Consider the following 72,089-nt stretch of genomic DNA (forward strand, 5'->3'; position numbering starts at 1 on the left):
CCAGAGGAACTGGACCTTCTAGCTCTGTATTTTTACTCTTTTACCATTTCAGAGTAGATTTGTAATGGTTATGATGATCCTACTGACAGCTCACAACACACAAGCCCCAGCGGTCCTTTGTTCAATACACCGGAATGCATTTTGCCTTGTAAATTTTCCATAAACTCCTATACAATAGATGAACTTTCATGCGTTATTTCAGTGTGAGTGGACTATTTATCTTACCACTGCTCGTCATCTTCCTCTCACAGCTCATTTTATTAACTTTTTTATATTAAGTAAACTCACTTTTTATCTCTGATGTTTGTTTTACAGGTAATTCATCTAATTTAAAGTATTGTCTTAGGGACTTCAATTTAGCTTTGCCCTTGAAATTAACATTTAATGTGTTTTACATTTTTGCAATAGAAATTAATCTTCATTTGAATTATTAGTCCAGAACTATAACCTACATTCACCATATTTGAATGTTGGTACGGGAAACATCTGTGACTGCCACGTCATCCCAGACAGCTACCATGAGAGAGGACATACATCTTTGTGTTGTGGAGATCCTGCACGAGCAAACAAAAGCACCATTTCAAGTCCATTTCAATAGATTAGACACATATACTGGTACTTCTCATGCTCCCACCAGTATGGGTAAGGAAAGAAAGAAAAAAAAAAACCCCACCAAATAAAACCCCAACCCAGAGAGATGTTGTAGAACCTGTTACGGGAAGACAGTCAAGGAGCAATCCACCTTGTAGACCCAGGAGACCTGTCCCTGCTTTATCTGATGCACGTACCTTACTTGCAGAGCACAGGTCAGAAAACATCACTTCCTCATTAGAGAATCTCTCTGAATACAGTTGAGAAACAGACTGGAATACTGCTACTTTTCTTACACACCTAGAATATCTGTAGAGGTATTATGTAAAGGAAAGTTGTATAGTTATTGTATAGTTGTATTGTTAATGTTTGACAAAATTAAGAATTCTGAGCCCCATTCAAATGATTAATGTAATCTATCAGTGCCCCTAGACAACAAATTCATGAGGTATTACTGCACCACCTCATCTAACCTCTCCAATATGAAAGGAAATAAAATTCCATCCAGTTCAACGTTTATTGATGATATACATATATTTTCTCTGTATGTATGTATGTATGCATATACACACACAGCCTTTTAAAGGTAGCCGTATCTTTCAGAAAACCTTCAAATGTAAGCTAAAACTATCAGAAGGTGTGTAATCAAATGCTGCATTTGGTAGTTTGTTCTACTCATTACTATCTTCACAGTTACATTCTGCTGAGAAATTGGACACCAATTTTTGTTTGGCTTTAGATTTTAACTCTTTCTGCATCTCTCTGGCACAATAAGAAAAGCTTCAGAACACCATAATTTGTGCCTGTGAAGATACCGCTACAGTGTGAAGAAGTCATATCTCAGTCTTCTGCTGGATAATCTGAGTAGAATAACCTCTGCAATTCTCTCCTTTTAAAGCAAATTTATGTCTCTAAGTCATTTCTGTGGCTCTGCTTTGGACTATTTCTGTTTTTCAAAACACGAAGGTCAGAAAGCAGTGTTCTGGAACTGGTTTCGTAAGTACACATTCTCCCCTGCTTCCACTCACTGCATTACCCACTTAAAAATCGAAAGGTCACCATGAAAGGCCACAGCATTTCAACTGAAAACTGTTGTTCAGTATGTTCTTCATCATGATCCTGAAGTCTTTTCAAAGTGTTTAAAATGAATCCTTTTTCTATGAAGTAAATTCTAAAAATTTCCTTTCCCTTTCATAGCGTGGAAAAACATTTTCTCAGAATAAGTCCATCCTACCAGGTCCAGATTGCTCTAAATAAGCACTTTGTAACAAGGTATGTATTTAATTTACTGTTCCATCAACTATTGACTCATCTACAAATTCTGCTAGAAATGCTTCCAGATCATTGATGAAAATGTTGAATAGTGGCAGGCACAGTACCAATTTCTGCAGAACCTCTCTAAAATCACCCTTTTAATAATGATTTCATTTGACAACTACTGTTTGAGACCTATCAGTTACTCGGTTTCAGTCTACATCATCTGCACATATTAAAGTATAATCTTGCAAATCAGGATGTCATCATGTAAGTCCTAAGCCAAATGTATTAAGAACTCAAGTATATTATGGCTACACAATTATTTTTACCAGCCAAACTTTTATTCTCATTAGTGAATAATAATCAAAAGGTATTTCCCATAAAACTATACTGACATGCATTAGTACTTTTTCCATAATTTAATTTGTCATTATTTCCAGATCAAGCTTCCAGTAGTTTTCCCTGAGAATAAAATGAGCATTCCCCAAATTCTTTTAATTATGATTTTTTGAACATGAAGAGTAGTAAGGTAGCATCAACCTTTTGAAATGCAGTTTGTTTACATTAAATCCACTCTTGGCTAAGTTCTTAAAACCATTTTGTAAGGCTACCATAAAATTGCTGGTAAGTTTAATAGGCAAAACACCACTCTTCAGCAGCAGGGTTTTTTTGCCTAGATAAATATGTATTAGGCATCAAAAAAGCAATGAGAACCAATAGAACTGGAAAGGAAGTTTTACTGAAAACACAGAGGATCCTGGATTAGTAAACGGAGTGCTGACCAGAAATGGCAAGAAGCTGAAAGCTGAGATGGAGCAAAACCACAGAAGTAACAAATGGAGATAAGCTTTAACGACCTGGTAGATTAATTTTCTGTTTGTTTGCTAAGACAACATTTGCAGGTCTCCACCCTGGAAATTTTACTGTGTTCTACAAATCCCATGAAAATCTTTCAGGTGTTGTATGTAGAAGATCATAATGTTGATTCTTTGGACCATTTCCTTTACAGATGTCACGGTGCAACTGAAATACTGTCAACTTTCTTGCCACAGAAATCCATGCATGTTATAGGCATGAAGATATTTCTTAACACAATACACCATCCAACACCTATGTTTCTCATTAGCAGAGAAAGTCCCTTCACAAGTTTTTCCCCCAGTCTTGTAATACTTTGAAATGAGAAGCATAGCTCAATCAGTACATAATGACTGAAATGAATGTATTACTGAAGAAGACAGGTTGAAGAAACCGGACTGGATTTCTTTCGACTAGGTAAGAGAAAACTAGGCAGGAGTACACAAACTATATGAAAGGTTAATATACGAAAGGTTTTGACAAGAGAATGGTGATTGTTCTACATGTCCATTGGGACTAGAACACGGATAGATCAGTCTTACTTGCAGAAATGAAAAGAAGATTAAATGGGATGTTATAAAAAAGCTTTCTCTCTGCAAGACTACTGTAGCACTACTGCCAACTATCTCAAGAGTGTCCAAAATTCCCTTCATCAGAGGTTTTCAAGAACATGTTTTTAGACACTGTTTCAGCTTAGACTGCTGAATTAGAAGTTCTCTAGAAGTTTCTTCCAACCATGCACTTCTGTGTTTCCACAATATTTGTGTGTCCATTTTGGAATTAGTATCTTTCAGTATTAGCCTTATTTATACAAATGATTCTGCAAAGTAATTTCCAGAAAAAGCTGAAAGTTAGTATTACTCAGAAATACAGTATATTTTTATCCTTTCCAAACAATATGTGAGATACAAGTTCAGTATGATATAGCCTTTTTTCATTTACATGTATATATGCTACAAAAATATTACACTTCTGCTTTCAGATGCTGTAAAAATTAGTATAAACTTTAGAAGTATGTGAAACATTGAAAAATATAATTTTAACACCAAAAAATACATTTTCACCACAGGTTTTTGTAACAAGACTTGTATATGCAATACATGGAAGAATTTAAAAATCATTTTGATGCATTATGAATTACCTGTAAAAAAATAAATAAGTGAAGACATTCTCAATTTTGGTAAATATTTATAGAGCCAAACAATATGAAGTATATGTAACAATCAAATTTCTAGTGAAAATGTGTGCAAGTAGGTTTATTTTGAAAGGAAAATTCCTACTCCCAGTGTCATACCCAATTAAATTCTCCAGGTAATGACCCCATTTGCATAGAGAGCTGAACCCACAAGTGGGAATTTTAATGGGCACACCACCTGAGTACATTAATTGAGAGTGACACTACTTGAACTAGTTTTGTGCTTACCCCACTGAAAATTCTACTCATATTATTTTTAATGTCAAGCTACAAGTCAAATTTCAAGATGATGGATTTGTTCTTTTTTAAGCATTGAATTTGAATAAAAGAAAGCTTTAATTCTGTTATGCATTGCATAGCTTTAACTAATCTGTAGTTCTGATTCTCACCATTGCTTCATTTTTTCAGTGATTGGAATGTAATTTTATTCATTAATTTGTGAATAATTAGATAGAAAATAATGCCTTCAGCAGCTAAATTGCTTTAGGATTGCTGTTTAATGTACTTTTACCAGAATACTTGTTACAGTTAAGCTGGCATAATAGTTTACTAAAATGTAATTGTGTAAATACATCTAATTATTTTTTCTGAAGAAACAAGACTGAATATAAAATTTCAGTTGTGGATACCTTAAACTTAACCCATGAAAGCTTGGTAGTTGCAAAGCAGATTACTGATGCAGAGACAGCAGTTGTCAACAGTAGTGGAATCCTTGCACCATCTTTCCCTTTTTCCTTCACACGCTACTTATGATGACCTTGAAGTTACTGTGGATTCTAAACCACTGCTGTTAGTCTACATTGAATATGTAATCAAGGTGTCTCCTCCTCACATGAAGAAATAGACAAATGGAATTGCATTTCCTAGGGAGGAAAGTAAACCCATGCTGTTTAATACATTTATTTTTCCAAGCTTGTTACTACTAGTCTTCAGTAACTGAAAGTAGCACAGAATCTAAAAGCTACCATATATATGCCACTGTAAAAGGTATTAATTTTAAAATAATGTACTGGTCTTATTCTTGTGAATAGAACTATTTTGAAGATTGCCAGTTCGCAAGACTCTGCAGAGTCCATCTTGACAGAACTTTCAGATCTTTATTTCAATAAGCAAGACACAATCAGTATGTTTTGAACTTCATATATTCAAATATAAAACTCTGTTGAGCTACGGTTACTTAGATATATTCCAAAGTTCCAAAGCTATCACTTTCACAAGTCTATTTGACTAGGAGTTGCATATAGCAGTGAACACAGAAAAGATGAAGAAATAATTTACAACATAACATACATCTTGGTATTGCCTTAGACCTCCATAATAAAAGCCCTTCCTGTTCTCTTTGAACAACAAAGATTACAAAAAACCAAAACCAAACAAACCACCTTGTGATAAAGCTAAAGAAAAAAAAGGTAGGCATTATGGAAAAAGATTGTAATGTGAAACACATACAAGTTGGAGTACAGCGTATTCACAGTGTGGTCACTTCGTGCAACTTGGAGATGAGACAAATTGCAGAAGCCTACACCACTGATTGAAGAGGAATTGTATAGTGCTTGGGCACCAATTACATACCCTACTGAGATGATATAAAGAGCCCCAATTATAGTGGAGTATTTTGTCAGTTAAAATAGCATACGCATATCAGAATAAAAATTAGTAAGACACTATTAAAGGTATTATACAATCTTTCACCTGACATCCCATTTTTATGAGTATTGAATAGTAATGTACTAACAATTGCTATAATATACATACATAAAGGAGGTAAACAGGATTGCATGTAGTGTTTTATTAAGTTAAGTTTTAAGTGAGGTGAACTGATATAATAAAAACCATATAGAGATTAAGATCGCCTAATCAAACTCAACATCTGCCTGTTTTGCAGAATGGTAATTCAGAGAAATTTCTCTCTTTCCAACTATAGCAGAAATAGCTTATCATATCAAAGGCTTCTAAAGAAGAGAAAGGCCATCCTTTCTCTGGCATCAAATCACTGGTAAATAGCATATACAAGTGCTTATGAGGAGGTTGAATTTTTGTACAAGCAATCAACTTCACATTCGAGTATACTGAGCACAGCGAACAAGTGCATCATGGAAGTGGGTGTAGGGTATTATTTTTATTGAACTTCTTTCAATATCCTGATGCTAAAATTGAGCTAAGGTCCCCCTGCTCTCTTTGGAAGTCAAAAGAACTGGCAGAAGGGTTAGAAGGCAGAAAAAAAATAAGATTAATGCCTGTAGGATTCTAGAGCTACCACTGTCACCACCAATACTGCCTGAAGTCTTTCAACACATGGTGGGCACACTCACATATAGACAGAGAGAAGGACAGAAAGAAGATACCAGGGAGATATTTCTCTCATCTTTAATCTAATTTTGGGGCTAAGACTAAGATTTCAGATATATCTGCTACCTTTCAGAAAGTTACAAGGCTGCTGACAGAAGGAGCTTTACTGTGGAAATACATCAATACAACTGGCATTGCTCTCCAAGAACATACATCAAATATTGCAACCATTAAGACAATTTTTTTTAAAAAATGTGTGAACAGCTCAGAAAAGCTTTGCATTCAGAAGATTATTTTATAAAAGCAATGATTCACCAAACTCAAACAGTTCTTAAGTACTATAGCTGAAATAAAGTCAACATTAAATCCAAATGTTGATCATGATCCCTCTTCATAGAAGCCATTTCTTTCTAGAAATATTATGTATTATAGATACCAGCTAGAACACCCGTAATAAGTCGCAAATGGTGCTATTTGTCTATGCTTTTATTAGTTCTCTTTTTTAAAACAATTATTTTCTAAAAGCTTGGCATACATTCTCAATGGCAAGACTTCATGGCACACATTCAAGCACAGAATTTCTGTCAGTTTTAACATATTACCTCTGTAACACCCAGAGGAGACATACTACAATTATTTTAGACCCTCTAAGGGCCAATGTATATACAGACATGGTAGAACGTTCAGTAAATGTAAAATAGACATAGAAGAATTAGTGCAAAAGACTGTAGACATGCAGTTTCTGAAGTTTTAAAGTAGCACAGGCATGGTCACAGTCAGCTTAAGCCAACATGAAAAAAAACTTTGCTTAAATCACAGATGAAGCAGTCTATTCTACCTGTGTTCAAAATAACTGATTTTAAAAACATACCTTACTTAAAAATAGTGGTACTGTGTGTAAGCCTTCAGTTTCATAGGCTACAAAGGCCATTAGACCTTAATATGTCTACTGCAGTACTATGAACCAACTACACTCTGTGTTCAGCTTGTTTTTAGTAAACTGAAGACTGTTGCAGCAAATGTATTACAGTAATTTTCATTTTGATCAAATTTAATTATTACTTGAATTCCACATCATTAATACAATTACACTAAGGAATTAATTTGCCCTCTTAATGACAAAATTTTTTTAATATTGGAGATTCATTCTAGCGCAGCTTCCACCGCCTGAGTTGGTTTAGCTCCGTATGTAAGACAACTCACCTACACTGGCTCACCCTCTGTGAAAATCACCCAAAGGCCAAAGCTTGCAGTAAGTGTTATAACAGAAAAATCACAAATAAGACATGAAATTATCATTCAGAAGAGTAATAGAGTAAGACTAGAAGAAGATATCCCAAAGTTTCAAAATAAAGATCTTTATTTCAAAACAGTGTTGGAGAATACCACACCCAGTTGATATAAAATACAAATAGCAAGTTACCATTTTTTCAAACGGGACAGTTTGCAGAACTATATACTGAAACACTGTACAAGTTCACAAGAACTATTATAAAACAGATAGTTAAGTTCTGATGTTTTAGTTTTATTTAAACTATATTTTCACATTTATCTCCTTCTAATTCTGCTTGTTTTAATTACACAAGGTGCTTACAGATTGCCTACAGAGTGAAAATTACAAAACAGAACTTAAGAATATAAATATAGAAAGGAATTCCTTAAACTACATACTAATATTCTCTGCTACAAAGATACATTTTACAAAAGTACTAATATCTCTATGACAAATAGTAGCAGATTACATTTAAATGTAAAACAAATCACGCAACTTTTTATTTTTTTCAATTGTCCATAATACTTTGATACTTCTAATCACTATGAGGGTTAATAAACACTATTTTCACTTCCTAGTATTTCACAAATGAAGTGGGAAAAGAAATAATATATCTGCATATGTGTGTGTCTGTGCACATGTGTGAGACACAGTCTGTACACATATGCATATATGCATGAACAGAGTTCCTGTATTTAGTATTCATATTTAACAGTACTGGCAGTAAATGCTTAACAGTAAATACATTTCCCAGGTTTGCATAATTTCAATCAACCAAAAAAACCCTCTGAGTTTCTGTAAGCAGAAACAAGGGTTTGTACAGAGCAAACTGTATAAATAAACTTTTACACAGAAAAAGGATTCCCTAGGTTGATTTTTTTTTTTTATATATAGTATGTCATCCTGTGGTAAAAGTAATTTTTACTAACATCCAGTATTCACTAAAAGCTTGATATGCAAATGTGCAGTTTTCCAAACACAAAACTGGAACTGCTCTGGCAGGGCATGGACGTCAGGGCAGGACAGGAGACTGGAAGTCCTCTTCCCCGTCCCCAAAAGCACAATCAAACAAGAAACAGCCATAATTCACCTCTCTGTGACCAGGAGGACGCAAGGAAGGACAGCTAACGGCGCGGCCTAGCCCCAGAGAGCATGTCCCCACCACCACAGTGTCAACCATAGACCTACAATGGGTGAAGCACTGTCTACACTTTTTCCAAGGTGCCTCAAGTCCCAGTGCTCACTGTGATGCTCCCAATTTCCCCAGAGGCATTATGCTTCACAAAGGCAAAATGCCTCCAGGCACTGCCACTCAACCAAGGCACCTCTTCCCCCTTCCCAGTGTGGTTCAGACTTTTAGGAGTCATAATTGAGCCCCATGGGCCTGATTCTGAGCTTAGGGAATTTATCAATTTAGCTATATGATTCTTTATTAGCCTGCCTATTACCATAATATCTTTGTGCTCTCTAGCTGGAGCTAAACCAATGGAATATTCTGATGTTAATGGAAATGCACTTTTGTTTATGCAACGCGGATCTGAATCTGGCCCTATATATGCAAAAAACCTCCCATGATAAGAATCAATTCTTGTAGTAACTATCAAAAAACAGATAAGAAACCCTCTGAGTAAATCTGCATTGCATCAGAATATACCACAATATTGCAGATGTTAAGGCAAAACGTAACACCTCCCAGCTCCCTAGTATAGTTGAGGATTTGGCTATGTTACCTTCAGTGGTAACTTGCAGTAGTAGGCACTACTAGTCAGTGTTCACAGGGAGAAGCTTTGGTTAATATCAGACTTAGCTTCACACTCCTGTGATCTTTAGCTTGTCACATTTGCATAAATTGAATTCACTACAGCGAAAAGAGACATTTATGGTCAATTCACTCAACAGAAATGTGCTATTGGCTATTGATAACTCTTGCAACAAGGCCTAAATTTACGAGATCCAGCAATCTACAAATGGGAAATCTGGAGTGTAGATAGGAAAGTTTAAGTATGTAAGATCAAGATGTATAGGTGGTTTACACAGAAAAGTTAATGAGCTACAGACATGGAGGGGAAAAACTAGCAGATGGTAAAGAAAATGGGTACCATTATTCCCTAAATCTGGGAATGCCATAAACCTCTTTATGTGTTGGACCAAATTAATTTCACAATCACAATGACAAAGACAGATATTTCTCAGAAAACCTTAATGGTGTAATAGGGAAAGTTTCCCCCTGGATCCTAACTGTATTTTTCAAACATTTTAAATCACATTCCTTTTATTTTTACAGGATATCATACATTTTTAAAATGTCCTTTCTTTACACAGTTATTTAAAAATAATACTTAAAATGTGTCTGAGAAGAAACATTTTTGCATTTGCTTTTTGCATTCAGTGACAGAATTCCTTGATCAATCCAGTTTTAATTTGGTCTTTATACCCTGTTTAGATTCTGCCATCCTCTCTGGGTCTTTTTCATACACTAAAGAAATAAATACTAAGTTATGTGATACTGGCTGTAAAGCCACAAACACTGACAAGACCACTAATGTACGGGTTTAGATTCTTGAGTTAACTTCTGATAATTTCCCTTTCATAGCCATATTTTGAAGATTTGTTAGTCTATTAGTTAGTCTGTTAGTTTAAGGATATATTTCATGTCTACACAGATTTCCGAAGTCTCTTTCTAAAAAGAAGCATTTCAAGTAATATTAGTACTGAAGTAAAATATAAGTTCTCTATTCTGTCTTGATTGATAACAACAAAATGTTGGTACTCTAGTCCATGGCAAAACTTACATTTACTTTAGTTTGCCAAATCTTCCCATAGTATCAATACTGATAATGGAAAATACCAGGAATCTCTCACAAACCAATGAGACATTCAAAACAAAAGAAATACTGCTAATGTGACTGCTGTAGCAAAACCAACAGTAGATTCCTGATGCTGACTTTTGAATTAAATTTAAAATAACAGAGCAAAGTTGCTTTCAACCCAAAGAGACTGAAATAAAGACATTTTGCTTTTCAGAATGCCTGTAAAGGCATGTTATGCATGAAGGCATTCGAGCATTTAAACATTAAAGTAGGTAAAGGCAAATACTTAAGGCTTTGTCCTGTAGTCTCTTCTCCAACCAAAACCTGTCACTCAATTCGAATGGCAATTTTGCCCTCATACAGTCTGTGGTATCAGGCCTGTAATTCGGTTTCAATAAAGTCTTCCATTCGGAAAGCCAAAAGGAAGCTGGAATGTAGCTTGAGTTTCACATACAAAACTATACAAATTGTGTTAGAATACAGATTTGAGGATTGCTTTTAAAAAAAGTATTTATATATAGGGAATTAACAGTGCAATACCAGTTGGTTGTGTGAAAACCTTGCCTTGTCTTTCTTCAAATGTATTTAAAGAAAAGCTCTCCAGTTTTATAGAGAATAAAATAAAAAGGGGTAGGTATTTCATGATGGGAAACAGATCCCACAGCATTCCATGCAGATCTCCAAGCAATCTGAAGATTCACAACATGCATCCATTATGCCACAGTCCATATCACATGGGCAGTTACAGTCATCCCCCATCTCGTCCCCACAGCAACAGCAGCAGGCCTCCGATGTGCAGATGCCACAGGATGCTTGTCCCAGAACAATGTTACAGAGGGTGAGAAATTCACAGAACAAGCAAGCCAGGATACAGTGAACACAGCAATCTTCATACGTACCAGTACCAGTTCAGCAGCAGGTCATGTATGAACAAACGAACAAAAAAAAAAAAAAAAGAAAAGAAAAAAGTAGACATCATTAACATGTTATTCTAAATCCAGATATATCACAATGTCAAATAAGTAGCTGAAAGACAATGATTCAGAATAGACATAATCTAACACCACAAAGAACATGTTTCCCATTTTCAAGGTAATTTCTTCAGCCTAACTCATCTCCAATTCAGTACTGGTTTTGGTGCAAGTTTCCCTTCGCCACTTCACTTCATGCAAATCCCAAGTACTAAACATCTGCTTAGATCCATTTCTCCAGTCATTTATTATGTAAAATATCCGTATTTATTATCATCAGTTGTAACTTCTTCTGGCAAGCCCACAAAGTGATTAAAATAAAAAATTCAAAAAATCAGCTTACGAAGGAAACTATCTAAAATCATTTCCAGCCTCTCCCAGTGCATCTTGTCCTCCTGAATCTTTTTTGTTGGCTTGCTACTTATGAAGAAAAATAAGGGATTTGCCACTACATTTGTGCTTCCTTTATAGTTTTATGCACACCAAAAACCAGCATAACAGCATGTTATATGTGTTTCAACACATTTTCAACAATATATAAAACATTCAGTCAAAACACAGATTTTTCTATTGCTTTTCTACACAAATCTCTTGGCAATCCTTTTAATGTACTACTTTAATTGTCATGAGTTCATAACTACACCTGAACATCAATATCCATCTCTCCTAAGTACTACTAAATTACATGAGATAATTGAGGTGTCCCACAAACTGTCTGAAAAAAATATGGTACCGCAAGACTAAATATATGGAATAACTTCAAACAATTAATACATGCATGGACATCACATGAAAACACGAAGATTGGAACTAAACATGTGCCAGTGAAAAGGAGACTGAAAGAGTGAGGGATAGACTCAATTGCTTTCACTCTCTTCCCATAGTAAGCACATAACATGTATAAATTTATATGTATAAACATATTTAATTTGTAAGAGACAATGAACAGTCATCCAGAAAGAAAATGAAAACTTAAAAATAAAAGAAATGTTCAGGGTAGAGAATTATTGTTCTTTCCTAGCCTCAGCTTTCATCCTTCTTTTTACTGCTTGCAAGCTTTGAACTCCTTCAGCCACAGACAGCTGAAGACTGGGAAAACGTTCCGGGAAAATATCCTTCACTATCTCATCCTTTCCCTGTCCCTACGGTCTATCACAGGTATCTGCTATGAGAGGCCCGTAGGAAAGACAGGATATTGAGCTACATGGGCATTTGGTCTCACCATCTACAGATGTTATGTTCTTCCAGTTCACAGGGTGGAGACTTATCACAGGGGAATGCTTGCAATTACTTGCAACAGTAATAGAATTACTAGGTCTCCTGAACATATTTATAATGCCAAAAATGGTGTAGTAACTGTGGCAAGTATCTTGATTGATCCAAAGTACCCCTAACATTGCAGAAACTTTGACTGCAGGATAGTGTAGAGATGACTTTATACTAGCAAGCACGAATACTTACAGCAGTGCAGCGATAGAGGCTCAGACCCACAAAATCTATCCCAAGAAGCAAAGTAACTACCTGAGCTCTTAGTCCACTGTAAACATCATACTGCTGGGGATTGATTTCTCCTACTTACTACACTACTCGGATCCAAACTGAGCTTTGGAATACCTGTACTGCAATGTGGTCGCAGTCCTAATACACATAATGAACACTTATGGCCAAAAGGAAAAATGGAAATATCAGGAAACGCAAGACGGAAAAAAAAAAAAAACCCTCAAAAACTCCCTACTACTGTGCAGGAAGCAAAACTGAGAGGAAATCACAGGTAAGATCGAGCTGTTTTTAAAGAAAGTTGTTGCTTGTATTAAAAAGCTGCTTTTCCCAAAGAAATACTGTCACTAAATAAATGACCTTCATAGAAAACCCAGAAGATATGTGAAATAAAGCAGGGAAGTATCAGTTCACTGAAGAGGACCAAAGCCAGACCAATAGCGATTAATTAGCTGGTTGTCATGGAGATGGTGTTAAATTTGTTCAGGTACAATCTCCTTTCAGATTTTCTTTTAATATGAAGGAAAAAGATAAAGAAGCCAAGAGTTCTATCCACGAAGCCTTCATATTTGAAGAACTGAGGTTTTTACTGTTTTGCATCTTTAAAACACAGCTGAAAGAAGCTAATACCACAACAAATTTTGTTCTAAAAATTTTTTTTAAAACAAAACTCCATAATAAAACTTTATGTGTATCAGGATTGAAAATAAGATGCTCAAACAAATCTTGCCTGCTTCATGCAGGGATATGTAAAATTGCAGGGAGAGAAATAAACATTCACAGAAATTATAATATACACATTTATTGATGGATAAGAGACAGAGTTCATAGGTTAAACAAAAGGGACTGCACTCAGAAAACACTTTCTTGACCCACAAGGCAACCTTTCCCCCCTAATCTAAAAACCACTAAAACAATATTTACAAGGAGAGGCTGTGTTGATTTAAATAAAGGTATTTCAAAGGTAAAAGCTATTATAAATGGTCCAGGACACAGAAAGAAATTTTGACCATTAGTGCCATGATGGAAACTCTGTAGAGGGTCTATCTTTCCATCTCTTCTTCACTGACTGAAACACTAAAATTATTTCTTTACCTACTGTTTATTTTTATTTCCTTCTGCCTGGATTTTGTGTTTAGAAAATCTTTATGTAACAATTTTACTAAACCTACACAAACACTTAACATAGAGATACCTTTTACTGCTCTCTTCATTCTTGCAATGACTCATTTGTACGATGAATACAAACTTTGATCCACATTTCAAGGACAAACCTGAAACAATCATGCTTTTATATTCTCCATGTTATTGACTTTTAACAGCTATCCAGGTAGCAATTATTTAACACATGACAAAACATGCTGTTACCTAGCCCTACCTAACTTGCTGAATTCAGAATCATGACTCTAAAGGTCTGTAATACATTCCGACAAAATGGGTGGAAGAATAATTTCTTCCATGTACGACTCCTACTTCTTAGCTTCTTATCTACAGATGTAATTATAAGGAAAAGGAAGAGATACAGTCACACTGTTTTTTTGTAATAATAACAAATCTACATGCTACACAAACCTCGCATATCTTTCTCTAGTACCTGTATTCCTACAGCAACCTGTCAGTTCATAGGAAAAATTATACAGCTAAAACCCACTTCCTTTGGTTGCTGTTGCAGGGTGTCATGATCAGTGGAATCCATCCACAAAGAAGATGCTATATAAAACTCACTCCAAAAGAGATGACCTCAGGTTTTTCATTACCATGTTGGAGACCACTAAAATATATTTTACTACTTGCATAAGACTCCCTAATAATTCTTTCCTGCTTCCAAGACCAAAGAGACTATTTTAAATTACAGATTATTTTACATTTCAAAACTATTTTAACATGTTAAGAATAAAGACTATACTTAACTTCAACTCTTTGACCTTACCACATCAAAATCCTAATAGTTTTTCCAGATGACTGAGTAGTGGAACACATTAATCGAACAGGAACTAAACTTAATTTTTATGTTTGGGAAGAATTTGGAAAGAAAAGTAAATTTGATGACCTTAAAGTCTGACAACATGTTTCCTGGAAACCTTGAATATATTTCAGTATTTTCTGATAAAGAAATTATATAGCAATATCGGTTATGACGCTGTGTTACTGTAAAGAGAGGCTAGCTTGAAGTTATCTATTTCTTTATTTTTTTTTTGTTTGAGAATTAGAGGTTTTCTCATTCTTCTTTTCCCATTAGATATACTAATGCAATTAAGAATTAGGGTATGTCTTTACCAAGGACCAAACTCTGTCTGCCTTGATGTTCATGATACAGTACTGTTGATAAATAGTTAACTCCCAAGTTTCTTGGGGATTGAGTTTTCACTAAATACTTTCACAGAGAAAGAAGAATTAGTCTACATCTCATGACGTAAACCCACCATTAATGAAGATGAGCTTTTCCTTAGGACTTCCACACTACACCACACCAGTCTCAAATTTCCATTGCTTTTTAATTCTTCTATTACACTTTTCTCTAATTAATGCTGCACAACAGATCAGCACTACATAAAAGTGAGGACGTGGGGTGTCAGACACCGTACAGAGGTATACTTTATACAAAAAACCCAAACAAAACAGTACATCTGCCTTAGTTCCTTTATCAAATGCATTTGACTTCATCAAAACACAGTATCACATTTGTTGGCTATGACCCAAGCTCCCAAAAGCTATGTTGAATGGCATAAATTATGATAGGCTTGGTTTGTAGGCAGTGATAGTATATTTTATTAGATCAACTCACAGTTGGGGAAAAAAGATGAGCTTTCAGACACAAAAGCTCATCTTCAATTATCCTTTCATTTTGCCTGGGATGAAAGTTAGACCTGAAGTTAAAAGGGTCATCCCATGCAGCATTTTTAAATACCGATGTAAAGTAAAGCTGTTTCCTTAGTCCTTTGGCACATCCCCAGAAGTTACAGATTTGTTAGGGAACTTCATCAAAACTGTTAAACAATGCCAAGGCAAACAGAGACCCAACCAACTCGTCCAAGTTTTTGCTGCTTATATCATACACGCACATCCAGCTACTTTGTGCTGATTTAACCAAAGAGTGTATACAGTAGATGTAACATCTACTTTAACTGGGTTATAAATGTTAACCACAGACAATCTCCAGACAGGAAATAGCCTAAAATCCCCTAAAACTGTTTACACACTGTTACTCAAAGCGCAGAGGGCCCCACTCTATACCTTATCCCAGTTGTAACAGCTATGCTCTTTTAAGGAAAAGAAACAATATCAACAATAAACCAACTTCAATTACTGAGATGTATATTTCTCTTATTTGAACTTCCCTTTTTTCACCTCCTCTTCATTTTCATAAAAAGGTGTAGCTCTACTTAAGAAACAGACTTTTAAGAGAACTATCGACCATCGAAACTGTACAAGGGACGCAGAAGTTAAGCTGAAAAATGTACAGAGAAACACACGCGCAGGCTGATCTGTGCTGCTTTTGTAATGTTTGACACTAACCTGTCACAAACTGACCCGATAAGCTTTCACACCAAGCAGGCAGGTCACATACGATAAAAGGTTTTCATGTCTGCAACGGTAAATAAGCTCACTTACAGGATGGTGACCTTGGTCAGCTTCTTACTAACTATATTCACTGAGTTCAGACAACTCGAAACACATCTCCAGGCACTCTGCTGTCTCACAGTGAGAATCAAAAAGGGCAAAACTGCAATCAAAGTGGCAGCTGAGGTTCTCAGCGGGGGTTTACTCCGGGCCCCCACAGAGCCCTGAACAGAAGCCCCAGCAGGTGCTACAGGCATCCCGCCGGCCGGTGGCGTGGGGCCAGCGGCGGTGGGGATGAAGACGCGGCGCCGACGGCAGAGACAGCCCATGGCCAGAGCAGCACGGCATGGCAAGTGAAGAGAAACCACCCAGCACAAGTTTCTTAAAGGTGTGCATTACACAGAGGTGGGGCGTAAACTTACCGAGCAATGGCACGCACACCATTGCACCACCATTCCTCTAACGTACGGGGTTGGTGTGCAGCCTCTGCTACCCATCCCCTTCCAGAAAACTCACTGCACCCAGGAAAATGCTCAAGGAAAAATAAGAAATGCAGAAAGAACAAACTGACCTCTAACATGGAATATAGTTATCCTTAGATAACAGAGTTACATTTATTTAGATGGGGGAAAATACAGTTACAAATTATAACATGTGTGGTATTTCAGCATTTTAGAATAGAAAACTATCATCTCTATTGATCAAGAAAATTAAAATGTTGCCTGTTGCAAATTACACTGCAAAACACAGGGAAACTTTCATCAAAACTCATATTCTAAACTCTTGATATAGATATAATCTCAGGAGTAAAATGATCCAGTTCAAACACACAGATATACAAAGAAACACGTCAATTTAAAAAATCCAAGGCTTCCTTAGAATACGAAGCTTTCATTGCCATTGCTCATCACTGCAAATACTGATACTAGCTAGGTGCTAGCTAGACCATGACCTTATAAAATGGATACTGCAAGAAGACCTTTTTTCATTACAGGCCCTGTTTTCCACTCACTGCTGTTACACAACATGTACATCACCTCCCAAGACTTCTATGCAAACAAAAATATAAAGGATGCTTAAAACATGCCACTCTTCAAAATGCCTCCTTAAAAATCACAGGTTTGACCATATGATACTGTTATTTGCCCATTGCCTGATTGACAACTGTGTTCTGATACAACCTTGTCTAACAAAAAACCCCTCTGTTTAGCACTTCGTGCTCAGACACAAACCCACTTTGAATCAATTTCTAAAAGATAACAATGGAAATTTTTGCCCAAGTAGAGAGATTTGCAGGATACTAAGTAAGTAGCTGCCTAAATGCTACTTAATGCTATGGGATGGATTTCAGAAGTGTACATATGTTTAAAAAAAAAAAAAAAGAAGAGAGAGAGAGATGGCCAGCAGATATTTCTGCAATGTTAGGCTACTCATGGTATAATGCACACTCATACCAAATTTCAGTAAATAGTAACAACCCAATGACAGAACAGTATAAAAAAAAGAAAACTTATTGCTGCTCTTGCGGCACTCAAGGAAAAAGATAAAAAAAAAATTAAAAATCCTACTCCAAATCATATGCCCAAAAGGACAGTAAAGTTGACTGAAAATTATTTTCCAGTTTATACAAAGTTACATAAACCAAAGTAAGATGCTCCTACTTCAAATAGAGGTCTGCAACCCTGCTAAGAGACCTACTCACTACTTTCCATGTGTTTCTTAAGACCCTGGCTTAACACAAAGGCTATTTGGTGGACTTGCTTTGTCTTCAGTTAAGCCACCAATATCACTTGGGATACTCTAATAAATTAATGTAGTCAGCAGCGTGAGTTAAATAGTGCCCACCAACCCCAATCTTGGATTCAACATCTAGAACAGATGAAATTGCATTATACTAAAGAGAAGGGGGAAAAAGTCTTATTCAAATGCACTCTGAAGTGTTGAATTTTAAACATTGGATTTTAAAAAAACCCACACGTTGGGTGAGATTGTTCACCGCATCTTTAAGCTCAGTAGCACAAGATACACAGTCCAGAAGGTTGAGGAAGGTTGCTTCAGGCCCTGCTCCTGGAAAAGCATGAGTGGTAAGTTAAATCTGGCAGCGAGCCTACATTGCCTGCCCTTCCCCAGAGTCTCACAGGCTTTCTTTATCTACTTCACTCCCGCATCTAGCCTTACTACACTTCCTAACACCTATCTTGAAAAAAATCATTGGAAAGAAGACGCCTTCTAGTGCCTCTCTGGTTTAGAGAGCCTCGGCAGGAACGAAGTGAAGATCTCACCGTACATACAGGAGGCAGGCTCATGATCTGCTCATGGTAGTTTAACAAGCTACCATTTCCAGATGAATACAGCAATTGTGCATGCTCTCAGCCTTTTGAATATGTGAAGTACCACCCTAAATGCAAATTATCACGTTACTGGAGTTGTGGGAACTGCCCTGACACATGTAGTAACTTGTGAGGTCACAGCAACTTGACCAGAAGTGAGAGCTCCATTTCAAAACTAAATTAAAACCTGTATTCCCTCTCTCTATCATTAACTTTTTATCAACGATTGCTTTGATTAAAAGAAACGCATAACATCAAGCTTCATAAGGTTTTGGTAGGAAAACTTGGTTTGGTTTTTACAAAATAATTACTGCCTACTTCATTTTGCCCCCTCCGCCCCCTTAATTAAATTCCTCTTCCATCCCTCACACTGCCCAGTCTCTTCTTCCCTTTCCTCCTCCGACTCTGCATATGTCATTATTACTTCCCTTCCCCTACTCTGATACACATATGTATGTATTCAGTTACCCGTTTTTCTTCATCTCCTAACATCTAGATTTACTGTTCAGCTGCCTCACTGCTGTCTCCTTTAGACCTCCTACCCTCTTTAAGTTGCTTTGGACAGGTACCACTGCTTCCAAACACAGCAGCTAGACTGCCTTCTTTTTACTCATTTACAATTGCTTTTGCAGTTTTCCAAGGTGTTTCTCTGCACTACACATAACAAGTGCAAGAGAGTGACAATTCTCTTTGCTAGTGGTCTACAGACCAGTTTTGGAAGAACTGTGACACCTCTGACATCAATAATTTAAAATATTATTAAAATTTCTTTGAATAAAAAAATCTTTTATTCCCAATATGCACTAAAACCTCTCCAGTCCCTTTGAAAAATATTTAGAACTGAAACAGTGTTTAAAAAATGCTTTTTAAGAGAGACACTCCTGCTATTTCATAATTCCTTTGTTTTTTTGCAGTGTGAGTTATGGAGCTGAGTAAGATTTCTTCAGGGACAATATAGATTAATAATAGATGCAGAGGAAGAGCAGAGCTGGTGAGTGCACTCACACCCTCCTAAGCCTCACTGGCTGTGAAAGTGTTTCTAAACAGTATATTCTGGAATGCTGACGCTACTCCATACACTCCAAACACAGATTTTAAAGCTTTTATACTACCACTAACAAAACATCTGTTACATTTTAAGCACTTCCAATGCAACTTCAATTCCAACAGCTCACGAGATGTGAACTACAGCGCAAGTGGAGTTTGCAGCCGGAACAATTAATAAAAGAGTTGTTAACTATGGTGAGGGGATTTTGGTGGGGTGGGGGACTGGGAGGCTTTATAGCTTCCATTAGGACTGTCTAGTAGTTTGGAGACCCACAGGAGCAGTACTGACCTTCTTCATGGGAAGACGTGATATCCTGGGTAAAATAACACTGGCATTCATTTAGCTTTCTGGTATATATACTGAAGTCTGCGGTATATGACACAGCATGCCACATTTGCTAACCTTTTAAATAAGCATAAGCCCAAATACGCTTCTGCGTAGGATGGGTGGCAAGCCTGGATGTTTCTTGATTCTACCCTGCTTCAAGCACTGCCAGGTTTTCTGCTCATAGATAAGATATTCTAGAGCAAAATAACTACCAGACCTGGACTTATTTTGCATTACAAATAGGTGTGGTGCTCCAGAAATATTCACATCTTGTCTTTTAAGAAGAAACAAAAAGAATGCAGCTTTTGGGAGGGAATAAGAAAAAGCGAAAAATATTTTCTCTTTTAGTCTATACTCAGCTTGATGACCAGAATTTTCACTTTTCTTCCTTCTGAGAACATACTCTATTTCTTTTCTCTGGCCACTTCGTTTCACTTAATAAAACCAGTTATTCTCCTGACTGGCAATAGAGCAGAGCACTCAAGGTGGAACACAAGGCAGATGACGTAAAAATAGATGGCATGTATTTTCAGGGTTTTTTTTTTAAAAAAAAAAAGCTATAAATGAGATTATAAAATCCAAGGTCATACATAAGGAATAGCAAAACTGAAGTGAACTGGAGTATCTGAAAGCGTTCAAGTTTACATCTATTTCTTTCTACTAAAATTATCTAAACACTATAGTAAATTGAAGTAGCCGAGTTAATTCGGGTGAGTGATTATTCAATACTCATAGTATAAAAATTAATATAATTTGTCTCTTTATGCATAAGATTACATAAGAAACTGCATACAAGTTACATTATTATGCTCTATAGATGTGCACAAACAAACACAAACGCACATTGAATATATTTAATTTTAGCTATTAGGTGACTCGAGAAACTACATGTGATTACCCTGTATTTTTGTACTTTGAAAGTATTGTTAGATAGTGTGACAACACAACCTATATTCTAATCAGACATACCTTTAAAAATATCAACATTTCTGACTGTATATAAAAAATTGTATATTGGCAGTTTCAGGCAACTAACACAATCGTGTTGGATATTAAAACCAGACATCAGAATTTACAGCCACATCTGAAGGTATCTTATTAATTTTCTCCTCAATCGTTCACTAATTTGACATAATAATTGCCAAGGTTATTAAAAACAAGTAAAAAACCCACTGACTGTATTTATTCCAAAATAATTTTAGAAGACAAAAGCAAGTGCTTGCCATAAATAATCATATAAGGCCATGAACGGGGCAGGCACCGTTTCTTTAGAACTCCGTAATTTCTTTTTCAGAGGTTGAATTTCCTAAATTCAGAGGCCTGTGCTTTGTACCAGTCATGCGAACTGATCTAGGTCTCTTGACTTACAGTTTTTTGATATATAAGAAAAATACTGGGCTGGAGGCTGAACTGCATTTCACATAACAGAAAGAGATAAGGGGAATATAGCAAGTATGAAGTTGTGATTTTGGAAAGAAATTTTAGAGGACTGAAAATGCAACAGAAAAATAACAGGAGGTTCTTGAAGACAAATACGAAAATAAACCACAGCAAGGAGGACCAGCCCATGGCACAGTCCGGGTAAAGCTGTTCATGGTATTATTACACAGATTCGCTCAGTAGGTTTGACTGAAGTAGTTGAAGTCAAGAGAAGTCACTCCACTGACATCAGTAGGCTTCATTCAGGCCGCTACATGCAGTCCTTCTGATCCTTCTTCCTTTCATCTAGGCTGAGAATCCTCCCCATTTCACTGAACAGTACCGTTTCCCATTTCTCTAAGAATCTGTGTCTGTACCCACCCCCCCAGAGTTTTTTTTAACCAGTTGCATCTATGCCTGCCTCAAACCAATAGAATTTATAGAACCTCTGCACCCCTCTTGGAACAGGCAGGAGCAAAGACCATCGAGTATATTAGGGCTAATGGGAAAGCAGTGGATTGAGGAGAGGCTTGGGAACTCTGTGACCATTAGAGTAATTGCAAGCAGTGAAAACATACACACACAGCTAAAACGTAAGGGAAATTATTTACTTTTGCTTATTCAAGCTGTGCATAGGGAGCACAAAGCTTTTTCATGCAAATTATTTACAGACCAAATATAGCGTAAGGCACGTTAAACATTGAAGCACAGGTCCAAATTTTATCTAGTGTTCAGACCTTATGGCTAGTCGGAATATCTGCTAACAGAACATTTTCAAAAGCAAACTTTACCCTCATGGAGCCTGCCATTACTGGAGTATTTTGAACTAGTGCTTTAACGTTTTTTTCTGGTGTATATGTGACAATGTTGACAGGAGTTTCTTATCAGTTCAGGATACTAACTAGAGAGACTAAAACATCATCAGACTATGTTGGCCAAACGTTTAAAAGCAAGAAATCTCCCATTGCTTCAATTTCCTTCAAATACTTAATATTTTCCCTTGGGGAAGTAACTTGTGTTTTATCATAATGATTTCTATTTGCTTCTGGAGCATGAGTCATGCTCTTCAATTATTTTCAGTTGATTGTGTAAAAGTGAGAATGGGGTTTGGCTAGTCTTTATTCAGTTTGGGGTTTTTTAATAAGAATTTCTGCTTACCTTCAGGTGAAGTACCTGGCGTTTGAGAAAACGCAGAGCTTATTTTACTCTTCTTGCTGATGTTGCTGTTGACAGACAAGGTGGACTGAATTTTTCTGTGCATTTTTTCTGAAACGGGAGCTGAAAGTTTTCTATTGTCTGCAGGTGCGTGCTTGACCCCATTGTGAATTCCACTTCCATTACTCAGACCCACGTGGCCGTTTTGGATTTTGCCACTTTCTTCCTCACCCCTTTCCAGTGCTGAAGTATTCGGCTGAGGTAAACGTTGAGGTTGTGCTTAAAATGAAAGAAAGAAAGGGTTAATTTAATTTGTAAATTGATAACTGAACACTTTAGGCTAGACTGGGAAGGAAATTTTCTTTGCTCATACTGATCAAAGAATAGACTGAAAAGTCACCATTCCCCCACCAAAAAAGAAAACAAAAAATATCTCTAGATTAAAAATAATTATTAGGTATTCAGAAAGCACCTCATGTCTGCATGAGGCCTAGATTCCCCCTTCGTCACTGCACAGAAAGGTTCGCAATGCTTTGTGAATTAGATAGACAGAATAAGGCAAGTAATCCGAAGAAGGGAAAAATCATTCTAGCATAAAGAACAAAAGCAAAATTGCGATAAACTTGGGTTAAGGGAGCCACATGAAGAATGGGGGGAAATGTAATAGGAGAGAAAAAGGTGTGGGAGAGAAGGTACAGACTGCAGTAACGGAAGTGAAGCTGCAGGTTGGTCAACCTGCCAGTCTTCAGAAAATAACCTGAGTGACAAGGTAGGGGCCCCCCCAACAATGAGCCACCACAGACCAGTATATTAGAGAAGAATAGGAGTATCCAGGTAACTAAAAACAATTTGAGCTTAAATTCGTAAAGATTATGGATTGCTGGGAAGAATATAACCAATCAAAATCTGGTTTTGTGGAGAAGGTGATCCAGCAATCAGAAGGAACATGCATGCAAACACCGCACAGCTGTGGCAAGCCAGAGTCTCCCATGCCCACATTCCTCAATTCAGAATCTCAATTTTAAAAATGGTTGTAATGGGCCAGTTAGGGCTTTAATGGCAACAAACTGAAATGGTCAAAGGAAAAAAATACAAAACCTGTCAAGGCAGGAATCTGCAGTGGCCTGGTTAAGACTCCAAGAGTACATTCTAAAGAGAGGGCACGAAACTTGACCATTCTTTGTTGAGCTACTGCATCATAAAGGAGTGTATTTTTAATAACATGGAAAATACATTGGCTATGTATTTGAAGTCTGTATCTAAAGAAAAGAAAATATGCAGGTTTTTTTTTATATAAAGCTTTGTAATAAAAAAGTAGTTTCCAATTAAATATTCTTGTTTAGAAAAAAAAATGCAGACTTTTTTTGAAAACTAATTAAACTATACACATAGTAATACAACCTGATTTCAAAACCAAAAAGCATCAGCCCAATCACCTCTCCTAATCAAAACACTACTGTATCATGCTTGGACATAAAGAGGTTTTCAGAGAGTCTAATCTTCAACTGTTTATAAATCTTATGTCAAGGAAAAAGCCCAGATTCTACCAAACACTCAGCTGAAGAGAGATTAGACAGTACCAGCAGTAAAGAAAAACAGTGCTGCAGTTCATTCTGTTTTCAGATTATTCACATCCATTTTCAGATGATTTCACGGCATAGCTTCGTATGTAGATTACACTGTGTCCAAGATAACAATACGTATAGATAATTATAGTTGGCTTTCTCTAAAAGAAACATCTCCACTGATCACTTCAGGTACAAGTGACCAAATTTTCAGACAAATACTACTGGGACACACGGACCAACATGGTCTGTAAAAAGACTCTCAGTTCTGAATTTGCCTAACACAGCCTCAATGCTTCCCTTTTATCAAGGATACTGATACCATTCTCAGATTGCTTCCTCCACCTGTCATAAACTTGTCCAGATTAAACTTCAGATAAATCTTGAACTTCAACTCCTGGTCATGTTCACAGGCCAAAAGAGATACTTTTCATAATAGTTTAAATACGAACTGGTTCATTTTTTTCTTGCCATTTGATTTTTTTAGTCACAGCAACTAAGATTTTAAGAAGACACCCTAGACTACGCACATCTATCTAGGTCAGAGTAACCTTGATTGAACCTACTTTACGAAAGTGGTAATTCTGTGTTGCAGGAAAGGGAGGGCTGGGGGAAACATTTATGCTTTAGCCTCCCCAAAGATGTTGCAGGGAAGACAGAGATCATACCCTTCTATTAACAGCAGTAACTGCTCGCGGATCTCCAAACCAACAGAGCAGGAGCACAGCACTGACACGTGAACAACTAACTGTTGTCCAAAACGTTTTCGATGGCAATACAGAAACCATCTCTCCTTTCAATTTTGCATTAGTGCTTGCAAAACGTATGAACAGAAGCATAAGCAAGGCACTTTCTGCACTCTGGAATTCCGTTTGTAGCATATATTCTGCTAACATTTCCAGACTATCATAAAAGCCCCAAAACAAGTTTTTAGGGAATTTTCTCCTACCTGAAACAGGATTCTTTAAAAGTATACGACCAGGAACCCCTCGTGTAGGACATCTTTCCACATATGTGCAAAACAAATTTTGTTACAAAACTAATCAAATCCTTCTGTTTTAAAAAGTCAGTGTAGACCTAACTACAGTCAAAAATAAAATCTTTACTCTCTAAAGTTCAGTGTTCATACCCACAGCTCCTCATAGCTTTATTTTCACTATCTCATTTGTACTATTGTACTATTAAGAACCGTGTTTTTCATGTTCTGTGTAACGATGCTTCCTCACACTGCGCCGCTGCCTACCGTTCCCAACTGTGGAGTGGTGCAGTTGCACCAGTAACCTAGAATGACTGGGGAGGGGTTAACCTTCCTCAATAAATAAAAGTAACAGACTATACTAAAAACTCTGTATGTCTGGACACACCAGTTTCTAAAACTGACAGTTATGACCTTTTCCAAGCCAGCTAAATTGGTGGTGGCAGCTTACAATTGTTTGTATATTTTTGATGCTTTGCTACAATACAGTAACTTGACAAATTATCCAAAATTCCATCTTCAAAATTAGGTGTGTTTCTGTCAAACGGTGGGTGAATGGGAAGTCTTGGGGAATCTAAACAGTCATTTGTGTTTGCTTTTATTATTATTTTTACTAAGGGATTTTTGGCAAAGAGGGTGTTTTCTTTGGGGTTTGTTTTTTTTTTTTTTAAAATAATCCTGTTCCCAAAGTACTCTTACTTCAGTCTTTTAGCATTAACATACAACTTTTTAGCTGACTGGCTTTACAGTATTCACATGTGATACACAGGTCAAATCAAAATGGAATAAAACCCCAAATGGATTAGTTATCTCAATTTAAATTTATTTTAACTTTATTGATAATTTTGCACTAGGGAGACTTGAATCTTATGGTTAAAACACACTTGAAACCAATTAGGAACCATATGACCGCATTCTAGCATAAAGAACAAAAGCAAGTGACAGTTCCAAGATTAAGCCACAACCACTCGGTTTAAAACAGAAATATTTTTACCTTATTTTTTAAAGGTTGTGTGTATCTTAAAAAAAAAAGGTGTAATATGGGGAACGACACAATGCTTCTTAAAACACAGTGATACCCAGGGACTCTCACTCTCTCTTTAATGATCCACTGCTCTCATTCAGCTGTCTTTCTTTTTTCAAATCTTTACATATGTGACAGCTCTCAAAAGTAGACCATAGACCATCTGGCATTTTCAGAGGTGTAACTTGTGCAAATTCAGCTCTACTGGGAACACAATGCTATCTTCTGCCTGCGTTATAAAAGATACAATAGAATGTAGAACTTATGAGTTGTTTTGAATTATTCATTTTTTGCCTGTATATTCAAGAAATTTTACAAACTCTGCATTTTGTACTACATAATCACATGCGTTAAAGGTACAAAGAAACTTTTTGACACCTCTTTTCTACAGAAAGATGGCATTTTGTTTGATATGTGAACATTCAGCGCCTGTTATATCATTCTAAACAGGCCGTGTGCTGCTACAAAAGATCCCATTTTACACCGTATGTATGAGCAAAAATTTTATTCTTGATATTCAGTAACTAATGCAATACACATCAAAATTTCAAATATGAGCTGGATGAACATTCAGCATCTTCAAATCAGGATGGCATTGGTCACTTACTATATGTTAAAGATTAAAAAAAAAAAAATTCCTCACACAACATAGAAATATTGTCATTTCTAACATCCACAATGAATAGTTTCAAATGTCCTAAGAAATACTGTGCTTTTTAGGTTAATATGTTTTTAATCTTTAGCAAAGCCAGTAGATTTAAGTCAATATTTTATATGGTGCTAACACTAGTGGATTTTCAATAAGAATGATAAATATTGGATTAATGATTCAATAGACTGAATCTTTTTTGATAGAAAACTAGCAGATAACATAGCTAGTAATAACTTTACATGAATCTGCTGCCTGTGGAAAAGCAATAAAAAGGCAATATATTGCTATAGTATATAATCTATTAGCGTGTTTCACTGCTTCCTTGTCATTGGTTTCCTTGCAAAGGGGGCCTTACTACAATAACTTCTGCTGTTATTTAACTGACTTCACATAATAATTTAATTGTGAGGTTACTATCTGGTGAATAAATATTCGAGTACTAAACATTTACTATGGCTTTGATGGTTTTGAAGTAACTATGCACATTCTCATTCAGACTGTAAAATCCTTAGCACGGTTTAAATGAATACGCACATATATATGCACACTGACAATACATTGTTTACACCTTGCAAAATAACAGCTATTCTTAGGAGAAAAATCCTGATGCATGCATTTAACAGAAAAATGTATGTCAACACAGGGGAACTCTCAACCAAAAGAGGACAGTCTAAGCTATCATTAGGGATTTTAGACAAAACAAAACCAAACATACACAGAATACAGACTCCTCCGAGTCAAAGTGAATCAAAAGAAAACATCAGGAGGGACATCAGAATTGAGGGAGCTAATTAGTAGCCTAATCACATCAAAAGCAATTCCAAAGCAGCTGATACAGATGCCTGTGGAGTTTGCTAGGCTGGCCAATGCCACCAATGGAAAAAATACTTTCCAGTTTACAGCCTGGGTCATCTGACTGCATACCCAGAGAGGTAAGAACGCTGTTTTTCTTCGTTTATGACACAATAGTTTATGACATCAGGTCAGGCCACAGAAGCAGTATTTTTGCAGGTGAACTAGGGAGGAATAAAAATGCACGACTCCTGGGTGTAAAAAAATATAAGCTTTGGGATTTTCAAATACTGAGAAAATACAAAGTATCACTTCAGTTCAAAACACCCTCCACAGTTGTCTGCCTTCCAAAACAGTCGTAACTACAGAAAGAGGATGAGCTCTTTTTAGGAAATACAAAGGTCCTGCTTGGGTCCATTAATGTTGAAAGCCAAGATCTACATGCTAATTTGCACTGGGGAAATTGTTTGATCTCAGTGGTAGCAGCTCCTACTCCCTCTGCATGGATCACACAGAAGAGACCACATGCAAGGGAGGTAAGAATCAGGCCTCTGTTTTTTGTCAGTACTTCTTTTGTAACACAAACTTAAGCTTGAGGGGAAAAATAAAGCATATGACAGATAGTCATGGATTGCACAGTAAAACCAGGGACTGCCTGGATTCTAGAGTAAAATTAAGGTGATTCCAAATTGCTTCTGGAAAAGACATAAATTCCTGAGATATAAAAGGCAACATTTCCAACTGACTAGCAAAAAATCTTACCTTTTCAAAAATATTACAAATTGTATGCATTCATATGCTCAATAAGCATAAAATTTCAGTGAAGCGTGGAAATCTCAAATATCTCAATCTCTCTCCCTCCCCACTTTTCTAACTAAAATCCTGACTAGTCTCTACATGGATCTTCAAACTACATCAATAGTTTTCTCTGCCTAGCTATCCAGAATATTAACATTCAGATTACAAGAGGTACCTCTGAGTCAACCTGTGAAGTGGCTTTTGTCAGCAATTATTTTTGAATATTTTCTAGGACATAAATAGCATATACTGCAGCTTCCGTATCACAGAAGGCATACATTAACTAAATAACAAGGTACCATCAAGGTACAATCTACCTTTTAAAATCAATTTTTTACACTGAATTTTTTATACCATGCTGACTTTACAAGGAAAACAAAGTACCAACTAACAGCATCAACCACCTTTTTAGAATTGCTTCTTGTAAGACATGAGGACATCTTCAAAATGAATACAATATGTTATTATGAAACAGGATGTCCTTTGTAATGAAAATACCGTAGTAAAATTGCTGGTACGAGTTTTACAGGACCCACACTGAGAACACTTTGTTAAAATACGTCTGAGAACACATCCAGGGAACACCAGGTGTAACAGAAATGGGGCTGGCAGGGGACAAAGGGAAAAGAGATTTTATTCCGGCAGCTCTCAGTTGGTGAAGGGCTGACGAGAATGGCAAACGCATGTGTGCATGTGCATTTATGGGTTGAGAAGGCGACACAAGGGCATGAGAAGGTGCCAGGAGTACTCTTAAATCTGTGCAAAGACACCTGCGGTGCCTTCCTTTGCCAGCACTGCAGGACCTTACACACTGTTTGAAGGGTTGCAGGAATTGTATAAAGATGTCTTTGACATACCCAGAAAGAAGCAGTTACCACAGGGAAGCATGAAAAGGGCTGGTAGCCAGAGGTTTACAAAGTTGATAGGCATTCCCACTGAAAATGTGGAGTGAATTTCTCTATTTACAAATCCTCTTTCCTGACATGTTTTTTCAAAATGAAGAAATGCCTGCTGATTTTTTTAATGACAGCAACAGCAAATTTTTAATCATTGCTGAACTGAGTAAATCCTTAACATTCTTAATTACCCATCTTTTAACAAGTATCTCAAAATCCAAATATCCTTTTGTCTTCTAACTACCATTAGATTAACAGCAAATTCTCCTTCTTTATCATACACAAATCTTGCAATCATTAGCAATGTTTTTGTGAGACTGAAAACATTGGCATCTGTGATAAACTTTGAAGATGATTTGAAAATTCTTGCTAGATCACAATATAGTTAGAAATAAAAATGATTCACATAACGCAATGATTGTTAAGCCACATCTATATTAAGTGACATATAGTTCCTGCTGTAGCATGCAGTTTTTCATTTCTTGAGAACAAGCTGTAGTAGCTCGCCATGAAAAATCCAAGAGAAGAGCCAAACACGAAACAGGACATTGTAGGTAACAGGCATTCAGACACCTGGGGAATAAATTTCTATATAAAACTGTGTTTAGAAGTGGGAAATTTTGCTCCAAGCTTTCCACTTGCAATATTTATCTATCCATTTTTCTCCTCATATGTTCTGCTAGAGGACTGGAAAAGAACTGCAGTCTATTTGCTCTTATGTTTCATAGCATTACAACTACTTACATCAGTGGCGATCATTGCACAGATGTGTGCAGTGGCAGATTAACTCATGTTCACCATTCCAACATTTCATGGTGTTTTACACATTAATCAGTTACTTCTGAAGGTGATTATTTTTTTTATTTAAGTTGAAATGCCTAGTTATTTCTTCCTATGTTTTCTAGACATCTGAGGCATGGTGATCATCTTGATTTTTATTGCTGTTGTTGTTATTGTTAAATCTTTCTTTACAATGCACTGTGGCTTATAGAAATTGAATATAAGAACAAAATAATACAAAAATTAAAAATCAGAGAATTAAGCTTTTTGTTAATTCTAAAGTGCTGAAAGTGATCCATTTCTAAAACAAATAATCAGTAATTTAGTAAATGTGAACACAGTCCCCAAAACTATAAAGGATACAAACGGGTGCCAACCCAATACAATCCCACCTCACCGAGGAACAGAATGCTTTGCTTCTGCAGCTTTCATTTTATAAGGAAGATTAATTAACCACTAGACTCAAAAAAGTAATCCAAGGTGTTGGCATGACAATTACAGCAGTTATGCAATTAGTACCTATTACAACATACGGTTATACCACTGCATAAAGACACACTGGTGTCCCATGGAACTTAAGACATTAAGTCAAATATTTGGAACAGTTTCGATGCCCCTCACCATTGTGTTACTTGTTCCCAAATCAAATAATAAACATCAAAGAGAAGCTACAAACAACAGGATATCGCTTGCTGCGTATTGCCTCATAAGCAGCACAGCAGGATGTACCAGACAGGAGAGATAACCTCGATGTCATTAACAGCCGTAAGCTGGGCAAGTACACAAACAGGTCCTCTTGGCTCCACCACCTCCTGCTCCCTTCCTGAAAACCCCAACAACCAGTGACAACTAGACAATGTTTCACTGCAAGAAAAAACATGGGATGGTGAGGCAAATAGCTTCTCAGCCTAGCCCTAGCCATTCACCTTTGAGTGAGACAATACTCAAAGGTCAGGTTTATTCTCCACTGACCATACATACTGAGTTTTCAGACGACAAGATGACAGTGTTCAGTTAAACTCATACAAATATACACAAAAACTGGCTGTAGTTGGTTTTAAAAAGAACACGAAGGCAAATGCTTGGAATGAACAATTCCCTTAATGTTCACTGCTCCCTTGATTTCTAGTCCTCCACTCATGTAAGTGACAGAATTTCAGAAGACTCCAAAAAGCGCTCCACCTCAAGTGTGAATCTGCTCTGTCTTTTGCCATCTCTGTAATTCTCAGTATTACTCAATGCTACTGTTAACAAAACTAACAAGATGCTGAAAGAAAAATAGGAGTAAAAACAGGACAGCAACAAAGAGACGGTAATGTAAAAAGGTAGAGGGAAGACACACAGAGAATCAGTACAAAAACAGTAATGCATACATTGATATCGGAGTTTCTGACCCCTTTGCTGCACTTACTTTCTCTCTACTTTTCTTTCTAGCAACCTAGAGCTGATGCATCAGGTGATACCAAGCACCAGAAAACCAAAGCCAGAAAGAGAAAACACAGCTGCAAGGAAAATGGAACAGGAGAAGCAAATGGGCAGTAACCACGAGGAACAGGCCAAAACTTGGGATTTTACATTATTAAAACAACAGTAGGGCAAAAACATCAAAAGAAAAAAGAGCAGAGAGCAACCACCCAGAAGAAGACAGCACTGGAGGGGAAGGAGACAGAAAGGGAAAAAATACATAGTGAGCTGAGCCACTTCAGTCTGTGAGGGCAGAAAAGAGTAGGGAAGAAGAAACAAAAAAATTCACAAGTAAAATCCCACTAGAGCTGAAGTATTGCTACGAATTTTACAAGTAAGAATTAAATGATAAATCACTAGTTGATATGCTATGAAATAAAACGAAGATAAACACATTGTACTTGCACAGTGATCTAGAGTTGAAGCACTAGTTCCCCTTCTGCTCGAGGTCAGAGAGGCTCCTGGAGCCCAGGCCAAAAATCAGCCACAGTGGCATGATGGAAAAGGGCAGTTCTGTGTCAGAAAGCAGGGAAAGGACTTGAGGTCCACAACAATACTTCTCGTGACCCAGCTTGTCTTTATGACAGACCGGACAGTTAGTAGACTGTCAGTGGGAAAAAAGAAGTGGAAATGTAATAGAGAGTGCAGCAAGTATCCATCTACTTCCCAATCTCGAAAAACCAAAGTGTGAGGAGAGAGACACACAACATGTATCCGCTCGGACAACATTAAACACACTGAGAAGGGTTAGTCTCTGCTATGGATGCCCTTGGGCTACAGGAATTCCCTCAGGGCAAGCAGGGTCTAGGAGATGGGCAGAGGACCCCCATCACCAATCCCACCTGGCCGCCATGCCCGGTGAGCGGGACGTCCCAAAGTACTCCAGGGACCCCAGTGCACCAAAGGATTTGGAAGTCCAGGCAGAGCTGCCATAACCAAAGCTGGCTCTTGGGCTGCTTTATGCCACTAACACAGCAGCTTGGCATCAGGATGACCCAGAAATGAGAGCTCTTTTTATTATTTTTAACCAATTGTTTTGGTGTGCCTCAAAGAGATATGGCAAAATCTCACCCAAAATGTTTTTGTGCAAGGTGTACAAATCAGGTTCTTGACGATATACCTTGAAAAGTCCTCTGATGAGCCTAAATTCTCTTTTTCCTTCCCCCTCACACCCTGAACCAGACTCAAAACTGCAAGCAGCCATGGAGTAAAGGCTGCATGTCTGCATCAGAGCTCACTGCCCTTTCCCTCCCCCACACCACAGGCAATTTAACTTCGTTTGACGCTAAAACAGTAGTTTCAGATGCTGAAGGGAAAAGCAATGACATATTTCAGAATGTAAAAATTTATCAACTGAGATTTGTGTGTTCAATTCGAAGCGGAATGTGCTTAATGCACAAAGGAAAATGTTTTTTACTTACTACTTATTTACCACATTCTACCAAGATGATCTAGGAAGTTCTCTTTCTGACTCAGCTGGACAAACCCACCCATCCCGGCCAAGCTCTCATACACGACCTCCATTATATGAATTCAATATAGTAAAACAAAATCTGCTAAATGAGTTTTTGCCTGCTGCTCGTGCAGACATCCCTTAGAGCAGTGCAAAAGTCAGATTGCTGACCATGCCTGGTGAAGACCAAACTTCCTGGAAAAACGATGCACTTAGTTTCCTGAAAGGAAACTAAGCATAAGCTGCTCAAACAATCGACAAGAAAGCTCTGGTATCTGAGCCACACAGTTATAAATCTGTCCTGCTAGAAAAATACAGTGTCACATCAGTGACCAGCAGCTACAAGCACAAAAATTCAGTGAAACAAATACATTAACACAAAGGAGAGTACCAGATTATCTGAAAAAACAGGTAAATTGCCTTAACGGCATGAAATTACCTGTACAACTCTTTTCTTTCATCCCACAACTGAGCTAAAACTCTGATTCTCCACTCCATTCATGAAACAAGACACAGATCTCTACGGAATTATTATGCTCAAACTATTTCAATATAGTACAGACCAGTAGCACCTGCAAGTCCTTATACTGCAGAACTGACTGAATAGCAGCAGAATACTGGTTTTTATCTCTAACATACAGAAAGGGAGTATTCTTATTTCAACATGTTTAAAAGCACTCAACATTACATATGGAATCATTTTTATTCTCTATTAAAAATATAAAAAATATTTCAACTTATAAAACTAGGTAATTTGACGCACTGAAGTTTATTTAGTTCACCTATTGTTTAAAAATACTTCTAAGCAGCATTTAAATTTGGACGAGGCCCATGCTTTGAATCAGTGCTTCTTCAAACAATGATCTTTTTTTCTGAAAACCTTTTGTTTTGTCTTACTTAGAAGACATACTTCCCTTTATTTGAGGCAAAAAAGAAAATCCTTCCATACATTAATCACAATTACCTTTTTTTAAAATGGAGTGCAGATAACAGCAGTGAAATCTGTGCTATATCATTATTCACGTAACTGAAAAGTGTCCATTTTTACATTTTAAAACACTTTGTTATAAGGTTTTGCAAATAAGCTGAAGGATTTCACAAGAGAGAAACAGTGTTTTAAGTGAAAGCATTAGAACTTACAGTTACATTCATCTTTTTGTCCTCCTACAATTCAAGAGCTTTAAAAAGTCACAGCTGAGGCAGCAACTCCCTCTTACCCAAAAAGACCCAAACTACAGCAGCAACCCTCGTCTCATAGCAAAGACAGCAACTACATCACACGCAAACAACCCTCCTTCACTGCTTGTACAAGCCTTCAGCCCCACAAAAACATTCATGTCATCATCAGCAACAGCAGCTCGACCAGGCTGGTGACGGGTGAGCCAAAATGCTGCCTCCATCCCTTTGTGCTGTGCAGCTGTTTCGTGCTTGGGAAACATCTCAGCCTCCCTTCTTGCATTTCTTGGCCTCAAACAGAAAAGCTCTTAGGAAACCATTCAAACAACTGCCAAAAGGGCAGAACTGCACTGTTTCTGATACATCCTTATCCACCCTACTAAAGATTCATGCCATCTGCCATTTTATTTGCGCTGCTGCCATAGCCCTGCCACGTGGAATTAATTCCAGCACCCTTTTCTTTACTGTTCCTTCAGTGTAACTAGCTACATTTTATTGTGCTGTATCATTTTCTTAGGCTGCTGGAATTAACAACTCACAATGGGAACATCTCCCTGCCACCTTATATTTAATTAGCGTTACGTTAATTTACACAAAATTCCTCATTCCGTACAGTGCGGTACTGCCGAGCCAAACTACTCAAAAAACATCAGTCACTTGTTTTTTAAAACATATTCTTTCTATTGGCATTCTCAGTTTTGAGACTTTAACTTTCATCTTTTGTCAGTAGCTACACACTAAGACCAGGTTAATTAGTTCTTTATTTTATGAAAATTTAAATCTGATGTAACCACATGACTCCAGAAGCTGATGTTTTCATAGCCTATTGTAATATTTAACAGGGTTGTTTTTTTCTTGAACACACAGTATCTTTTCATAATGTTTAATTTACTGTTAATTCTCCAATAGTCAAAATATTAATTCTAGTAAGAAGGTTCATTGCTATTTATAGAATAGCTTAAATGTTGATGTTAACACACTGAAGCTGAAATAAACAGGCCTTTATACTGAAGCCCTTTAAAAACATTTCCAGTCATGCTCTAAGCACCACCTTTCTGTCACCGCTTAGAGATACGTAACTGTAATAGCTAAAGAAGTGGGGAAACAGGAAAAAGGATTGTTAAACAACAAGAAGAGGGTGAGGGGGGACTAGAGAAAATTATGCAAACAGAAAAGAGAAAAATGGCTTAAAGACAGTAACTATAATAGGGATGGGTCAGTCTTTTCTCTCTCTTTTTACTGTATGAAATAAATATGGGAAAGAGGATACAGCAGAATTTATTAAGAATGAAAACAAACCTTCAGCATTCCTACAACTTTGATTCCACCACGATAGCCACCATTTCTCTACCATATCACCAATCCATACCCTTTACTTTCTTCCAAAATTACCATAATTCCTAAGGGTTTTTTTTTTTAAATAATCAAAACCTTGAAATGCCATCCCATTATAGTCACTGTGAAATGGATTTCCAACTCTAAGTCTAAATTTTGAGAGCAAAGTGGATCATTCTACAGGAACCTTCCCTGTGCTAATCAAACAAGTCTTCTCTCCTTTTCCATGAGGACCTGTTCCACAAATATCCAACAAAATATTGATAATGAGGGCTAAACTTCTTGCCCTATTCCAGCTATCCAAGCAGAATCCCTGTTGTGGATGCAGACATGTTAATGAAAGAAAGCTTTTGCCAGGTTATTTCTGTTGTTCAAGGAGGCAGCACAGCACAGCAAATGAGGTCTCTCCATTTAGGCTGTTCTTCTCACAGAGCTAGAGTAGCGGGTGCTCTGTAATACACAAACGGTCAAAACCAAACGGTGATTTATTTAAAATTAAGATTGAGTTTATTGATTAAATTGTAGAGAAAAGATTCCTCAGGCGTGACACTATCCTACAGATGGGAATCAGAAAATCAAGGGGAAAGAGAAGCAGATGAAGTAACAATCAAAGGAAAGGAAAAAGAAGAACAAGGGAGAAAAAAAGATAAATTTTATTACAATTCCTCCTTTAAAATGGTGTTGTGTGTTGGTTTTTTCCCTTCCATATCTTTTAAAAGGTAAACACTCTCTGATCTGTTGTAAGTATAAAACTCACACTAGTTTCAAGTTTCCAAGTCTTGATCCAGCACAAAACAGTTTACAGAATGGTTGTGATGAAGACTGTTAAAAAACATCTTTAAGAAAGATGTTTCAGCTTTAAAAAAAGGTCTTTATTACTACTTCAGATGCATGATCGTACTAGGTACTTTACAGAGTGACTAGTGTATAATCTGCTGAAAGAGCTATTCCCATATAAAAATATTTCTCAATATTGATTTTACATTATAAACATGATAGTGACTATTATGACTAAAAAGTCAGCACACAGTAAAAATATGTATTGAGGTAGGGCAATACGTTAGAAGGTCATAGTTACAAAGCAAATAGCTAGGAAATACTAAATTGTTAAATGTGCTGGTGTAATTTAATAAAATTACGTATATGAACACTACATGTGCGTTACCCAAAGTTAGCTCCGTATCCTGCCTCACCATCCAAATATTTTTTTTATATCACTTCTAAGAAAAACTCAGTTTGATGACTCAGATAAACCTTTCCAGGCAGGCTGATCCCAAATCTTCTCACCAAAACTTAATTCTGGAATTTTCAAAACTTCATTTTGAAATCCAAGCAAAAGGAGCATTGTTCACTAATCTCCTGTATTTCTGAACTGTACAGACCTGGAAGATGTTAACTCTGGTTTGACACTGCTATTACAGCCGATTTTGGTCAGCATAAGAATCTTTCATTGCTTTTCTGTTAAAATGTTAATTTTATTTTAACTTGCAACTTACAGAATGCAGTTAAAATACGCATCTACCAAAGGGAGATGGGAAAAGGCACCGGCCTTCTAACTGCCTAAGTGGTTTATTTTTGAAGAAAGATGTATTTCGTAGCTACCCAGACTTGAAGGCAGCCTTGCTCCTGCTGAGGAACAGGCAAACGGCTTGTGCTGTCTCTCAGGGGCAAAAACTTGCCCTGAAGGTCAAATCTGACTCATAGGCCACAGATTTTATAGGCTTGCCTAACAGTTTGCTCTACTTGACTTGTCTCAAAAGCAAACTTCATAACATTTTATGCAAACATTATACAACCTTAAGTCTGAGCTGTAAATCAATAAAACTCACTTCAACTTGAGGAACCTCTGCAACAAGAAATAGTCTCTTAGTTGAAATTCTGCTGTAATTAACATTAGCATTGCTAAATCTCACAATTTTCTCTAAACAAGTGTCATAATATTTATAGCTTCAGATTAAAGTAAAAACATGATAATCGGAGATATTGCATAGAATTTGAGGGAAGCAGGTTTCAAAGTAAAATCTAAGTCTCTCATTTTCATAGCTCCAGACCTAAAACTCAGAATTTGAAAGTTCTTGTGTTAGAATGCCATGGGTTTGCATTTCATTATCACAAATTTCAAGAGCAGTCTCCACACAAAACCATGCTTCTCACATGGCAGAACACCAGAGTTCATTTAAAAATAGTTAAGGCTCAGGTGGCAAATAGTTCATCATTCTCTTAAATCAAGCCTCAATATTTCTGGAGGCCTACCTCATCAGTATAATGAGTTAACAAAACTGGTATTAGAAATAGCCTGAGTGACCACAGCTGTTTGACATTTGAATGTTTTTCAAAGGGATCCTTTGCTTTTGGATCATGAAGAATTTTTTTTTTTAAAGGGAAAACAAAAAACCACCACCACCAAAACAACACACAAATAGGTCATAGGCTCCTGTTTTTCCTTGTACGTTACAAAAATACCTTCAGGGAAAGGCACTTGTGGGTACTTTTGCACTGGAGATATTACCAAAATGCAGTACAAGTAAGTAGTATTCAGACCTTTCTTTCCTCTGGATAGCTATTTAAAGAAGAAAAATGTTTAACCATAATTACTTTGCTAAACCTTCTACTGTGACCATGAGCCCCTCTTCATCTTTCACTTTTTTATCAGTAAATACAAAATTCAGAAGATTAAAAACTATTTTGGCTTTCTAAATTTTAAAGAATTAATACAATTATTTCGATGTACACACAATATACGGTACTACTTTTCAACTGTATAAACTTACTCCAAGCGTTCCACAGACGTGACAGCTAATAAAATAAAATTTAAAAAGATAAAAACTAAGAGAATTTTTGCCATGGTTTAAGTTCAAGACATTTTTCCCAGAAAACAGGTTCCTAAAAGTACAACTTGCATGACAACACTTTCACGCACTTTGTAATTTGGTGTTTTCTTTGCTAAAAATGGCTAACTGAATACCGTTAGTACTAAAAATAGCAGACTGAAACCACACTGAATCACTGGTTTTGTAGTATAATATTTCATGTACAACGCAGTCAGAGTTTTATTACTCTTCCTCTTTAAGGAACCACTACAAATATATTGTACTTTTTCCCCTATACAAGGAACTAATCAGGAAAAGAATATAAATATTCTTTCCCATCTAGGCATAACAGCACATTAATTCTGAGACAGTACCAATACAACGAAGGAAAATACTCTGAAATTAAGATACAATTTACTTCAGGCTCAAACACAGCAAGCATAGTAATCTTAACATTACTCGAAGAATTTCACCTTTGTCTAGTACTGATGATTACTGCCATCCAAACTCCCTCAGCCTCAGACCATAAATTCAGATGATGCTCTGAAAGTCAGAAGTGAGGTAAAACAGAAAATGAAAGGCTCCAGGTAATTCTGGCTCCTAGTGATATGCAGAATACATGCATCTATCCTATGGTCATCTGTTGCAGTTTAAAGTTCTCACTGAAGTTTGACTACTGTTCTGTAAGTGGATCAACAATAGCAAGAAGTTTATTTTTCCACATGGAGTTACTACAGAGTATACAAATTCCTTGCCTATCACAGTCCATCATCAACTGCATTGCTTCAAAACTGAGTCGAAGGGGAGAGGCTACATTGAAAACATCTGCATCCCACAGTAGCTCTGTTTACAAGTAAGGGACTAACTTCAGCAACAGTCGGGTCATTCCACAGGCGACTTCTGTAAACACAGAAGACCTGGTCTTAAACTCCAAAGACTGTAACTGTAAGGATACAGCTATCTGTGAAGATGCCTCTCTGCCCAGGAGAGGGTTAAATGAAAATGCTATGGTTGTGCAACAATGGGGTGTGAAATTCCTTGGATGTCAAATTGTCTCAGCTGAGAGGTTTGATCCCAGAAATTCTTAGGAGAAATCAAAATGGCAAGAAGATGGATACACTTTCAGCAAGAAAAGGCCTATCTTTCTGCACAAGTCTTCCAAGTAGAGACAGGAAAGAGTGAATCATCATCAGCCATTAAAAAAAGGGAGAGGGAAATCTAAACAACCCCAGCTGAATCATCAAGACTCAGGTGAACAGTAGCAAAGGTGAGCTCCAGTTGCATACATGTGTACCAGCTGCAAACTCTGATTAGTTCATTTGGAATACTGAAAATGTTTGATCTCTTGGTACCCTGATAGCAGCGACTTCTGATTTCTCGTTTGCATTTCTCAGCCTACTGCAAGAGCACTATTAGTCATTCTTCTCCCCAGCTTCAACTGGTACACCATCAGTAGGAGTAAATCCATGGGTCTTTCACAGGCCCTAGTACTTCTGATGCACAACACGCCAGCCTGCTTTCAAGCCAACTAAATTCCAAAATTTTCTTAAGCAGCATCATTTTCACTATCACCTTTATGAGCTGCCTTATCTTGACTGGCATCACTACTCCGAATACGCTGTACAACATAGGTATTGAGCTTTTTTCCAGTTTATATAATCAAAGTTGTGTTTCACTACTTAATAGCTGAAAACCTGTCCTGGTGTAACCCCAGCAGGCAGCTATGAAGAAAATTAACTCCTTCTCAGCCAAAACCAGTACAAAACTATTATAATATATCACATTATACCCCCTGTGTTGTGCTAAGGGAGCTAGCTGATGCACAGTATTTTTAAAGAATGTTTTCAAAAATGAATGTGTTGTCAGCCATCTTACAACTGCTTGGGAAGAAGTTAAAAACCCATCAGGCTCCTCAATAGGCATGAGAAGAGTTTGAGGACTTTTGGAACAGAAGTAGTAAGGGATCTGCCACATCGGGGGAAGAAACAGAAGTAACCCAGGCTAGGTGTCTGCTGGGGAAAGGATTAGAAAATCTCTCTGGCAGAGGAGTTCTCACAGGGAGGTCCTTCACACCTCCATTACTTCTACTGCTCCATTCCTCAAAGATTTATCTTTTTTAAAAAAAGGATCTAAATATCAAATACTGCATTCCTGTACTTAACTGTTGAACTGACTAAAGCTCTGTTCATTCATAGGCTGACACTTTTTTCACAGCCAGATAAAGTGAATACCTAGGTATATTTGGAACATTGTACACAAATCGCTTGTGTAACTAAAAGAATACACCTTTCAGACTCAGCAATATGTTTTGAATAATTTCCATTAATCTATTCTGCATGATTTCTGTACTCACACACTCAGTTACACTGCAAGACTACTGTATCTGTCATACTTTCCAGCTTTGAAGAGAACCACTTTTCTCAAGCACTTTGCACTATTTTTTAGACAGAATGAACACAGTCATCTGAAATCACAATAATTTTAAGATGACTATGCACTACAAATTAGCCAAGAAAAGATATTTGGATTAATATAAAACAAAAAGGACAGTTCTAACAGCAGATCATCTTTTTGGGAAAGAAGTCCCAAACCCAAACTGCATAATTTAAACTACAGAAATCACTCACTCACTTAGCCAGTAGGAAAAGGAAATCTCCAGGCATTAAAATTAAACAAATAGTCATGTAGTGTAAAAATGTCAACATAAAAATACAGAAAACAAAAAGCTAAAAAAAAATCTAGGTTTATATTTCAATAAAACAAAACACAATAAAAGGAGAATGTAGTAAATAAAGTAGTGGGCACAAGAAGATGCAAAATTGTTTAATCCCCACAGAGCTGAATGAAGCATCCCCTTTCTCTGAAGAACCAGTCTTATCAGGAGGGTGTTTCATGGAGGAGAAAGAGGCAATTGAAGCTAGGAAATGATGGATAGCAATGACCTTTCTATCTGTAAAACATGGGCATATTTTAGGTATTTAATCTTGAGAATTGGATTATTATTAATCAATTATTCATGACAATTTGAATCTATGGTAGATGTTTTTTGTTTTCTTAAATATCACATAGCTAAGGTCCTGCTTGAGAACAGGAAAGGAGATTAAATCCTCACAAGCAAATAATGTTCAAGACTGGCATTTTCTTCCCTCCTAAACATTCCTTCCCCTGCATAACAGCACACATTGATGATAACCTAGTACCCTCTGTAAAAATTCTGCCTAAATATTCTGAAATCCACCTTTATAGCCTTTTTTTTTTTTTTAAGAGGGCAAAAAACCAACCCTACCTTTCCCAAAGAACAAAGCAAGGCATTGTGGTAATGTGGAGCAGCAAAAGCTCATATGGCTTCATTCCTATAGCCACAGGTTACCCTGCTGCATGTTTTAACATCCACTCTTCCTCACTTGCCAAAGGTGAGTGATAACAGAAGCAGAACATCTCCATTACAGGCCACCAGATCATACAATGAAAATAAGCAGAAGGTGTTTGCAGATATTTAAAATGCACTGCTGAAAAAGAAGGAAAAGCAGATGGAGCTATTCTAAGGCCAAGCCCTTTTGAAAAGCAGAACCTCTACAGCCTGAAATAAAATGCAAAATATGTGTGCATCTGTGAAGGGAGAGGAATAGGTCCCAACATTGCCTTGAAGAATACCCGAGATGAAAAACCTAAAGTTATCCCACTTTGGGGGAATCACTATGGAAAAGAGACTCTCCCTTACTCAGGTTCTAAAATTGAGGATATGGATAGCAATGGCCACCTTGTGAAGAGTAAGGCCAATTTAACACACCTAAAACCACCAAATATTTGGCAGTTCTTCCTTTTCTCAAATATTCCATTAAAAAATGTACACCTTATTTATAGTCTAACTGAACTTGCAGACATTACATCTAGTTATCCCTTTGCCTGTTACAGCTGAAGAATTGTTGTACGAAATTTCTGTTTGTTGTGGTATCATGCTTCTCAGGGACTCGGCAAGCCCCTCTTTATCCTCCTTGTTAACACTAAACAGATTGAACTCCAGGAGTTTTTCCACAATAAGGCGTGTTTTCAACTACTCCAGTCATTCCTGAGATACTTGTGGTTCTCCCCTGACCCTTCAACTGAACACAGTATTCCAGTAACAGTTATGCAAGTGCATTAACAATTAATGCGGAAATGTAATATAAGCATTTTCTTCTTATTTAGCTCTCCCCTGTTTATATGTCAGTATACAGTAACCTTTTGAAGCAGCGGTGCACTGGAAGCTAATATTCCTCTACCATGACTCTCAAGCTCTTTTCAAAAACGATTAATTCCTTGGTTGAAGCTTCCCATAAGATTACCCATTTACCCAGGATATTATGAACGTTTTCATTTGCGGGGAGAAGGGATGCTCCGAAGGAGGTGGGGAAAGGGCTGATCTGGGGGATCTCATCATCTAGAGATTAAAAAAAGGGGGCTTGAGAAAAGGACTGCAAGGGCAGGGCAAGGTGAATTGAAAACATCTTACTGTGGAAAAGAGGGGCAGCATTTTAGTTTATTGATGTTGCCTGGTAAACTGAGTTCACAAGTGCACATGAGAAATCATACATAATGAAGTCATTACAGAGTCTCTAACACTGGATTCCGTTGTTGGTGTGCCAATAAAACTGACTGATTAATCTACTTCCATATAACAGCAGGATAAAACAGCTGCAAACAAGAAAAACATTGGAAATTAAATGCTGGAAACATTTATAAAGTGAAAACTAAGGCTAACACAAATAGAGTATGCATCAACTGTGGGGGTGGAAGACAATCTGTATTGGAAAAAAAGAAACTGAATCATTAGGATAGGGGTGAATGGTTGTTAATACCTGAGAAAACTGAAGTATGCCCTGTCTAAAGCAATTTAAAGAAACCATTTTAAAATAGACTGTAATGATCCAAACACTGTTTATTTCTAACCACAAGCTTCTTTTAATATGCAATATTCTGCAAACTTTAGTCTAGCAGGGTAATAGATCTGGTTGAATCACAGTCATTCTGAGCTATGATATTTGTTATTTAAGGTGAAATACCTAAGTAATGTTTGTGATAAACAAGTATCTCTTTGCTCTACTTGTTCTATTTTTCAAACTTCAGTTACTAGGTAGATCAAGTTGTAAAACTTCTGCAAACTGCAAGAAGTACTTGTAATTGAGCCAAACACTGTTCCTCAATTTTTTTTAAGTAGAACAGACTTCCCTACTCATAGCCACAGTCCAAAAAAAAAAGAAGAAAAAGAAGCAGCTTTAATTGCATCATTTTTGTTTCTCCCATCTAGAAGAGTAATATTAAAGGTTAAAAAAAAAAAAAATCATGAATTTGAAACAAAGAGAGGATTGCCTCATAGCAGCTACTCAAACATGTCTCATAATAAAACCACTACTACACAAAACTCAATTATTAAGACTAGGAGTTTTAGAAACTTCCAGCTTTCATCTAAACTTGCTTTTCACAAAGTCAAAAGGTAAAACTGCTAGTGACTCCAGGAGGAGCACAGTTATGCACACTGGAGCAGTACATTATACCTCAAAATTTTATCCTATCTTTGCCCTTTTTCCTGTTACTTGTTTAATTCAGCAACAGATAACCCTCCCATCACAGAGACATATAACTGCATACAACTGTCAAGTCACTTTACCAGGGACTTGCACAATCTGCTGCAATTTCTACTATAAGTTGAAATATTTACCTTTTTCTCTCCCACTTCCCCAGTGCAGCCACTATAGTATGTCCTCACAGTGAACAGATTAGAGGAAGCATAGCAGCACCCTACTGTCCTTGGTCCCTTCCTCCATAGTTCAGGCATGCCGCTAACTGGTACCAAATAAATGTGCTTTCCCGTGGGTCTGAGAATAAGGAAGCCTCTAGGAAGAGGGAATAAAGAGGCCACTCCAAAAACAGCGGATGCCATGCACACCTTCCCATGCCCTAAACACAAGCACAAAGCAATTGCTTGTCCAGGGACAGTTAGGTTTAAAATAATCATCTTTTGGAATTAGGTAAACTCTCAAACTGTGAAGGAAAATTCTTCCTCTTTATAGCCCCCTAAGAATTATTTTTAAATTTTCAGATAATTATCCAACATGCTAAATTCAAGTTTTCCTGTAAAGGATCTAGATAACTATTCAATACATTAAGGATATAAGTATTTACTGGGTTTCATTATTTAGAAAAAAGTATTAACTAAAATTTGAAAAGAACTTCAAATGCTAACACAAAGTTCAGGAGAAGTTGATTGTATAGATAAGATTTTAAAAAAACAAACCAAAACAAAACTAAAAAGAAACAGGTAACTCCAGAGAAAATCACCAGTTATAGCAACAGCAGGTTCAGAAATATGAGTTTACCCCCCTGTGTATCGCGTAGTACGTGTGCACTGTAAAGACAGGCTGACCCTGAAGTGTGTGGTCAGACAACGATCTCAGAGATCTGGAGCACCACTCAGCATTTAGTCCATTTGCTTTCTGAATACACCCTATAATTAGAGAACAGTTTCTCATGCTGCCCCTCCCTTGAGTAACTAACATTTAAGCATTCACAGAATTTTAAAGTAGTATTAGCTCTGGCAGTTGACAGAAATGTTTTCACCTCAGGAGGGTGCAATTGTGGGCAGCATATGATCTTCAATTCAAGACAGAAAAATGGGAATAACCTTGCATACCTTTTTATGTTCTGAAGCATCCAAGACATACACGAGGAATGTGGACTTGTAAAAACTAATTTAAAAAAAAACCACAATTCCACAGCACTTAAGGCCTAAAACCTTGTCTTACAGCATTCTTCTAGTTTTGAAAGGACCTAGCTACTTTAGGATTCAAACCTCTTTATAATCTGACCAGTACTCAGTCTATCTAGAAGCAACTGATCTCAGCATTGTTTATTCTGCCACTTAAATGTATAACCTGAGAAATCAAAGGCAATGACACCTAGCACAGTTGCATACTGCAGCTCATGTGCCTACTAAATATACAGATCCCATTATGAATGATAAGAGAAGAATATAACATTAAGGCTTTAAAATGTAGATGCTACGGAAGTCTGTATTATACTGCACCACTCAAATCACACCTTTCTTTGAACTTGTTGCTTATGCATGCTGACACGAGTCATTCCGGGAAATAAATTTGGTAGACATGTATTACAGTTGCAACACAATTGCATTTGACACACATTTAACTGAGTCAACAGGCAGTATCCCGTTACACTGCGAAAGCAAGCCTAAATGGCAGCAATTTGTTCTGGAAATACTTACTTCTGATGAGTTCACCATCAGCGCGATTTCCCCAGACGGACTGGTCTTGTATCTCTGGTTGTATGCTTTGGTTTCTGGAAGGCTGTTTTATGTCTTTATCTCCTGCCGCAGTATTCTCTTGGTCAGTTTTTTCTAAATCAAAAGAAATTTTAAGATATTAGTTTCTATGGTATTTTTCCTCTATGTGAACAAAACTGATCTTTGAAAATTAAAAACAAGAGAGCATAAACTATAACTTGTCTTAGCATCTCATGTAGTTTCCTTAGCAATAATTCCTAATAAAACTGATTTTCAATTTGTTTTCTTGTCCAGATCAAAATAATTCCTCTTTAAGAAAGTCTGTTAGCCATATTGTGTTTAATCGTACAAAATAATACTCAGCAGCTTTTGTAACAAGTTACAGTTGAGTTTGTTTATATTTAGTTACCTTCCACAAAATGTTCAGATAAAAATCTGAATCGCTTTGTCACACAAAAAAACATTATTTTTTTGCCCACGTACATGTGACTCTGGCATATGAAAGCCACAAAAATTCCACAGAAGCCTGTTCTCTATTATTTACAATTGAACACATAATTAAAGACAAATATTGTTGAAACTTCCAAACTGATTAGTACAGAAATTCAGAAGATTTATTATAACACAATTACCTACTTTTCATTTAAAAAATAGCCTTTTAAAAGCCATTCCCGGGTAAAAGTCAATGTTTAGCCTATGATGAAAGGAAAAATGATTTCTTCTCTCCAAGTATATACAAGATGCAGGGAAACTTCCACGGTAAGGTTATTTGAGGGATATTTAACCTTATTTCACAAGATAGCAGATCTTGTTGTTTTGATGATTTTGCCAGTTAACACATGCAGACCTGCATTTTCTCAAACCACCTAAGTGACGGCTTTCATTTTTGCTGTTACTAATGTTTTAATAGCCAAATTCACACACACAAATCTTTCTGTTCTTGATTGCTACAGGTTTTTCCCACTGGCATTCAAGGAAACATTTCTAAATCTGGAATTACTTTGTTCATTATTCACAGTGACAGATTATCAGTTTATATCACTTACTTGAGGGATCTGTAAAACACTAAATATTTTCAGTCTCGAGTATTTTTTGAGTATGCGTACAACATTTAGTATTTACAGTAAATCTAAACAAGCAACTGTTGAAAAGTCTGTTAGCTCTATTTATTTGTTTCAAACAAGAGCATGTTTATAAACCACTTATCACAATGTAAGGATACCATACCCTCTAGTAAAGCAATGATTCCAGTCCTGAGACACAGAAAAATCACTTATTGCTACTGCAACATATTAAAGGTTAGTTTCTTTATGTAACCAACAGCAGTTTGATTTTAAATCCTAACTTTCTGCCTTTGTTATCCACCCTATTAAACTGAGGCATTGAACATCACTCTAAATAATATATGCCATATTGTACGTACAGTCGCATGTGCCTTCAAGCACTGCTGCTCCCCTTCTATTAATTTCTACCTCTGAAACATATGACCCAGCTACCTCTGTGGTACTTATCTCTCAGCCCTCCCTACCATCACCATTTCTTCAACAACTTGCCAGTATTTCCTCAAGCCCATCCTGAGATGAACTGTTTCACTGGGATTGCCATAAAGTTACTGAAGTGACTGGGAAGATATCCATTGACTTCAATGAGTTTTGCATCTTGCCCTAATGAATTAACCTCAACTAGATATTTATCCTATCAAAAAAACCACCCAGATTTTTTCAACCCCTTTGACAGACATTATATCCAAATTCTTTCTACCTGGTATCTATCAGAAACAAATCCAACTGTATTGAAGTATGATGATTTTGCCTGTGCTGTTAGGTATTAGGTGCAAATGTGTTTCAAAAGTGTTTGAAAAGTGCCCTGAAATAGACTGAGTGAAAATAAGTAGTGTCCTGGAGAGAGCTAGTGTAAAAGCACTCTGCTTTCCACATAGGGTAAGCTTAAATGAGCTATTTTAAGAGATTTTGCTCTTAAATTACTTTACTGCAGTAACACCACCAAGATTACAACAATATCTACCCAGCAGTGGTAATACAAAACTGCAGAATTACTGTATACAATTTTCTTGTATAGGATACGACTTTGCAGAGCCCTACTATTTCATGTAGTAAACAATGAACCGCTCTAAGGAAACATTAATGTTAGTATTATGGGGCTCTCAGTGTTCTAGATTACATTTTGATCAAAGAAATCTGAAGAAGTGCAGAATACAATCAGTCATCATTATTCATAGGAATTTAGTTTTCATTCCTCTGAATGTTTTCAGTTCAGTATCTTTTTTTTTTTTTAACTAAGTAGGTTTTATATGTATTATCCATGTTTACTTTTATTATTCTAGCTGGATATGGTAAACGGCAAGTCAAAACCATGTAAACAATATTAACAGTTAACAAGAAAGACGTAAGAGGCACTATTAAAAAGCAAAAAACCCCAGTGTTGCAATTGAACACCAAACAATTTTGATAGGAAGTTTACAAAAATTAACATTAATTGAGTACCTGTTCTTTGATCTATTGAATTCACGTGAAGACTTCCCCATGAATGCACATAACAGAAACTTACACCATTAAACATGTATTTGGTATCTTTGCACTCCAGAATTACCCACTGGAGCAGGTCCCCTGGCAGATGCTGCTGTGGGTGTGACGGGCTGACCGCGGGCAGCAGCCAAGGACCATACGGCCACTCCTTCCCTCCCCAGCCCCCAGCGGGATGAAGGGAGAGAACAGAAGGAGCACAAGTGAGGAAATTTGTGGGTCAAGATACAGTTTAATAAATGAAGGAAAGAGGAAGAAAAAACAAAACAAGTGATGCAAAGGCAATCACTCGCCACCTCCCACAAGCAGACCAATGCCCAAGTCAGTCTCTAAGCAATAGCTACCTCCCCCAAAACCTCCTCCCCTGAGTTTTTATTGCTGAGCTTGACATTATATGGCGTGGAATATCCTTCTGGTCAACCTGAGCCAGCTGTCTGGGTTGTGCCCCCTCCCAACACCCTGCCCACCCCCAGCCCACTTGCTGGGGGGGGCACAGTGGGAAAAGAGAAAATCTTGACGCTGCGCAACTGCTGCTCAGCAATAGCCAAATCACTGGTGTGCCATCAACCTTGTTTTAGTCACAGTTCCCAAACACAGCACCACAGGGGCTGCTATCATGAAAATTAACACCATCCCAGCCAGACTTAGTATAATGGGGCTTTGGAAAAAGTAGACCTTACGCTATGTTTATTTAAGATTTTTTCATACATCCCTTCTGATGCATCAGAACACTGAAAACAGACAAACACTGGTGTCCTGATTAATTATTTATTTGTTTTTTCTTGAATATGTACCAGGTGTCAGCTTTAGTACAAAGGAATTTCTTCATTATTCCCTTATAATAAACAGCTGATGATGGGATCGTAACTTTTTTTTTTTATTTATTCTAGAGGTGCAACTACAACATACCAACTACAACCAATCACACATGAAGACAGCCTCAAGAGCACTCGAGTCTGTGTTTTGCTGATGCCATTATTTTTGTGTTAGGTGCATAAGAACAGTGATAAGAATAGTTTATGAAAGATAACACTTTACGAGTCCAGTAAGAATCGACGCAAAGACCTTAATCTTCTCTGATGTACCATGCTTGTGGCAGAGCAGCTTTAATAAAGCTTACGGCTGGCACAAATACTAATGGCTGGATCTGGCCATAGACAGGTATGGCTTTTTTCTGCTGCATCTTCAGATAAATTTGTAACACTCCTCTGTTTTAATCAAGCTTAACCTTAAGAATTTTTATGTAATACTTCCTTAGTATTTTAGCATCTGCTTCCTTTAGTACACCCATCCACTCTCATGTGACTAACCTCTAAAACTGACAGCCAAGAAGAAAAAGAGATGCTCTTCCCAGCAGTTCAAATAATGGAAAGAAAAGACTCATTATGTTCTAAGTCTGGCAGTGCTGATGTAGAAATCCAATCTCCCTTCAAAACCACAGCAAGTTCCTCTAGGTCATGTCACAAAAGCAACATACATAGTCTTCTTACCTACCATGGTTCAGGCCCAGACCAGCAACCTGTGTGGCTATGTACCTCTCCTAAACTAACAGCAGTCCCTGGGCTGAAGAGCTTCTAGCCAATAGCCCCGCGGGAGTGACACCCACACAGAGTACCCTGTGATTTATCCTGAAGGTAAGCATGGGCACAAACTCTACATGTGTAGAGATTAATGCAAGTTTAAGGTTTAAATAAGGAAGAGATACAACATGCTGGCAAAGTACAGAATTGAGACGGTTAACAGCCCAAATCCTATCTATATTACAGACAACTGGTAAGCCACTTAGTGGAAAAAAAATAAAATTTTAATCACATCTCAAAATCACAGTTTCATGAAATACGCAAACAAAGTGAACTCCTTATTTTTTGTCATTTGGAATTATTAAAGTATATATAAATCACTTCCATAGTAGATACATTCATTTTACCATAATCTTCTTGTATTTATTTTTAAAATTACACAGCAATACATGTATTTCATAGAATCAAAATTTGTTTTCACTGCTGAGACTATTGTAACATTGATTGTTAACTCCTGTTTTAGTTTGGAGTATGTGCCTCTGGTTACATACATTTCTTTGCATCATAACAAATACGTTTCACAAGAAACACACAAAAGAAATGGAACCAAGTGCCCACATGAAGTGGGTTGCACATCCTCAGTGTGATTGGCACCTGATTTCTATTCATTAGACGACACATAAGCCTATATTCTGATTCAGCCATCTTTTCCAAGCATGTGAACTGTAAGAGTGCTTGACTAGCAACATGACAAACTGGACTCGAGAAACAGGTTTAGAGTTTGTCTATTGACACAGCGACACTGTGGATGTAAAATGAGTTAAAAATCCTGTCACTGCAACAATAGAAGGCTTTGTTGCTATGATACATTCATTTTCTGTTCACAAACAATGTGGTGGACCGCACCAAACAACAAGTAAAGCAAAAGCAACTACTGGGAAAGGCTTCTGGAAACTTGAGTGCATCTTTCTCATCAAGGAGAGAGGGACAAGCAGAATGGACTGGCACAGTGGAGTCACTATGACCTCCAAAAACGCAGAGTCAGGAACAGTCCAACAGTTTTACTGTTTAAGGGCGGAGGAATGATGGAAGCACAGGGCAAAGGTTACCTGGGCACCTAAATTTGATCCACCTGCTGGGATGTAAACCTGAATCCTTAGAAGGCCTGAGTTATCCCTGAACAAGCAGATGCAGATTTAAACATACATGTGCAAAGCTCAAACCATCCCAAATGGAATTTTGTCTTTCAAAGCAAAGAGAAATTACAAAAACAAACAAAAAAAAAAAAAAAAAAAAAAAAGAGTAGATCTATGAGGAACAAAAAAGTTGAAGAATGTTTCCAAAAGGAAAGATAACAAAACAGTTCTCTGTCTCAAGCCTACAGCGGCTGTGAGGGATTGAAAAGCATGTGGCAAACACTGCATTTCTAACACTTCCTTTGTTCATTAATATCCTTGCTGGCAAGGAACTGCTGAGGATGCTGTTTCCTACCAAAAATTCCACTGTTCACAACAATAACACAAAGGAACCGCGATTATACCAGGTTTCACAATGCAACCATTAACAGCAACACCCACCAGCTACTTCATGAAATGTCTAAAACTTTTAGGCATTTCACATAACAAGTAAGTTCAACTGTGCTATTAGTGTAACAGAATGCTTATGCCAGTTCATGATTTGCTTGAAATGATCTCATTTCATTAATGACTGGTTGTACAATCTAATTAATATTAATAATCTACAAATTATGGGGTTGGAAGCCTCCATTTAGATGTTTGTTTGTTTTAAAACTAAAATAACTTAATTTGTTTTTATTTCTTTTCAGTGGCTTTCACTTAAACGTCTCATTGCAACTTCCAATGGCCTCAAAAATGCCACTGAAAAAATAGGTCTCTTAAAATTAGAGCAATTCAACTGAACTTCTTGGAAAGCTCTTACACAGAATTTTCCAGGTGCAAGCTATGGAACAACTATGAATGTACTACAAGTTTGACAGCGCTGGACAAATTTCAGTCGTGATAAATTAAAAATTAATAGCAATATGCAAAAAGGTACTCTGCACTATGAAAAGCATTGAAGTTCAAATACATTAGTGAAAACTTCTTTTCACGGATAATCATACTACTTGTCATGTGGTCAGTTGTAAGTTTATGTCATACATCCAGCAATGTTTCACATGTGTACAAAACTAGTTTCACATAAGTGCTAAGCAATGCTCAGTAGCTATGGCTGTATGAGCAACACGGGTCAATAAAAGTGGGCCTGCACAGTGAAAGAATTCATTTTAAGGACATGTACCATATTATACATGTTCCAGGGGCTTTCTTCTTTGGACTAGCTCTCAGATTTAATCTCAAAGACTGAAGGCTTATTAGTGGCTGGAGTGCATTAGGCACACTCCTGGAGTGCATCTTTCAGATTATTTTGTCCAAAAGGAATCCAGTCCAGGTCACTCCCCAGGATCACTCCACAATGCAAATCAAAGCAGAGGTGAACAGGAGATTCATTTCAAAACTGCATTGCTGATCCAAATGAAAACACTAACATAACACACTCATTGCTGGATGCTACTTATTAGGAAAAAACAAGTGTTTAAAACAAAGAGAAATCTAACTTCTGAGGGCCTGGAATAGAATTTGCGAAGAATTATTCTGATATAAAATTAGTCTATGAGATGGAACAAAAGTAATTCAAATTTGATGCAAGACCTTTACAGTCAACTCCATGAAATACAAGTCTATCACACCCATGTGGACATGAATCATTTTACTGGAACGGCATGCACGTGAAACTGAAAGCAGAAGTATCTTTTTATGACAAACCAGAGTTAGACACTTATGAAAGTTTTAAGTATTTTAGTCAGCAACATTCAATAAACGCCTCAGTACTGACAGACAGCGACGAAACAAATTAACACAGATTCACTCAACTCTTGTCAGATTGCAAGTGGGAACACAAATGTAGAGGAAGTATTTGCGAAGTTTGAGCAATCTGAGTGCACTGGTTAACCGTTGAAATAAAAATCCATTACTCATAACACTGAGGCACTGCTGGTAAAGTGCAGTAATTCTGGTGATAGTAATCCTTGTTGCCTCAAGAATGCCCAAACATTCCCCACAGCAAGTCTTCTTTCACCCTATCTCATCTAGCCAGCATGTTCCTTTAGTGCTCCTCATCATGAAAACAGTTCAGCACAGAAAACACAAAGAGGTTTGAATCACATCCTTGAAAAGAAGCACATGCTTTTTGTACTTTTCTGAAAGGAAGTATTAGATGCTGAATATGGTTTCTTCAGACACCAAATCAGAACTGCATCTCTGCTGAGCAACAGTGAGATGATTTGCACTAGAGAGAATGGTCACTTACAGAACTTGACCCTTAATATTTCTAGTAGACTTCTCCACCCTCCTCCCCAACCCTATTAAAAAAAAAAATTCTAGTGGATTTCCATCATCTAAAGAGTTATTAGAAAGTTCTTATAGTTGAAGTGCAATTATCAGTCTTAATTTCATAACAGTTTTTTTATTATTATTTATTTTCTTTCTAAATTGAGAAAGCTCAGTATTATTCACTTGTTATTCTAGGTTACATTCAGTTACCGACAAGCAAAGATAAAAGCATTCCAAATACTTTATAGATGACAGTCCTACATTTTCTAAAATGTGGCCTGATTCTCTAAATAATAGTTCCATGTTCATTGAGTTTCTCTTTTGTATTACATGGTTTATTCAAATGCAGAGGATTTAATGAAAAAAGTCTACCCACAGTCCAGGCAATAATCATGACATGACCTCAAACATATAAAACATTTTCCTTAAAGCAGAGAAGCTAATGGTCACTAATTGTCACATTCCTTGCTTAGGGACATTATTTTGGTACCTACCAGTGGAGAAAATACTTGATCACAGCCAAATTGAAGTGGTCTGAGCATAGAGATGACACTATTCACTGACTACATTACACAAGCACACAGGTAGAAGCAGTCATAATTTGATTCCAAGGCCTGTGGAGCTACAGGAGAAGAGAGACGGCATGACCAGGATCTTGAACGAGGGTGCACAAGTAGAGCGCTACGCTTTTGGAAGGATGTGGCAAAAATTAACTAGATGTTTGCAGAAATTAGGTTAAACCTTTCATCCTGCAGTCTGTACCTCAGAGCAGCAGACTCCATTGGCACAGATAATGGTTTAAAGACTGAAACTGAGTATTGACATTGCCACAAAAGAAGATGCTATGATTTCATTTGCTCTCTCTCATGGCGCACTAATTGTGGAGGGGCAAAGTCCAATAATCTCACACTAATATTTATACATTAATTCAAAAATGTACTAACAAGAACAGTGACGGAGGAGATGCTGAGAGAGCATGTTGGTTAAAGTAACACACAAAAATTCTTTTAAGTTGCGAAAGCCAGAGCACGCAACATCTGTAGGCCAAACTATGTCTCAACCCACAGTTTTCACCATGTCCACAACTGATATATATCCCTGCAATCTGCCGAAGCTTTATTACTTTTGTCTGGTTTTTAATTAGGTTGTGGGATAGCTATTTGTTGAATATTTAAAATTCAGTTGAAGTTTCTTTTCCTTTCATGGAAAAATACAATTCGGCTTCAGCATCTGAATGTATATGATAGCAAGCAAAAGGAGCACTTTGAAGATCTGGATTTTTTGATGATACCTCCCAGAACTACAGAAGAGAAGAGAAGTTTGTTCTCAGGATATAAGCTATCTATACCAGTTAAACACAGAAATAGAAATTTCTAATAATAGAAAGCATATTAAAGTATGCTGTTACTAATAAAAAATATTTCTCAATAGAATGCACTTAATACTTTACTATACTTACAATATAAGCCATTTTTTTCTGATTAAGGAATCTTTAGTCCTAGGTGAACACAGATTTCAAGTGTCTCACTGTAAATGTATGGAGTCATCACATAAATATGATGAGGTGAAATAATGACTACTTTACTTAGAATCAAATTATTGCAGATTTTTGCAAATACCTCTAGCCTATTTCCAGAAATACTATGAATTTCAACCACAGCTTTTAAAATTATCTCCAAACTCTAGAGAAGTCGGTGTACTTTTGGATTTCCTGGGGGTAGTATAGAAAGAGTAGGGGGTGTTGAAAGTCCCATACATATTATCTTAGATCTTCAGTTCTGGAATATCTGGACTACCTTATCCTGTAACCACACACTGCAAAGCTGACAACAGGCATGCTGGAATATAGACTGGAAATGTTATGAACTCACCTCTTCCTCTTTCCACCCCCATTTCCCCAACAGACTTAGGCTAGAAAAAAGCAACAAATATCTACAGTTATCCTTAAACCTAAGTTCATTAGAATAAAAATTAGGTATTTGAATGCTGAATTCTGTAAAAAACCAGCCTTGTCCTTCTGTGAACTATACACACGCTTTAAAATTGAGCGTGTGCCTTGAAAGGTGTGGCCAGTGAGCAAACGTGAATCAATATATTACGCTTGTTTGTACCTTACTGATCCCTAAGAAAGTAACTTTATAACTCTCCACCTCAACAGCTGTGAGCTGTAATTGTGTCACTCAGATTTTCTGCACGTAACTTGTCCGTGGACAGATCAGTATTTGTTTCCTTACTTTTCATAAAAAGAAGAGCATGTATTGAAAATCTTACATAAAGGAATCACGTAGGACTTTATTTCATAGTGAAAATTCAATTTAAAGTGGCACTGTAAGAATGAGACCACTTTCCAGGCTAGTTAGTTCACTGACTTACAACTTCAGTAACTTTGATGTATGGCCTACATGCAGAATTTAACCAGCGTAGTCACTTGATCACATGACAAATAAAAACAACACATTGAAAATAAACATGCATCACAGATACTGATGTTTCTGGCAAAAACATGATTCTAACAGTTCAGTTCTGCATGCTTGATCTTCTGTATCTAATCTTTTTTTATTATTATTTTTTACTGTTTAGAAGTTATGAGTCATTCTCTAGGACAAAAAAAAAACCCCAACAATAAGATAAGTATAAGCCAATTTAATATGTCTCCCTGCCAGAACATTTTTTACTTAGCTACGGATACTTTCTGGTTTCTCAAATGAGTCTTCAACTCTGATTTCACATAGCCATTGATTTTCCAAGTTACAAAAACAAGACTGCATCTTTAATGCACAGTTGCACAACTGTGTTACCAGGCTCTGCTCCAGTTAACCAGTTATGAATAAAGTTACAGTTTTTGAACAGGCTTATTTGTCTGTTCTTCAGAGACTTTTTAAACTCCTGCCAGAATTCTGGAAAACAAAGCTGTAGCTGTAAACAAAAAAAATAAAAATTAAATCTCATCTTCACAGACCAGGACTCAGGAGGTAAACATACTTTCCAATTTTGAGGATAACCTGCAACACACCTTGTCAAACTTCCCTACATGGAGGTGATGAGAATATCAATGTATTTTGTGCAAATGCAAATAAGACATAACTTAGAGAATTTCTCTTCAAGATGAATATACTTTTAAACAACCTTTTGAACAGCTGATAGGAAACAAGTTAATACTCTCAGAAACTGGGTTTAGCTGCAGCATCACTGAATCATCTAAGAAAAAAACAGCAAAGTGACCTCCAACCTGAACAACACTCCTGCTCCTGGATCAACCTTTCTCAATTTACTGCAAGACCTGGAAGGAGAGCTTGACAGAAAAGAGCTTTTAAACACAAACACAAAGCTGAGAAACAAGAAAGCGATTCTAAGGAGCAGCATCTGCCTCTGCATGACTGCCGTTTTTCAAGTACTGAGAACCGGTGCTGACATCAGTGCGTCTTTTTTTTTTCCTTCTTTTTTTTGCGTTTTCTACACAGGTATTTCTAGTTAAAACAATAAAGAGGTGGAAGTGAAAGTGTTACAGAGTTACACCGAAGAGGGGAGGTGGGGGGGAGGGGAAAGAGAAGAGGGGTTAAAACCCACAAAACAAATCAGTAAATGTATCATTCAAATAAAAGGAACAACAATTACAGAGGAACTTTAAAGCAACTTACCTCGAGGGAGAGAGATCAAAGAGCTGTTTTCAGTCGGAGCTGGCTCTGGCCCTTCAGGCCCCGGAGGAAGAGGTTCTCGCACTTGGGACATCTGCCAGCTCTCTCACCGAGTAATAAAGAGCCTGCACCCCCCTCCAACAAAACTAACACGCGACCCTGAAGGAACAAGCAAATGAAAGGGCTCGTTAATGTATTTTATGCAGAAAATTCACGGCTCGGGGGCGAGGGATTTGAGGAGGGACAGCAACGAAGCGCCGGCAACTTTGCGGCGCGGCGGCGGGCGCGCCGCCCGCCCCCCGCGGCGGACACCCGCGGGGCGGGGGGGCGGCGGCCGCCGCGGGCCGGGGGCGGCCGCGGGCCGTCAGCCGGACAGCCGCGGGGGGTGCCCGGGGAGAGGCGGGGGGGGCCTGGGGGGCCCCGTCCGCCGCGGGGGAGCCGGCCGGCTGCGCGGCGCGCCCTACCTCCGCATTTCCTCCCGCTCCGCCGCGGCGCCCGGCCCGCCTCCGCGCCCCGGCCGCGGGAACTCCGCGCCGCTCCCCGCGCCGCCGCCGCTCCGTCTCCCCCGGCGGCCGCCTCCTCTCCCGCCGCGCCCCCCGCCGCCCGCCCCGCGCCCGCGGGCCTTCCCCCCGGGCAGGGGCGCGCACACACTGGCACTCACACCCGCTGTCCCCCCGCCGGCACAGTCACTCCTTCTCCATCATTTCCGGACAATGAAACATCCCACTCCGGCTGGCGGCTGCCGCGGCTCGGGGCGGCGGTTGTGCAGGTCCTGCCGCCCGCCAGCGACCGGCCCGCGGGCTGGGCTGGGCTGGGCTGGGCTGCGCGGGGCCGGGGCCGGGGGGGCGCCTCGCTGCCCCCCGCCCCCAGCCGGGCCTCCAGCCACGGAAATTCCCCCGGGAGGCCGAAACCCGTCAAGCAGAAATAGGGAAGAAGGGAAAAAAAAAGAAAATCTGAAAGGGAGGCTTTCATGCCTGGACAGGGTTTGCAGCTGTAGCGCTTGGCAGCGGTGCAGGGGCACTTTTAGTGGTGCAGCCGCTGGCTCAGAAGTTGTCGGCTGCGGTTATTGTTTGCCTTCAACCAGTTGCGCCTCAGAAGCCGGGTAGGCAGGCACGTGAAACGCCGTAGGCCTCCACGCCTGTCCTCCCCGTCTTCCCACCCCTCTCAAAGACCAGTTCTAACAAAACCTAACCCTCCCGTGGACCTTAGCTGTTAGCATATGTATACATCTATAAAAAGGACGTCAAAGCGGGCATACAAAAATATTCAAAGGAATGCGAAGGATAGAACAAGCATTTTTCAAAAGTTAAACCCTAGAGAGCAAACTACTTCCTCCGCTATGACCTGCCAAGCGGCGTTACCTGTGCTCGCTCTATATAGGAAATACATTTCTTTCCCATCGCACAGATCACCAGCCTCATGCTCTGTTCTGGCCCACACCATGGAGTACTGCAGTTATTGCTCATGTGTGTGCTGGTGTCCATAAGCTACATACTTTACCTTGCTTGCGCTATCACAGTATATTAACATTCTCTATCAAAGTGTGTCCATGTTTAAACTGTAATTTCCTTAAAACTTTTAAACTGTAATTTCCTTAAAACTTTTGAAACTAAAAAGCAGATTTTTTTTTGTCATGGTTTAGTAAATATACTTTATTAGTATGTCTCATTACAGTGTACAGCCAGGTATTTTTTGAGAAACAAAAGTAGGAAGACAGAATAGCCAAGTTATAGACTATCTACAGCCTAACATAGGAGACTGTAACTGATGGATATTTATTTTGTTATCATAAGTGCTAAGAAATATGCGCAGGTGTTAAAAGTTCACTACCTAAAGTTTAGCATTTCCCTACAACGCTTGCAAACCAACCAGGATAGAGTGTAAGTACCTGAGTAGGAACCAGTTCTGTGTGAGACTCCACATACTTTGGGGCCTCCTCTTATTTCAAAAGTCATCAATAATTTCGCACCACTGTACAGCTTTATTATTGGTCATTATTGGTGCAAAAGAGAACAGTTTGATGAAAGGTGCATATACTTTCCTCTGAGAAATACAAACATTTTTAAGTATTTCAGTAACCTAATATGTTCTTTGGTACAACACAATCTTTCTTCAAACTTTTTCATAACAATATGGAAAAAAATATTCTATGTGGGGAAGAAGTGATGTAAAAAATCCATTTTGGGCACACAAAATTATTACCCTACTGCATAATAATAATATTGGTCTCAATATCTACACTTTTCATCTACGAAAACATTGCATAACCTTCCATGGTTCCTTCTCTCCTTGCTGTCCTGGAGGCAGAATGATTGAGACATAGGGTAGGATGACTGACTTACCTCAAACTCCCAAGTGAGTCAGTAGCAGAAGAGACGTTATGACTCATACTCAACGTACAAGCTTGTGTTTTTCCCTCTGAAACTGGAAACATAGCAGAGAACAGTGGGAGGAGCAATAATTTAGCCAACCACACCCTGCCTTCAAAATATTTCATTGGATAATAAATGCCCATGAAGAGCAATTACCATCCAGGGTTGGTGTTTGGGGTTTTTTTTTAACCTTATCTGTGAAACCACATGGTAAACTCCATGGCGTTCAGTTTATCTCTTAAAAAAGATGATGGGATGAGGTCACCCTGCCAAGGTTCAACTGCAGCCTACATAGAGTTTAAAGCAACTAAGTGAATGGAAGAGTATCTTTAGCTCATATTGTCATATTGCCACTGATGCAGCGGGAGATAACCCTAAGCAAAATCAGATTAAAAAAAGGTAAGAGAATTCAATATACAAAAAGCCCAATTCACTGAAATAGCACATTAAAAATATCGTGCAACACATAATACATTACATACCGAGGACTGCGATGATTGTAAAAAGATGGGTCCAGATGTGGTCACTGTTAATGAGATACCACAGATAGGCAAAGTTCATTGGCATAAGTCAACAATACAGCACTTCCTGACAGTACAACATAGGTCTAACAAATACACAGCTAATCTAAAATAATTGTTTTATTACTTTCCTTTAAAATATGTATCATTCTAACGTGTTATTGAAAAATCTCAGGAAGTGGGCAGTTCAGACATTAACATCAGCAGCCTTTCAAGTAGGCTAAAAATATGAGATATGCTCTGTCTTACTACAGCAACAGAGTTATAGGCTGTTGCACATACGTATTCCAATGTACTCTCTTCCATTGCTAGATCATAAAATTCAGGTACGGTCTTCTAGACCATTAGTGGCAGATTTTGGGAGGGATATGAAGAGAAGCTCAAAACACTTGTAAATAGGCAGTAAGTATAGTTTGTAGGCAGGTAAAAATTTTCCGAAAGAAAAAAAACCCAGAAACAAAACTCCAAGTTTTTTTCCCTATTAAAAAATTTATGTTAAACAGATTCCTATTAAAAGTGCACAAAATGCAGAATATAGTCATATGTCTTCAGGACAAAATCGGTCATCACCATTTTCTAGTCTGAGCTCCTACACAAGCCATACGATAGATACTACCTCCAGCCAAAACAGGCTTGCCACTGAACGAAAGTAAACTCACAAAATTAACTGCTGCAAAGGTTCTTTTCTTACGGTATTAAAAATTCAAGCTATATTTGTAGCTTGCATTTTCCAAGGCAAACTTTTAGTCTTTGAGTTTTTTTGGATATCAGATAGTTTCTTGTGGAGGAAGTTTTGGATAGCAGAGTTGCTCATCTCAACAATGCTGTAGGAAATTTATGCATAACTCTTGAAATAAAAAATATTTTACTAAAAATATTACTGCTTACACAGTGAAGAGAAGTGATCAATAACTATTACTTATGGATCAATGCAGGTGTCGGTACCCAAATCTCCTCCCCATCCTAACACTTACCTTTCCCTCCTCAAGGCTACTCTTTTGCTGATGCTGACTTCCTTCTGTCAGCAGGAATAGAGGAAACTGGAAACATTTTACATCCTTCTTAACACCCTGCGTCACTGAAATCTTTCTGAAAGATGGACAATAATATTTAGTAAATCTTTTTGTTATTGATTGCGTGTACCTTAGTACCTGTGAGTTCAAGTTATCCTTCTGCTATGCCTAAGAACATGATTTTCAACTCTGTAAGATGCGTTTTTAACATGTGTATTACTCTAAACTTCATAGCTCTTTTCAGTATTAGGATCATGGCAGGATCTCTATCCTAAATATTTTATAGTGTGGCAACATTGAAATGGGAAGACTGTTATAGTTAAAAGAGCTAAAGAAAAGACTTGGAGTTAAAGCCAAATTATATTATAAAATAACAGTATTACAAGTGAAGCTTACAATTGTTTTTTTCCTAAGTGTAGCTCAAAAGCAGAAATGCATGCAGTATATGCATAAAAGCACAGTAAAAGGGAATTTGAAGGTCACTACCATGCCTGGTGTGGAGTACTTTTGGTTCCTGGTGTGCACGGCCTAGTTTGTCTATTATCCTTCTCCAAAACACCCTGTTTAAAGACATGTAAATTGTCAGGTGCCAGAACAGAGCTGGATGCAGCTGTGTTGTAGAGGAGGATTTATGCGCTATAAAACACAGCCACTGAAGTGCTGTGGGATTGACAGTGCCTTAGACACCAGCTGGTCCTAACAGGTCTACCAACCCCTTCCAGTCCAAGGAAATCCACCTCCACAGAGCGCAAACACAGAAACAAATAAACAGCAGGGTGCCTGAAATGAAATTAGAGACATGCAGATGTAACTCCTTCCACAACCAGAAACGGAATGAAGAAATGCGTTCTCTTTTAGAGAAGCAATTGGTTCCAGTAATGCTGCACATTAACTCTGGGAGCAAGAAGTCTTTCTACCGTAAATAATTCTTGCCCAGGTTTGATGTTTTTCTGCCACAGGATGTACTCCACAGTGGGGAGAAAGGGAATATGAGGCTTAATGACTGCTTTGTGCTGGCTCGAGCTGGCAATTGAGAATGAAACTCAGTGTAAACACTAATTTAAAATATGAAAAGGTATTTTTCTCCATTTTATTTTTCTGTTTAAAGCAAGTATAATAGTGTAAGAAATATTTTGTTTCTTTAAACTATTTTCTAACACAGGTGGCAAAGATTTCATTAAAATGGATAAATTATGAAGTACAACAAAATAAAATATTCTGAGATGAATTATTTCTGATGTAACTCCAATGAAGTCCAAGGAGTTGCATGAAGATGAATTCAGTTCAAGCAGCTTTATCCTACTTGGGGCAAAACACATGGCATGGTTTATGGTAGTTTCAGCTATTCCTTAGCAAGCTCAAGCAAGTAGCTCACTCAAGCAGGTAATAGATCTCACATGAAAAAGTAACAGATCATATATTGAGGCATGCAAAATGACGTTTCATCACAACAAAGTGTCAACTAGTAATTCATTACATTCCTACAAATAAGTCAAAAAGAAATAGTCAGTATTCCATTACAACTAAGTGTGCTGGGATTGCAACAGGTAATTTATTTGCATATATTCCCTTCAGTTATTCGGCTTTTCACTTTGCAGTTAATATTGCACCTTAATAAAAAAACTTATTTAAGACTTCAGAAGAAACTTGAAATTCAGCAAAAGTGAATGTTTCAAACTCTGTACTGATTTTTTAATGCATTCAATATTATTTGGAACTTGTCTTGACATTAAAGACCATATCAGCAAAAACAAATGATGGACAACAGCATCTTTTGAGTTAACAGGACAGGAAGTTTAAGGGAATATTGATTAAAAAGTGTGGCTAACTGAACACAGAATATTGTAGCATAAACTATATAGAGACTTAGTAAATTTACAATAACTTAATGAATTTACCTGAGCCAAATATTTCTGTTGCTTTTCAGGTTAACAAGGCTCCTTTTGCTCCTGCACCCTGAGCAGTATCTGGATCTGGCGTTATTCTAGATTAGTATTTTATGCACATTCCTTACAATTGTGATTATTCGTGAAATCTACATTACCTTTTCTCAGCAGTATCAAATTAATTGCCAATATCAAATGGCATTTGCAAAAATACTGTATCTAGAATTCCACAAAAATAAAAATGTTTCCACATGAAATTAATACCTAGTCAATCCTTCCCAAAAATATTAAAATGAAAAATACTAAACTAACCATCTTTGACAAATAGAATAAATAATGCAGTGGAACAGAAGACTCTATGTTATATTGCTCTGTGAGATCATGATATCACATCCAGAGATCGATAAAAATTTAGTTAATTTTGTGCATCTTCAATATGAGTTCATAATACACAGGACAGTTGCTCCTTTTGAGCTGCCAGAGAGTACACTATGAATGAGTATTAAAAATATTGTGCATTCTATCTTGTATTTTCATAATATAGAATGCTCTTACTAACATATTGTGTATGATTCCTAATACATATTCAGAGCATATATTGTAACAGCTTCCTTGGAACCACTAACATGTATGCTGTGAATGTGTATTAACAGCAGAATGCATTTGCATATTATGAGTCCATAATATTGAATGCACAATCAAATCTTTGCTAAAAAGTCATTGCTGTACATACAAGCAGAAGTTATTTTCTCATGCTTCTCACTCACAACTGTGGCATCTTGCACAGTCATTTCTCACCCATATCTTTACAACTCACAGTGAAAAAAAATCCAATACTGCAACAATTCTATGAATTATAGTTTTCTTGAAGTAAAACATTTCATGAGGTCTTTTTTTCCTCTCTTTGTTCTATCTCATAATCAATATTTTCTTTAATCTCCTGAATATATCCTCCTGGTTTTTCATTTTGGCATCCGTATAAATGACTGGACTAAGGTCTTAGCATCAAATACTCATTTGGATATTACATGTAAAATAGAGGTCATAGGAAAAACAAACACAAAAATAAACCTCAGTCAGTTCTACTAGTATTTTTAACTATCGTGATTTTGTTTGTTTGTATATTTGCATAAAATAATGAGGGTTTTTGCCAACCAGGAACATACAAATCCCTAGATTGAACACAACTAAAATTACAAAATAACATGACAAAATAACATGATTACAAAACTTCATTTGGATCAAAAAGTTATTGTTTTTCTACATTGACAAATGAGCATCCTGGCAACCCATGTAAATAATGATGGAAGAAGGCACCCTTACTTGTCTAAAACAGGGAATTAAAGAAAAATAGTCTTCTGCGCAGTTCCTTGCTTAGTTAAATGAAAGTAATGCAAATCTTGGGTCTAGGTCTGATATAATTCTGTGTCTGTGCTCACAGGATGGGTATTTTCCCCAGGAAGTGAAAGAAAAGCTAAAAGAACAACTTGGCTTTTGCCCAGTTCTCTTCCTCATCCTTTAGACTTGCTAGAATAGGTAGAAAGAGACAAGAGGAAATTATCTATACCATTTCAAGGACTACATAGTGATCATACTAACGATTAGTTTTAAAACACTTTCAGTTGTATTATTTTAACAAGCAGTACTGAAAGGTCTTTTCCAACTGTAGTGATTCAGTGATTCTGTATTTTATAGTTCTGATATCACTGCAGAGACATTAACTCCAAAAAGTATACAGATAAATATTCTGTCAATTAATGGCACTTAGAAACTATCAACCGTAGAAGAACCAAATATCTATGTATGTATATAATAATACCTCAGCTAAAATATTAATAAAATCAGAAAACACAAATTAGATTCAAAGGGTCCCCCATATAGCTGGTACTTTTGGATCACATAGATGGGAATGCAGTCCTGCCCACTGAATGATGGACAAGATAATATTCCCCATTATGGTGTGTAATATCTGCCACATATCAGAGAGAGTGTGTGTGTGTATGTGGACATAAAATCACTGGAATTTTAGTGTTTTCCCTTTAAAATAAATGGTTACATTTTAGTTTATTGAGGAAGCCTATTACACTGTACAAATTCCTTCATTTCTCTTTTTCTTTTTCTGTGGTTTATTTCAAACATTTTAAAGTATTAATGAAAATGCTGTAAAAGTCATAACATTAAAGTATAATTTTATTTAACATTGTTTTACATTAAAAGAGCTATAAACAGGCTTCTGTAAACTTATACAAGCAGTTATTTTGAGGTCTGAGCTGGTTTTTTTTCTTTTATGATTGTAAATAAAACTAAGATAGTTTTTACTCAATTATTTTATAATTCTAACACACTAGCTGCTCTCCCTCAGAGATTGTTTCAAGATATAAATGCCAGCAGTCCGTAAATTACCTTGCTCATCAATGATCAACAAAAACAAGTTAAATACTTTTCTGTGGTTTTCCAAAATGAGCTTTACATCTTCTCAATAAATTATTTGGATTTTCAGTTTAACATGCTTTATTATAATAAAAGTAAAGTTCTGATAAGCATGATCTACAGCCAAGTAAAATTTAAGCAATTGTGGCATGGGAGCTTTTACTGTAGAGTTTGTGGTGTCCCAGTCCTTGGTTCCCTGACCAGTTCCCTGGGTTTTGCCCAATTTTGTTATGTTAGTAAAATAATTTTTTTTTTTAAAGTCAGATTTTTTAATGTAATAGTGGTAAACCAGTCCTGAGCTGGATCCAGTACTCCCCAGAGTCTCATTAAACTTTTAAGCACACTTTCATTGTGGGCTTCAAGAAGATTTGACACTTGATATTTAGGGTGAAAGGTATACTTTCAAATAGTTTACACCATAAATATAATTAAGAAGTAAATCAAGGGAGTAGCACAAATGCTACTGCCATTTTTTCTCAGGCATTTGTCACTCGCAGTGGGGACATGAGATGTTCCAGCTTGCTCCATTTTTCCCCACGTCAACATCAGTCCGTTCTGAGGCTGGGAATGGGAGCACTTCTACTATGGTCACCCCTCAACCTCAGCCCAAAATAATAAATACTTGTTGCCAGAATTGTATCTTGCCCACTTGTGTTGCCATTTGTGGGTAATTCTGAAAAAGAATCAGATAAAATTTAGAAGAGGGTTATTGAGGTGTTCTCTCAAAACACTGTAGCATCACCAAAGTCTTATTTTCTTGAGGAGAAAAATACAATTTACATCTGGACATTTATGTGAAGGAGCACCCAAGGCCTGTATTCAATAAGTATCTCCTGCCTGCCATTGTAATGGGATCAAATATGCTAAGAATTAAAAAAAAGACCTTAAATAATCTGTGGGAATGTGAAAATTATGCAGGTCATATATTGCATAATTGGTGCCATATATTAAGAATTAGTGCAAAACACCAAAATCTTCAGAAACATCTAAGTTATCAGCCATTCAATTTTCTTTTTATAAAACTGTAGCTGGAAATAACAAAACATGAGGGTCAGCAGAAACACAAAGGTATGCTATTTTTTTCCTTTATAATACCAAAAAGGAACTCTCTCTTACGACATCCACAACCTCTAATGTCTTGTCACATTTTAAATTCTTCTTTATGAGATTTGTTATGGAATGAGAAGTGGTGAGTATCAGCAACAAGCTCCCGTGACAAAGGAGTATAATACTTTTAAAAATAAAGCAGAAGATATTTGGTCTCATTTTCTCAATGTAAGTGAGTGAACTTGGGAACAATGGAGTGACTTTGGCCTCACATTGCTGCAAATGACATCAGAATCTTGACGCATGGATACAGCAATCTGTAAAATATTGCAGTAGATTGCTCTGCAGTTTGCAGGAAAATACACAATTTGGGAATTTGGTAAAATAAAATGAAGATTTTAGAAATACACAACAGATTTCTGTACGTACGCATTAATGTTTGTCTAAGTATCTGTCTAGACACCCGTAGTTAACTACACTCACAATGTGCATGCGTAAAGGATATGCTACAGTAGACCATGAGATTATACATTTATCCTCATTTGTGAAGGTGGATGCCTAGAACTCATGAATGGAAAAAGATATATTATAAAGTATTTAATCCTAATCAATATTTATTAAAGGAGACAAAGTAACAGTAAGGCAAACCTACAGTACTTTAGAAAAAAAGCAGCAAGCTGGATTTCTTATCTTGCAATAGTTAATGAAGTTCTATGATTTATTTTAACCCTGAAATGGGTTTTAAAAAACCCTAATTATATTAATGTACTAAAAGAAATACAGTTGTCACTTAGTTTCATTAAGCATGACAGGTGACAGTTCCAAAGATAAATGCTGAAACTTGTGAAAATTGCAAGTTCAGGTTGAAGTGACAATAATATCGTAGCAATGGGATGGAATTGTGCTTCTCACTGCATTAATCAATACTACAATTTATTTTTTAATATATGAAGAATGTTTAATGTCATTAATTTAAGACTACTTAAGTCTTACTTTGGGTCTTTGGATTTTGGTTTCATTTTAAGACATTCTGGCTATTTATAAATCCACAGGCAATCTCATAAAATATCACTGTTGGGAAAGAATCAGTTTTCTGCATGCCATGTGCAATTTGGGAGATTGATAATATAACTAAATCAATTAAAAGGGACGTGGCTCTATTAAAACTGGAAAAGTTGTACTGTTGTCACCTGTGCTATACTCTGTGCAAAATCAGGAGATTTAAGTTTGTTCGGTTTATGATATCTCACTTATCTTTGCAAACCACAGGCTACACCTGCAATCCCCGAGCAAAACCTAGCTTTTTTATTTCCAGTTGTGAACACATACACTACTGTACCAAGTCAGTGTTACATTTAGATTAGGGCAGCCTGTATCATAGTGTCACAGATCTGAAGCTCTTCAGCTGGGACTGAGAGGATCCTACCTAAAATATTTTCATTACAACTTTGTGATTCAAAATCCAAACACACACACCCCCCCTCCTTCCTGCCGTGCACAGACGGGGTTTGCTTATGTTGTACTTTGTGATAGCCCACATAGTTGAGTTTTAGTACTTTGGGGTAAGCAAGTAGTTAAAAACTTTGATTTCTAATACAGTTAATGAGCAGTGGTAAGGTGTGTGTACAGTAGATCTTTATGGATAGCTACTGGCAAGAATGCTTGCAGCACATAGGATAAGCATGTATTTGGGCTATTTTCAAGTAAAAATACAAGCAGTACTGAGTATCAGACAGTACTGAAAACTACCCCTGTCAACATGTCTAAGCATGTCTTTGACCCCATTAGGGACAGAACTAATGTAAACATTTTCATGTTGAATGTGAGTAAATATATTATGTCAAATGTAAATGACCATGAACTTGTTGGTAGCTTTTTCTGCTAATACCACGTATTTCTGCTCTCTGCATGTTGTATAAGTTTTAAGTTATGAACTTTCAACTTATATTGCTCTTTACATCTCCTGTACATCTGGCTCATTATTCTCCTGACCTACCAAAATTCACATATAAATGGGTAATGTCTCTTAAACTTATTAATCCAGTTTGATTAAGAGACAGTGTTCATAGTGGAGGAGTATATGAGGCAATTTATGGCTTTTGAGGGTGATTAAATGCTGAAGTGGAGCCAAGGCATTTGATAATCACAAGAGCTATTTATTGCTGGAATATTCCAGCCACACGAACATTTTTCCCATCAGCCAGTAAGAGAAGCACATTTAACAAACAACATAATGAAGACAGATTTTTCTAGGTAAATGAAGGTTTCAAATTCTAAGATGTACCTGCAGTTGAGAACCCCCACTCGTGTCCCATGAAGGGCAGGTATAGGTGAAGTGTATATAGAATTCAGAAGGAATAGGTTCCTCTCCCTAAGAGCAGGGCTAAGGACAAATAATTGCATGAAGGAGTTACCTGTGTGGAAACTGAGGGCTGAGACTGAAGTGTGAACATACTTGATTTGAGTTAGGATTTATGACTCATTTTCATATTGCTGCTGTAAATGAGTAACAATTATCATCTGCCAAACTGGCCTGTTAGCACATGTTGGAAACAAGTCCAAAGCGGCTGCAATTCTCTGATCTCATGGGAACAGGCCTTTTTCGTTTATACCTCCAAAAATATAAATGAAGTAAGGAATGATGCCTTAGGAAGAGGCCACTACAGAATTAGGAAAAGGGAGGCTCTGGTGGAAAACCCTCATAACGGCTTGGAGAGGAAGTTGGCATCGAGGATTTGGGGAATTTTTTTGATTTTTGTTTTCAGTTAATGCCGTGAGTCACAATAAAAAGTCAATGCAGGGATACTACTGCGTATTTATTTAGACAGTGAATACCAAGAGACTGAAATTATTCACGGATCCCATGCAGTAGTCTGCTATACACAAAATAGCAATGTTTGGTTATCTTATTTTTTTACAAAGGAGGCTTCAGTAGTACTCATGTAAAAATGAGGTAACGTCTTCTGCAGCTGAACTACTAAACCCAAGAACGTTAGGCTGTAATCTGGTGACTTCCACAACTGGGGCAACCAATCTGTATATGCCCGGTGACATTTCTGATCATCATTCTCCTTCGTCCTATTCCTCTGAACTCATATGTGTCAGTCTAAAGCAGTATAAAATTCAACCCTCTTTTAATTTAGTGGCAATCAAGAAGAAAGGTGGAAGGAAGGTGCTGCAGAGTCGGGTAGGCAGGTTTGGAGAGTCTGTCCAAGTAAACTACACAGGAAGCAGGTAACACTGCTTGCAGTGGCAAGCTGGCACTTCCTTAACAGTTGGTCAGAAAAGAAACATAAAGTGTTTCTCCTTCTCACAGGCTGTTATGGAGAAAAGGAAAGGAAGGCCTCATTTGCCCCAACAGTTTTGTCTCTTCAGTTTTCTGACTTTCTTGCTTCATATCCACTAGCAATGATTCACAGAGATAGAAGGGAGGAAATCCAAATTTCTGAACATACCTAATAGTCTTTTTTAACAGCATCCTAGCAAGGACTGGAGATGGATTATTACTGTACCCTAAAATACATGAGTACTTTTTTTATGGTTGCTAGATGTCTAATTTCAATGTCTGGTTTCTTCTCCCTAGGTAATTTCGGAAGGAGGTATGATGACAGAGGAACCCAGCATTGCAGGGGGGTACTGATTTTCATTCCCCTTTGCTCACAGATACTCTGTAACTCCCGCTACACACATGGCCTCATGTGGAGAGAGGGCAAAACTGAGGAACTGCCGTGTTGAGTCACTCCAGAGGCTCTCCCAGAGCAGTCTGTCTCAGAGGACGGGCAACACCAGGTATTTCAGGGAAAAGTGCAAGAAGTCAGTAATAAATGTGTGGAATAATGCCTTCACATCTACACACAATGAGATCTTACACTAATTTGCAAAGAGCTGCTTTTTCTTTACCTCAGACATCAGACTTTGTCCATACAAGAGATCATCCCTATGCATAAATGGTTTATACAGTTCAATCATTACATTCTGATCTTCACAAAGAAATGTATAAAATCTCACCCTAATGTGATGAGGGATTCCATTTTTTTCTCTAAAATTCACTCAAGCCTCAAACTGAATACGGTCTCAGTGCATCTAAATTCTGAGTCCCAGCTGCGTTTCTTTAAACACAGTTTCTTCTGCCTTTTTTTTTTAATGCAGGAAACCTCAACTCTCTTCTAAAATCTACCACAAACTGTCACTGTATCTACAAGCAAAACACTTAATCTTTGCATGTGTTCTTTTTATTATCTATGGAATAAGGATGGCAGTATTTGCTTCCCAGGAAGGTTATATTGGCGTGAGATCCTGGGACAGCAGGTACCAATGAATTCCAAGCAGTCGTTATTAGTTAAAAATCTCAAGACAGGAATTTGGGAGATCAGCAAATACACCTGTCAATCACCTTCCACAGGACCATGTCAGGAGGCTCCATTAGGAGGCACCATTACCAGATTTTCAGTCTTGCCAGACTAGCGGTGTTCAAGTTTGGCCTATCTCACCTGTGGTATTCTTGACAGAGATGGCTTTACCCACTTTTGCTTTCCTCAGGCAGTCAGAAAGGATGTGATGACAAAATAAGAGCTACCACCGAGATAGCAGGGTAGTTATCTCTGAAAGCATACTGGGCCACGGTTTCAGAACAATCCCACAATACTATTTAGAAGTTAACTGGCTTCTGTTAAGGACATAACAAATCAGTTTGTTCATTCTTGGGATGATAATGCCATTTCACTGAAGTACAACTGAGTTCCTTTTACATTTTCTGTGTGCAGCAAAAAACCCCATAACAATACTAGTGAGCCTTCTGAAATGAATACCTCTTGAAGCAATAAATCTGTTAAAGTAAAAAATGGTTTCTGGGCACCTGGGCTGTGTGTTTAAGGATTTGAACTTTCTTAATGCCTAAAACCTGGAAAAAAGTCCAGAAAGGACACCCAATTAGAAAGATATTGACTCATCCTGACAAAGGCGGGGGGGAAGGGAGAAAGGGAGGAAGGAGGGAACAGATCAAGGCTCACAACAAAAGACCTATTCATTTGTAACAGCTTGGCTGTGGAACCATTCCAGCATGCTTAAAAATACTTTATCCATTAGTTGAGAACTATTTTCTAAATGATGACTTGCTGCCCACATCTGACCACAACCAGCTCCCTTTTCACATTGAAGGCAGTGAGGTTCATGTTGTCAAAAGCAGCTTGGCACCTCTTCTGGGCGTTGTAAGGGGGTGAGGCAGAGTAAAGCAGAGGTGCCCTGTGCGAAACAAAAATCCCTGACCTCCAGCATATAGAGAGGGGAAGTACAATGCCGTTCAGTTCCTCCCAGGCTATTTTAAGAAAAGAGGACAAACGAATACAACATTTAACTAGAGTTCTCCTCACACGAAAACCAGAGAGATCATTTTAGGTTAATCAAGTTACTAAAAATAAGGTCATTTAATGCCTCAGTATATGAGCTCAACAGTAGTCCTTTGACATTTTATATGAGGCTGCTTTATGTTAAACTCTGATCACACACCTGAATAAACTCATCAAATATGTATCACCAATGTTTTTACATACTAGCCAACAGATAAACATTTTTAATTACAAATATTATGTACTTGTTGAACAGCGGGATTTTTTTAATCAAATGATTATCTCCTAGGAACACTTCCTCCTCACTTATGAAGTGGTATAGCTGGAACTATTAATATTTTATGCTAGGGACTGTGGATACAACTTCATATAAAAGCTTTTCTTTATCTGAAATGTGACTGTTGCTGTAAAGTTGGCATTTCTACCTTTTCCCAGTATTTCGTTGCATGCTTTCAGAGCTTAGTTTGAGGAAAATGAATGTCTGGTTTAATGTGTGTTTATTTCTCTTGGCACATACATTGCATCCTTATGTTAGTTTGCACTGAGACTCTGGAGAAGATGCTGGGAGAATATTGTGCAGTTGATCTTCTCATCAAAGTATCAGCTTTTCTAAACATGTCAGTCAGCTACAGCAAAAAGTACTCTATATTACAATATATGCTATCTCTTCACCTTCTTACAGGGATCATCTTTGTAACCTTTTCTCATGTGGATATTCTTAATAACACCAGCCCTATGTAAATGCAAAACCAGCATCCGTTTAGAGTAAAAATGCAGTGAGCAAATGCTCTTAAACAAAGTATTCAATAA

At 37.4% G+C, this 72,089-nt stretch overlaps 1 protein-coding gene across 1 annotated transcript; it reads right to left on the reverse strand.

Annotated features, from left to right (window-relative positions):
- Nucleotides 1–7,535: 7,535 nt before the first annotated feature.
- MDFIC (MyoD family inhibitor domain containing) lies at nucleotides 7,536–56,818 on the reverse strand. Its single transcript, XM_009808512.2, has 4 exons — nucleotides 56,669–56,818; nucleotides 45,561–45,692; nucleotides 22,582–22,857; nucleotides 7,536–11,157 (listed from the first exon to the last, which is right to left on the reverse strand). The coding sequence occupies exons 1-4, from the start codon at nucleotides 56,757–56,759 to the stop codon at nucleotides 10,910–10,912; spliced, it is 747 nt and encodes a 248-aa protein (XP_009806814.1). The 5' UTR covers nucleotides 56,760–56,818; the 3' UTR covers nucleotides 7,536–10,909.
- Nucleotides 56,819–72,089: the final 15,271 nt, after the last annotated feature.

The sequence above is a fragment of the Gavia stellata genome, chromosome 4, assembly GCF_030936135.1.
Source record: "Gavia stellata isolate bGavSte3 chromosome 4, bGavSte3.hap2, whole genome shotgun sequence".
Classification (NCBI taxonomy): domain Eukaryota; kingdom Metazoa; phylum Chordata; class Aves; order Gaviiformes; family Gaviidae; genus Gavia; species Gavia stellata.

Excerpts from the sequence above, each read along its gene's own strand:
- MDFIC (XM_009808512.2), bottom strand. The coding sequence starts at position 56,759 with ATGTCCCAAGTGCGAGAACCTCTTCCTCCGGGGCCTGAAGGGCCAGAG. Across the intron at positions 45,693-56,668 it reads TTTGATCTCTCTCCCTCGAG|AAAAAACTGACCAAGAGAAT; the intron begins GTAAGTTGCTTT and ends CTTTTGATTTAG. Across the intron at positions 11,158-22,581 it reads GCCAGGTACTTCACCTGAAG|ATTGCTGTGTTCACTGTATC; the intron begins GTAAGCAGAAAT and ends GTACGTATGAAG.